The following is a 72089-nucleotide window of genomic DNA, read 5'->3' on the forward strand; positions in this document are numbered from 1 at the left end:
CCTAAGGTTCTCAAACAACATGGCCACTAGCTACAGCTTTCGTGATATCGTTACACATGTCTACTCTGAAGCAAGGAAAAATCTCCTTTTAGGGCAAGTACACACCACATGCAGTACAGTGCTTTTTTCTGCATCAAAATAGCGTGTAAAGTAGGTTATATGGGTTCCAATGGCATAGTTCACACAAGCACAGTGCGTTCCAGTGCTTTTCAGTTCAGAAAAAAAAGAACATACTGATTTTTTTCTGCACAGAACTGTAATGAAACACAGTAAGAATTATAAAAAATGCATCAAAAAAGCACCGGACTTCAGCACAGTGAAAACAAAACAGGAATGTTATAATGTGCCAGTATGTATCACATACTAACACATTATGTGAAGCTTACCTTAAAACAAAACCCTCCAGCGTTGTGCCGTCACCACTGACAGGGCTTCCATCTTCACCTGTTTTCCTTACGGGTTCGCAGGCTTCAGTCCTTTGAATGGCAGAGTCACAATGATGTCACTCCCGCGCATGCGCATGAGAGTCACTGTTTAAGGCACAAAGCTCTGAAGGAACAGCATGGGTATGTTATTCCTTTAGAGCGCATGCGCCGATGACGCCACTGGCGGCTACACAAGTAAATATCTCCTAAACGGTCAGGAGATATTTTGCAGTACCTACAGTAAAGCCTTATTATAGGTTTACCTGTCGGTAAAACATAAACAGTGGCCTTTACTACCACTTTAAGTTGTTATTGGGTACATTACATTATTACAGTATTTTCTCCATAGAGTCTTTAATGTAAAGTTTTCGTTGATTTAATTTTTCTGCCTTTTATGAACATAGTTACATAGTTAATCTGGTTAAAAAAACTATTTATGAATGCTTCATTGTAATTTTCTTTCAAAATCAAAACAATATGATTTTGATCCATTGTTGCGGGCCCCTAAACGTCACGGGGGCTATTTGGTAATCCGACACTGTGAACAAGGCCTAAATGTTCCAAAGTTGCACTTTTGTATTTAACATATAAACGGTGTCCTTGGCTATGGAAAAGCCTATAGGTGATCACCATGACAGCAGTCAGTAATTAACCCCTTCTACCAGGATGAAGGCCCCATACCCACTGTGCTCATATACTGTACATTGGTCCCGCATGCATATGCAAACAGTGATTGCACCACACATGTGAGGTATTGCCTAAACGGTCAGAGTGAGAGCAATCATTTTAGCACCAGACCTCCTGTTTATCTCCAAACTAGTAACTTGTAAAGGCTCCTTGTATCACGTATCTAGTACGTGATCCAGGACTTCCAGGTAGGGCCGGAGCGCCAGCTGTGCCCTCCACTGAATGATTTGGACCAGTGCACAAAGCAAGGTCCATAAAGACATGGATGAGCGAGTTTGGGGTGGAGGAACTTGACTGGCCTGCACAGAGTCCTGACCTTAACCCGATAGAACACCTTTGGGATGAATTAGAGTGGAGACTGCGAGCCAGGCCTTCTCGTCCACATCAGTGCCTGACCTCACAAATGCGCTTCTAGAAGAATGGTCAAACATTCTCAGAGACACACTCCTAAACCTTGTGGACAAACTTCCCAGAAGAGTTGAAGCTGTTAAAGCTGCAAAGGGTGAGCCAACTCAATATTGAACCCTATGGACTTAAAGTGGTTGTAAACCCTTACAGACCACTATTTGTTACAGGTAAGCCTCGGGCCAATCACAGCGCTAGAGCCCATGATAAATGGAATAAACAGAAGTAACTCCGGGAGCGATGTCACTGGCCGGAGTGGTGAACAAGGACCACTGCCAGGGCTTTCATCTAAGGTAAGTAATACATATTGAGCTAGTATGCTATGCATACTAGCTCATTATGCTTTTGTCTTGCAGGTTTTAGTTGTTTTTTTTTTTCTAAGTGGGTTTACAACCACTTTAAGCTGGCCATACATTATACAATTTTCTCGTTCAATTTTCTTTAGATTTACCTTCAACTATGTAGTGCAAAGGCTTGCCTGATTGCATACAAATTGAAAGTGTCTAGGTGTCATCTCATATCATATAGCTTTGGTAAATCTAAAGGAAAATTCTACAAGAAAATTGTATAATGTATGACCAGTGTAAGACTGGCATGCCATTAAAATTTCATGTACGTGTAAAGACAGGTGTCCCAATTCTTTTGGTAATATATTGTATATAAGGCTCAGTTTTCGTTTGCCATAACAAATGTCGTTTTCAGCAATGAGAGCTAAAAAATAAACACATAGCTGAAAATTAGGATTATGGTACATAAGTGTTTAAGCTTTGTAAATTTAGCCTTCAGTGTTGCGCAATTGCACTCTTTAATTTCACCAGTTTAGTATATTCACCCACTGTAGATATGTTTTCCAGCTAGGACAGAAGTGCAAGGGTTACAATAACTGCCTTGGATATCTACTCTGGAGTTCAGCAGCTGCACCTGTAGCATGACATCCCAGCTCTGTCATGCATATTAAATTTTTCCCATACACCTGTGCATTTTTATCCACAATCACTGTGGATGATGTAGGGTTAAGCCCTGCAGAGTAAGCAAACGCGTGTATAAGTCATCACAAGGATGCTGCCCCCCCTCCCTGAGCACCTACTATATAAAGTGACTGAGGGCAGAGAGGAGAGATCAACAAAGGCATCCCTCAGACTATCACATCTCTACAGAGAACACAGCACAGACATGACTGCAGTTCCTGCCATCAGAATCCTGCCCATTGGCTTCCTGGCTAACCTGCTGCTCTTCTCCTTCATCTCGCTCTCTGTTTGCGTGGAGTTCACGGAGGAAACTGGCAAATTAGGCAAAATCAATGTGCTTCAGAGAGCAGGGAATCAGTGGGCAATTGGTGAGTGGAATCTTCATAATAGACACATGCAGACCTATTGACATGCAAGCTATTATTGTATTAAAGGATTAGTGTCAGACAAGGGAAAAGATGGCAAAACTGCTAAATCTATTACAAAGTCATTGTGTTCAAGTAAGAGAAAGTGACATAAAAAGGACTGACTTGACACTTGACAAGAAGATTTCAGCAATAGGCTGGTCACACAATCTGACAACAATGGCTTATTGTTGAGTCAAGTTATAGGATTGTTGAATAGTCAGTCCAGTTTATAATATACAGTTAACACTGATTTTTTAAAAAAAATCCCTATAGTAAAATGAAATGTTAAATTTCTGAAAAAAGAAATTGTCACCCCAAAAAAGGACTTACTGAAATGTTATTTTTTATATAAGTAGAATACTGTACGTATCTACATGTTGCACAATAACTTTCTGTAACAACATGATTGAATGACTAGGGCATCATAAAAAAAACAATATATACGTAACTATTGTCTAAATTTTCTTTTTCAACTTTAAGGTGTTTGTAACCATATAGTGTGCTTACAACAACACATTTGAGTACTGACTGTGATGCTTTTTTTTGTTTGCACTAACTCATTTTTAGGAAAAGCTTTTGGGTATATTTCCTTACTCTAAGGTCCAAGCAGTACTCAATTGTGTTGTTTCTACATTATAACAATATGTTTTGGATGATGCAAGGTAAGACCAGTCATTTTCACTGTATGTTGATTCTATAAAGTTATTTTGAATGAAGGATATATTACTATTAAATATAACAGAAAACATTACAGGAACAGGCTTGGACAATATATATGAACAGCTAGTTATCTAAACAAAAAGGATGGGGTTCTCTAGTTATTTGACATTAGGTTCTAAAAATCTGTGGAAGGTTTTAGATGAATTTATATACTGATATGCTATATAAATCTGTGTGGCCGATAATTAAAAATGGTTTTTAAGTTAAAGTTTTCCTGCAACCTTAGACTACACAGATTCTACTACTTTAGTGATAATGCAAACTTATGGAAAAAATACATCCTCCTACTGTAGTTACATTATACATACATGAATATCTTCCTAAAATGCTGATCCTGAGTTTAGATGGTGTTATGAAATAAACCTGCTTGTGCGCAGCTTCTGCCACATTATTGTCCTATGTTCCATCCTGAGCAGAAAACAAATCCAGGAGGACTCCCACTAATTACAAAGCAGGGAGATTAAGTAACATTTTTAATAGCTGCATATTGCTTGCAGGCAGAAAAAAGGAAAGTGGGAAAAAATATTATGTTCCAAAAGTGTTTTTGTACTTCACACAAAAAGAACATAATTATTTTGGTTGTATTAATTTCAGCCCCAGACTTTTTTTTTAAACAGGGTCCCTTGAGGTTCCTTAAACAAGGAGCAATTTCTGCTTCTCAAATAAGTTTCCGCTGACACCAATGATCGTTTTAGCTTTCTGTAATTGGGGGATAATTTATACCGATCACAAATGTAAGGAGCATTCTTCCCACTGATCACACTAATGTACCAAGAGTTGTAGATATAGTATGCGTTAGCAGGGGTTCTCTGAGACAAGAAAGTTATTGCAAGGACTCCTCCATGTTAAAAAGGTTGAGAAAGTCTGGTTTACCCTGTTTCCTAATATCCAAACAAGAAACAGAAAAGTAAATCTAAGTTAATTAACCATAAAACGGGGAATATACATTCAACTGTGCTCTGGTCAGCTTTAAATGTGCAACCCTTCCCAGCGACTCAGGACCAGTGACCACAAATATTTAGTTTTTGGCTTAGGAGCTCCCCTTTGTCCTTTTTCATCATCTTGGTTTTTCCCTTGATAGGTATTTTGTTTTAGACAAGAATTTATATGAACTATAGATATGATTCACTTTCTTAAGTAACTGTTAAGTAACAACCTAAGTAATTGATCTAGCTTTGCACCCAGCCCTCCTTCTTCCTCATAATGGGCTTCAGCTGGCCATGGTAGAGTAGGAAATTTGGACAAGGGTCACTAGTGCAAGATGCCAGTTAACATACCAGTACATCTTTGATATGTGATAGGGAAAGGAAACCTATACAAAAACATGAACTGGATATTTCAATTGTGTCTCAAAGGGCAATTAAACCCAGGACCATACCAAGGCAAAGCAAGGTATTAACCACTTAGTCAACATGATATAGTATTTATTACGCTCGTGTATGCAGTGATCCACCATAAAACAAACCAATTGCAACATGTATTTCACCTGATTACTGTTACACTAGAAATGACTTGTACCTATGCAATACAATTAGTGTAATCGTGACTATTTTAAATGTTTAATACACAAGCAATTTGAGCTCTATTCTCTGTAACATATTATTATCTAAACATATTAGCCATTACCTAATGCACCTTAAACAGCATTGTATGAAAGACTTGATAAACCATTTGTAAATCTTCATGGAAACATGTGTAGAGTGTATTATAATGTTTAATATGTAGATTAAATCTTTCTATCCACAAAGATATACTGTGGCATGTTTGTTTACCCTACGCCCACGTACACAGCATTGGGGTTGATTTACCAAAAGGGGGGGTTTTCCGGCGCTCCGCAACATGTGATGTCTAAGGTAAATAGTACAATGGTAGCTATAATAGCACATTAAAATAAGGCAGGTAAATTCTAGAATGAGGAGGCAGCCATCCTCAGAGGGTGTCCATTACCTCTACTATCCCTGCATTATCCCCAACACCAGCCTGGACGTTTGCCGTGCATCAGTGACGTCATTTCCTCTTCTGCACTCCAGAGTGGTCAGTGTGGAGCTTTCCATGCACTGGATGCAGTGGTTCAGCCTGTGTACAGACTCCACACCCAGACACCTGAAGGAATGAAATCCGAGCCGGAAACAAGATCACAGCACATCCCAGGACACTTTTAAATCTCAAAGAAACACCTCCACCCTGCAAACCAGTAAGTGTAATTGTTACACTAACTTTTATTTTTGCATAAACAAGCTACCACAGTTGGCACCTCCACACCCCTCCTTTTTTCAGGGTTGATTTACCAAAACTGAAGAGTGTAAAATCTGGTGCAAGTCTGCATAGACAACGATCAGCTTTTACGTTTTATTGATCCAGTCCAATGCAGAGGGTTTCTCAACCAGGTTGAGATATACTTTGAGATGCTGCCCCAGGTGCTTCCCACAGATAGAAGCAAAGTAGGTTTTGTGATATCTTTGCTTTCTGAGAGAGCCTTGGCCTGGGCAAACCTTCTATGGGAGACGCAAAAACCTGTTGTCTTGAGTTACCCTGAGTTTTTGGCTTCTTTTAAAGGGTATCTGACGTTCCTGCACGCTCCACTTCTGCTGCCAAGTGCCTCATGTCCATCAAACAGAGTACGAGAACTGTTGCCGATTTCGCCATTGAATTCCGTACACTGGCAGCAGAGGTTGCATGGAACAATGAGGCCCTCGTGGCTACTTTTTCTCATGGTCTCTCGGATACCATCAAGGATGAGATAGCAGCCCAAGATATACCCACTGAGCTGGAGAAGTTGATCGTGTTTGCCAATCTCATTGACTCCAGATTTAGAGAAAGACTCTCTTTTAAGGAGCGCTTGCAGAAGCCTCCTGTACATTTGTCTCCGAGCTTTGCAGTCCTACCCGTGCCTCCCTCACCTCCCTTGCCTCCTGGTATCGAGTTGGTCAGTGAAGATGAACCCATGCACTTGGGCTTCACGTGTCTCTCTGCGGATGAGAGAACCCTTAGGAGGAGGGAGAGATTGTGCCTTTATTGTGGCCAGGCAGGTCACTTTTTGAAGTTTTGTACTACCCATCCAGGGAACGCCCGAACCTTGAGGTCTTATCATGGACAGACCTTAGTTGGCGTTGTTTCGTCCCCAGTTATCCAGAAGATAAGCCCCTGGTTTCGGTTACCCTTTCTTGGGCTGAGTCGTCCGTCGAGATACAGGCTTTAATCGACTCTGGGGCTGCAGGCCTGTTCATTGATACTGCCTTTGTATCGAAGCACTCGATTCCGCTGCAGCTGCGTGACACTCCACTTGCCATTTAGGCTCTTGACGGGAGACCTCTACAGCCTGCCCATGTGAGTCATGAGACGGTTCCGTTGTCCATGATAGTAGGGGCTCTTCACCATGAGATAATCCAATTCCAAGTTATTTCCTCACCAAGTTTCCGCTGGTTATTGGTTATCCTTGGTTACAGAGGCACAGCCCCTCTTTTGATTGGCTCCATGCTGAGGTTCTCTCCTGGTTGTCACAATGCAGTAAGACATGCTTCCAGAAGGTAGATAAGGTCCTGTGCACCTCTTCACTCTCCTCCCTGCCGGAGGAGTACCGCAATTTTAGCTATGTCTTTGACAAAGGTCAAACCGGTAGTTTGCCTCCAAACCCCGGTCATATGATTGCGCAATTGACTTTCAACCTGGTGCCATACCCCCTAGTGGCCGGGTTTATCCTTTGTCGGTCTTGGAGGATAAGGCCATGGAGGAGTATAGTGCAGACGCACTTTCTCGAGGTTTCATCTGCAAATCCTCGTCTCCTGCTGGTGCTGGTTTCTTCTTTGTGAAGAAGAAGAGTGGTGAACTGAGACCTTGTATTGATTATAGGGGTCTCAATCGTTTTACGATTAAGAATGCCTATCCGAGTCTGTTGATTATTTGACAACCTCAAGGGAGCAACGGTTTTCACAAAGCTTGATTTGAGAGGGGCATATAATCTTGTGAGGATTAAGGAGGGTGGCGAGTGGAAATGGCGTTTAATACCAGAACAGGTCATTATGAGTACCTCATAATACCTTTTGGCCTTTGTAAGGCCCCGGCAGTTTTCCAGGAATTTATTAACGATGTCCTCTGAGATTTGTTGCAGTTATGTGTGGTGATTTATCTCGACGATATCCTCATATTTTTCAAGTCCTTGGAGAGCCACCACACAGATGTCTGTCGTGTGCTTCAGAAACTAAGAGAGAACAATCTCTATTGTAAATTGGAGAAGTGTGAATTCCATTGTGAACAGGATAAATTCCTGGGTTATGTAATTTCCACTGCTGGTTTTTCGATGGACCCAGAGAAACTATCAGCAGTCCTATAGTGGCCCCGAGCCATGGGTTTATGTCCCCTGCAGCATTTTCTTGGCTTTGCCAACTATTATCAGAAGTTCGTAACTTCTTGTCTCTGGTCAAGCCCCTGACTGATGTGACCAGAAAGGGCGGTAGCCCACAGAGTTCGTCTCCGGAGTCCATTAAGGCCTTTGAGAGTCTCAAAGCTGCCTTTGTTTCTGCTCCAGTGTTGGCACATCCTGATCCTACATTACCTTTTATCCTTGAGGTTGATGCTTCTGAGACTTGAGTTGGCGCCCTTCTGTCTCAATGTCCTACCTGCAATTAGGAGACTGGTAACAGAGAGCTGTTAGCGATCATTTTAGCCCTGAAAAAATGGAGACATCTCCTCGAAGGTACCACTGTGCCGGTTCTCATTCTTACTGACCCTAAGAATCTCACATTCTTGTTTGAGGCTAAACAACTCTCTACCAGAATGGCGCAATGGGCTCTTTTCTTGTCTAGTTTCAATTACATTGCCTCATTCTTACCCGGTACCAAGAATGTAAGGGCTGACGCTTTGTCACGACAATTTTCCTCCACTTCCAAGATGGAGCCGGTTCTGGTTCCTGTGATTCCTTCTGATAGTATTCTGGCTACGGTTCGCACCAGGCTCACTTCTCCTTTGGGTGACAAAATTCTTGCTGCTCAGGTCCATGCTCCTCCTGAGAAATCTTGTGACCACTCCTTTGTCCCAGAGAGGACACCCAGACATAACCCACTGGGAGATACAATCTGCAGCTGCTTGCTCCTCCACTTCAAAGGCATTCACCGATATACATTTAATATATTCCACAATCACATGAATCAGCTTAAATTCATCTGGAACTTATTTATTTTTAAAAACATTCAAAACACTTACATTTTGTTGTGTCTCCACTGACACCAGTATTAAAAGCACAATCATATAGCCAAATCACCTCCAGCCGCGAGCACGATCTCAACATGCGTGGTGATGTCACGTCCTAGCCCCGCCCTACGTGTTTTGTCATTCGACATCCTCTAGCAGCTGAAGGCATACTTGAAGAGGAGTGTTTACAGGCAAAAAAAAATTGAAAAAAATTCCAATGGCTAGATTAAAATAATATTCCGTCCAGTACAATGCATTTATGCTCAATGTCATACACGTATAAACTTGCGTACATACGTGCATGAACATGCCTGTATACGTGCATAAACCCACATACATACACAAGCTTACATTTTGGCAAAAAAAATGCAGCATATTTGGAGTATAAATTCATACATCCATGTGCATGAGGCCACAAAGTAACACTGACACCATACAGATAAATATCTGTAGCATACTAGGGGTAAATGTGTGGTTCAAAATCTCAATAGGAGCAGAGGACAGCTATCTTTTAAGTCACAATCATGCTGCAAGGCTGCAATAGATATAGGACAACAGTCTGACATTCTGGTGTAATCTGAATATCACAAAAATTATTTTTGTAAGCAATCCACATGTGAACATTCAGATTTAAATTGTCTTGCCATCCATTGGACAGGGAGTGTGCAGGAACCATCATGATCAGTTTTATCTAGAAAAATAATAGCGATCGTTCCAGGAAATTAATTTCTGTTTTCCCAGTGTTTCTATTTTAGTGAAACATGTTATCAAATAATATTGCAAATAAAACCATTTTTTACTTCTAGGCAGAATCACTTGTATCAAAGTTATTTTTTCTCATCAGTGTAAAATGTAAAATATAATTTGGTATAGGGGTGGCCACAATGTTCTTCTTTGCAGGATTATTTTATGCATTTGAGAATGTGATAACAGGTTGAGGTGAGTTTGAATGTACATGGCACCATTATATACAGTTAGAAATTCATGTACTGTATTCCAACTTTTTTTTACGTTTAGGATAGCCTGGAAAATTGTGAGAGCCTCTGCCATGTTTTTACAGATATTTGGGTTTAAAGTATAACTAAAAGGCAAATCTTTTTTTTTAGTCTTGCATAGAGTAGAGATAGATTAGAACACCAGTCAGTTTTTATTGCTGTATGTGCCCCTGTTAAGGAGATTTAACCACCTCGCACACATTTTAGCCCAATGACGGCTACAGCCTGGGCCTCGATTGCCGGGAGGCCATCAATAGATGGCCTCCCGTGCATGAGCTGCCTGCGGGCCGCCTGGGGAATGCACGCAGCGCACTCTGTGATCACCGAGTCAATGAGACTCAGCTGATCACAGATCGGAATAAAAGGCCGAACCTGGCCCCTTACCACATGATCAGCTGTCAGCCAATGACAGCTGATCACATGATGTAAACAAAAGACCGGCAAACCAGCAGCCTGAGGGAAAAAAAAAGCTGATCACCGGCTTCTGACAGAGGGACTATCAGTGCTGCCTATCAGTGCTGCCTATCAGTGGTGCCCACCAGTGGCCCCTATCAGTGCCGCCTATCGGTGCCCTTCAGTGCCACCCATCAGTGCTACCTCTCGGCACCACCTATCAGTGCTACCTTTCAGTGCCACCTACCAGTGCTGCCTTATCAGTACCCATCAGTGCAGCCTATCAGTGCCCATCAGTGCAGCCCATCAGCGCACATCAATTAAAGTGAAAAATTACCTGTTTTCAAAATTTTATAACAATCTGAGACAGTTTTTCTTTTTTCAAAATTTTCAGTCTATTTTTGTTTTGTTTTTTTTAGCAAAAAATGAAAAACCCAGCAGTGATTAAATACCACCAAAAAAAAATCTCTATTTGTGGGGGAAAAAAATGATAAAAATTTCATTTGGGTACAGTGTTGCATGACTGCGCAATTGTCATTCAAAGTGTGAGAGCACTGAAAGCTGAAAATTGGCCTTGGCAGGAAGGGGGTTTAAGCAGTGGCGGCTGGTGAAGTTTTAGGATGGGGGAGACCCCTTCTTTTTTGACCCCTCCCACTTCTCATAAGCCCCACCCCTTATAGAATCTACTCACTCTGTCCCCTGTATTCCACTTGCTTCCACCCATAGTGTCAGGAGTATACAGCTCAGCATCACAGCACAGAGTATACAGCCCAGCATCACAGCACAGAGTATACAGCCCAGCATCACAGCACAGAGTATACAGCCCCAGCATCACAGCACAGATTATACAGCCCCAGCATCACAGCACAGAGTATACAGCCCCAGCATCACAGTACAGAGTATACAAGCCCAGCATCACAGGACAGAGCATACAGCCCCACACCGGAGGACAGTGTATACAGCCCCCGCATCACAGGACAGAGTATACAGCTCAGCATCACAGGACAGAGTATACAGCCACAGCATCACAGGACAGAGTATACAGCAGAAAAGACAGAAAAAAGTATGGAAACCAAACTAGACAATAAGAAAAGCCAGACACTCATCTACTCACCCTGTGGATGGGTGGGGCTCAGTGGCTGACCATACGATAAAGAGAAGAAACGACACCAGAGAAAGTAAGGGTGTAGAAAAAGATACCACATATAGAGCCACAGAGATATAGTTTCTGGAATAATATCTAGTTCATTATAACAAAATAAATGTATTAATTGTATAAATACACAATAGTTGATTACACAGAATATAAAATCAATGAACCTCCACCGTTCACTATCTAATGATAATGTTGTCAATGACCAGACAGACTAACAGACTAGCAAACATATAAGTGAACGTATTCACTACACATGCATAAATATATGGGCCATAGAAATGCTATATGAATGTAAGCAATGTGGCAACATCTGACGTAGAGTCAGGCAGTCCTATTATGGAAGGATAGAAAACTAGCAAAAAATTGTATAACTCAAAGTCATTCAAAATTGTAAGATTGACACATGAGGTGATTCCTCGCTCAGCTGTTTGATATTCACTTCTATTGAACACTATTGCTTTTTCCATCATAAGTGAAATGGACTACTGAACATCTGTAGCATACTATTGTCTACATCTCAGGTAAGGTAGATTACACTATATACCTACCCGCTATGCTCCTGTTATCCAGTCAATTTGGTCTCTGCAACTAATGACCGTGTGCAGGCTATTTTCCTGTGCCCTATGGATTGCAACATATTTTAGTGCTCACGAAATGGATATTCATTTGCTTTAAACCAATATGCCAATATCCCTTTGCCGTATACCCCCAACAGCCATCAAAAGCTTGTTTTGGCAATAATTTCCAATCTTACGATTTTGAATGACTTTGAGTTATACAAGTTTTTGCTATTTTTCTATCCTTCCATAATAGGACTGCCTGCCTCTATGTCTGATATTGCCACATTGCTTACATTCATATAGCATTTCTATGGCCCATATATTTATGCACGTGTAGTAAATATGTTTCATTACATGTTTGTTAGTCTGTCTGTATTTGTCTGGTCATTGACAACGTTGTCATTAGATGGTGAATGGTGGAGGTTCATTGATTTTATATTCTGTGTAATCTACTATTGTGTATTTATACAATACATTTCTATTTTGTTATAATTAACTAGGTATTATTTCAGACACTATATCTATGTGGCTCTATATGTGGTATCTTTTTCTAAACCCTTTCTTTCACTGGTGTCGATTATTCTCTTTGACAGAGTATACAGCCCCAGCATCACAGGAAAGAGTTTACAGCCCCAGCATCACAGGACAGACTATACAGCCCCAGCATCATAGAACAGAGTATACAGCCCCAGCATCACAGGACAGAGTATACAGCCCCAGCATGACAGGACAGAATATATAGCCCCAGCATCACAGGACATATTATACAGCCCCAGCATCACAGGACAGAGTGTAAAGCTCAGCCTCACAGATCAGGGTATATAGTGCAGCCTCAGTCACAGATCAGGGTATATAGTGCAGCCCCAGTACAGATGAGGGTATATAGTGTAGCCTCAGTCACAGATCAGGGTATATAGTGCAGCCTCAGTCACAGATATATTACACCCTCCTGTACATATTATCCCCCTGTACATTTTACCCCCCCTGTACATATTATCCCCTTCTGTACATACTACCCCTCTCCCTGTACATATTACCCCCTGTACATATTACCCCCTCCTGTACATTTTATTACCCCCCTGTACATATTAACCCCTCCTGTACATATTAACCCCCTCCCTGTACATATTAGCCCCTCCTGAACATATTATCCCCTTCTGTACATATTACCACCTCCTGTACATATTACACCCTCCTTTTACATATTACCCCTCCCGATACATATTACCCCTCCCTGTACATATTACCCCCTCCTGTACATATTACCCCCTCCCGTACATATTACCCCCTCCCTGTACATATTACACCCACCTGTACATATTAACCCCCCTCCATGTACATATAACCTGCTCCTGTATATATGAACCTCCCTCCCTGTACATATTACCCCTCCCTGTACATATTACCCCCCTGTACATATTACCCCCTCCTGTACATATTACCCCCCTCACTGTACATATTACCCCCCCAGTACATATTATCCCCTCCTGTACATATTACCCCCTCCTGTACATATTACAGCCCCTCCCTGTACGTATTACCCCCTGTACATATTACCCCCTCCTGTACATTTTATTACCCCCTCTACATATTACCCCCTCCTGTACATATTACCCCCTCCTGTACATATTACTCCCCTGTACATATTACCCCCATACATATTACCCCCTCCCCTGTACATATTAACCCCCCCTCCCTGTATGTAGTACACCCTCCCTGTACACAATACCCCCTCTTCTCCACATTTACCCCCCTTCCTTTTACACATCACCCTCATGCATTGCATCCTCCATGTACACATTGACCCCATCCCCCTACACATTGCCTTCGTCCACTGTCTCCAAAAATATGGCTGAGATGTTGCAGTAATTACTGCTCAGCCTGGCAGGGGTTAAAGATGATGCTGTCTCACTGACTCACATTCTCTCTCCTCACATTCTTGAGATCCCCAATCTGCCGACCTGTCAGTTCCTTGGAGTACACAGCCAGGACGGCAGAGCTGAGAAAAGTCCCATAACAACTCACTAAAGCCAGAGTACTATGTGCCGATTGGAGGCTTCCCATAGAGAGGTCTGATGCTTACCTGGGGGCACTCACAGCGGGAGAGATGTCCACCTGGAGCACGCCTATGTGTAGGAAGTGGAGGACAGGGAGGAGGTAGGCTAGGAGTAGCAAGAGCTGCTCCGTACTGCCATAGCGAGTGACGCCACTGCTCTCCACACAGAAGTGAGCAGGGAAATCAGAAGTGATGCGGCAGTGGCTGCAAAAAGCACCGCCCAGTCTTTCTCTGTTCCCGCCAATTAAAAATCGTATTCCCATAGACTGCCATATGTCCAGCGCCTGGACACTCTTAAAGGGCATTTTTAAAAAAAAATGTATTTATTTATTTTTTACTTGGGGGGGTGGTGCCCATGCGCCCCCTATGGACGGGCCGCTACTGGGTTTAAGTGCCCAGTCAGCAAGTGGTTAACCTCTCTATGTGTCCTGTTTACCATTATCATTGAAAGTAAAAGAAAATTTGGGGTTTCATAGTTGATAAGGTTGACTAAAGACACTAGTCCATCCAGTTCAACCTGTGTAGGTGTACGTGAGTCAATGTCGGTAATCATTTTCTATATCCCTGTAACTTGTTTTCACTAAGATGCACATCCAAGAGTCTTTTAAAACTATCAATATTTGGGTTGTCCCCAGAAAAATAATAGAGGGGAAAGGTTAGAATGGGGACACTAGTTCTAATGACAGGAAATTCCTCTCACTTCCTGTTTGGCTATGAGACACAGATGGTGAAAATAAATTGACAGGGGTTATAACCCTCCCTTACTCTATCCAAAATGAAAAAATATGTGCCTATAGTTCTACTTTAAGCTTACCACACATATTACAATCTGACTGATTGGATACAAATTGAGTGGACGGTTTAGGTAGGTCTTCATATTACATAGTTTGATAAATCTCCAGAGGTTGTGTAGAGATTGTACAGTTAGACCTTAAATGTAATAGTCAAAATAGTACAGATCAGAAACATAGTCAAAACCAAAGCCAGGGTTCAGAAACCAAAATGGGTAATCAGACAAGCCAGTAATCAGGGAACCAGGGATCAGTGTAGTTGGAAGTCAAAGATCAGGATCAGGAACCAAAAGGAATGTCAGCCGGGCAAAGTCTTTAACAGTAACTCAGCAGAGACACTCAGGATATGTTGACCAAGGCAAAGGCATGAAAGAAATGAACAAGGCAATTTAAATAGCCAGAAGGGGCTGGCTGTAGGCTGGACTGATGAGCAGGTAATGATAACCAGATGAGCCACTGTGGAAACAATGAGTGCTGACAATCATCCGACAGCTGAGTAGCCTGAGCACAGAGAAGAGAGCTGCTAAGAGCCCAGCCCTGACACCATGTCATTCAGTTATACACCAGAATCAACGCCCTCTTAAATGCAACTTAATTTACAACCTCTGGTAAAGGAAACTAGGGCCTTTCTAAAGGATACCAAACATACCCTACAGTTTCTAAAAGAATGTGAAAGGAGTGAAGATATGGTGATGGCTACCGTTGATGTGGCCTCATTGTATACCAATATTGACCATCAGGGGGCTATGAAAGCGGTTAAGTGGGCTTTGAAAAAGAATACCAATATAGAACGTAAACATCGTAGATTTATTCTTAAGAGTTTAGATTTTTGCCTAAAACACAACTATTTCTGGTATGAAGACATCTATTACTTACAAATAAGAGGCGTCGCTATGGGCGCAAATCTTTATATGTCAAAATGGGTGGAGGAAGGTGTTTTATATGATCCGGATCCAAGGCTTATATTATACAGACGCTTCATTAATGATATACTATTGATATGGAAAGGGGATACTGAAGGTATAGATGGCCTATCCATGAATGACAATCCATGAATGACAATGATCGAAACATTAGGTTAACATGGGATATCAGTAAAGAAAGCATTCCTTTTGCTGGATTTAGAGATCAAATATACTTATTTGGTATAGAAACAAAAATGTACTTTAAGGACATGGATCGCAATTCATATACCCCCACCACTAGCTGTCACCATAAACCCTGGATAAATAATATCCCCAGAGGACAGTTCATGCGAGTAAGAAAGAATTGTACGAGAAAAGAGGACTATGAGGTACGATCAGATAAATTAAGTAAAATGTTTAGGAAAAAGGGGTATCAAGCTGGTTTTCTGGAATCAGAAAGAGGGAAAATTAGAGATGTAAACAGGGATAGCCTGTTAAGGGATAAAGATACAAGTGATGATACCAATGATGATATGGGTACCTTTATTATCCTAGACTATAATTTACAGAATGAGGATGTGGAAAGGATTATTAATAGATACTGGGGTGTCCTCAAACAATATCCACATTTAAAAGGAAGTATACCCGATAAACCAAACATTGTATACAAGCGAGCCCCTATCTTAACCACTTCAATACAGGGCACTTAGACACCCTCCTGCCCAGACCAATTTTCAGCTTTCAGTGCTGTCGCAGTTTGAATGACAATTGCGCGGTCATGCTTCACTGTACCCAAACTAAATTTTTATCATTTTGTTTGAACAAATAGAGCTTTCTTTTGGTGGTATTTGATCACCTTTGCGGTTTTTATTTTTTGCTAAACAAATAAAAAAAGACCGATAATTTTGAAAAAAATAAAAGTTTTGCTTTTGTTTCTGTTAAAAAAATTTGTAAATAAGTAAGTTTTCTCTTTCACTGATGGGCACTGATAAGGCGGCACTGACAGGCACAGATACGGCGACACCGATGAGGTGGCACCAATGAGCGGGCACTGACGGGCACTGACGATGGGCACTGATATGCGGCACTGATGGGCACTGGTAGGCAGCACTGATGGGTGGCACTGATATGCAGCACTGATGGGCATTGATAGGCGGCACTGATGGGCACTCATGGGTGGCACTGGGTGGCACTGGTTGGCACTGATGGGCACTGATAGGCGACACTGATGGGCACTGAAAGGCAGCACTGATGGGCACTGATAGGGTGTCACTGATAGGTCGCACTGATAGGCAGCACTGCTGGGCACTGATGGGCACTGATAGGTGGCACTGCTGGGCACTGATGGGCACTGATACGTGGCACTGATGGGCACTGATACGCAGCACTTATATGCGGCACTGATAGGCATCCCTGGTGGCACTGGCAGTGGTAGGCATTTGAGTGGGAACTGATTGGCAGCTGCCTGGGCACAGATTGGTAGCTGCCTGGGCACATATTGGTATTTCCCTGGGGGTCTAGGGGGCATACCTGGTGGTCCATTGTGGTGGCCATCCTGGTGGTCCTGGGCGGCTTCCCTTGTGGTCCTGGGTAGGATCTGAGGGTGGACTGTGCTGATAAACAATCAGCACAGACCCCCCCGCCAGGAGAGCAGCCGATCGGCTCTCCTCTACTCGTGTCTGTCAGACGCGAGTGAGGAAAAGCCGATCACCGGCTCTTCCTTTTTACATCGTGATCAGCCGTGATTGGACACGGCTGATCACGTGGTAAAGAGTCTCCATCAGAGACTCTTTACCTAGATCTGTGTTGCAGGGTGTCAGACTGACACCCCGCAACAACGATCGCCGCGATGCGTGCCCTCGGGGCCGCACAGTGACTTGCTATCCTGATCACGTCATATGACGTCCGGTCAGGGATATCAAACCACTTTGCCGCCGTCATTTTGTAATAGGGCGGGCGGCAAGTGGTTAAGGGATAGATTAGTAGTAGTACACAATGTTGTTGAAGCGCCTCCACCTAGGCCGATGATGTTTTGGGACATCAAAGGGTTCCATGGGTGTGGAGGATGCTATAGCTGTGTAAGGGTCCCAAATAATACTAGGAAAGTTAAATCTTTTATTAATCCCAATACCCAGCAGTCGTACACTATTAGAGATGTCATCTCATGTGATACGATTGGAGTTGTATATGCTATTAAATGCCCATGTAACTTAATCTATGTAGGCAGAACCAAAGGTCAGAATGGAAGGTCAGAATGGAAGAACATGTTAGTGCTTGTCAAAACCTTTGCGAATATTCCTATCCATCAGGGTATTTTAGGGATAAGCATAATAAAATCCCGGAAGGCATGCAATGTTGGGGTCTAGAGGCCCCAAAGCGACATTGGAGAGGTTCCAATTATATAAGGGAGATCAGCAAGAAAGAATCTTGGTGGATACACCAATTGGGCTCTCTGGCACCTGGAGGGTTAAACAAATAATTTGATCTGAAAATGTTTTTTGAATAATAACTAAAGGTGAAGGTGGTGGTGGTGGTGGTGGTGGTGGGGGGGGGTTACGATCTATTGCAGTTATGTTGCAGCACCTATGGGGACAATGTACCCCATAATGTGTACATGTTATAAAGGGAGGGGTTCATAGATGCAAGAACATCAGCTTTCATTGGTTTTAAATTAGTGTTATGCATATGGATCATAGCATTAATTTTATTGGTTTTTAATTAATTAGTGGTAATAGTGAGTTCCTAGCAGTTCCTTGATGGTATATTGTGGGGTATATACTTTGTGTGTATATATGTATGTATGTGGGTGTATATAATATATACATATATATATATATATATATATATATATATCTGTGTGTGTGTGTGTGTGTGTGTGTGTGTGTGTGTGTGTGTGTATATATAATATGTGTATTTTTTACAAAAAAATGTTTTTGGTTTCATTTTTATTTTATTTTATTTATTTTCTGATCTATTCACTGATTGCAGTTACATATTTATTGCCAATCGCTGTGTCCGTATTAGATAGGGTTCGCTTAGGTCCTTTTAATGATTTTTAATAATAATTCTGGTGTGTTTATTGATTGCAGCTATTATGCATATACATTGCCAGTTGTTATGTTAATTTAAGTCTGTGCAGCAACATGATTTATTTGTGTATGTGTAATGGCATCTCTGTCAGAAGTAGTGTGTCTTCTCCTATGCATCGTTCTGAGGTTACTTAGAGTACTATGTTTTAATTAACTGCATTGTTTTTTGTAAGGGCCCTTTCACACTGGGGCGGGGGCGGCGTCGGCGGTAAAACGCCGCTATTGTAAGCAGCGATTTACCATCGGTATTCGGCCGCTAGCCGGGGCGGTTTTATCCCCCGCTAGCGGCCGAGAAAGGGTTAAAACCACAGCAAAGAGCCTCTGCAGGTATAGCCGCGGTGCCCCATTGATTTCAATGGGCAGGAGCGGTGAAGGAGCGGTATACACTCCGCTCTGAAGATGCTGCTAGCAGGACTTTTTTTCCCATCCTGCTAGCGCACCGCTCCAGTGTGAAAGCCCTCAGGGCTTTCACACTGGAGAGACAGCAGCGGCTGTTTCAGGTCGGTTTGCAGGCGCTATTATTAGCGCAACAGCGCCTGCAAACCGCCCCAGTGTGAAAGGGCCCTAAGTGAATTGTGGTCCCACTGTGTGGGACCACAGCAAGATGGGGGGGAGCTAATAGGATTCCGTAATTATAAATGGGTGAATAAGGGTGCCAAATCTTTGTGACCATTGATTTCTATGTGATGCTTGGAGTCTACGGATGATAGAGTGTCCATGGTCTACAAGAAAATGGCTGCCGTCAATGTGTTTATTAACTGACATGTAAACCGTCCAATCACAATCCCCCTGAGGAAGATACAATTCATCCCTGTATAGACACGTGTTGGGGAGGAACAGGATGGAGCAGGAGACAGCTGACTTGTCTCAGAAAGGAGACACACACTATTTCGGCTTTTTTGGCATTTTGTTTGGCTTTTTATAAAATGGTACACTGAAGCACCCAGCAAATGTGAGTACCCTGTCAGAGGGGTTATGGTTTAATAATAAAATGTAAGACAAAAGCAAGTCAGCAGACTGGTTGGTGAGTTGAGCTATGGAATTGTTTTTGTCTTACGTGGTTCACAAGCATGTTCTGACTGAACTTAATTGTGAGGTCACACGTTCTAAGGTGAGCTTACACACATAAGGGGGAGCACCTGAGTGAACACAAGAACACGAGTTTTATCACCAGTACAAGCTGTGATTCATTTTGGAATGGACTGCAATATTTAATGATGTTACTATTTATATGAATTTTTGACGCTAATTGTGTGTGCACTTAGATCACAGGATCACTTTAAATATATTTTTTTGCATGTATTTGAATCACTATATTTCATACATGAAGTTTTTGATTTGATTTGATTTTGTATTGACTTTTTGGAGTTTGCACGAAAATGTATAATATACAATTTTATATATATATATATATATATATATATATATATATATATATATATATATATAATATATAATTTATATATTTATTTTACCAGCACGGAGGCACTTTATACATTTCAACACATACGTGGATTTTGAGGTTTGTGATGCTGTGATCACACACTCTATGGTAAAAAAACTTTGTTTGCACGTCAACACATTATTTAAATTTTTTTATTTAGTGTCATTGCATCAAGGCACTCATGCTAACATCCAGATAGTCTGGTATTTATAGAGGAAATGCTGCGTCATTACAGACTAATGTAGTGTGCAGTACAATAATACAGTAGAGCTCTTATGTAAGTAGAATATTTTGGATAAGAGATTAATGAAGTCATTTAATTTTTTCAACAGAATTCTATAGAGTTCTATATAGCTTATAGTAGTCTCTATACAAAGATGTGATTTCTTAGATTTGGATAGAGAGAAAACACAACCTCACCAAAAAGTGATTTCTCCATAGGGCTATATAGGGAATCCACTTCTGGTGACACAGGGTAGTCTGTCTTTCAGCTGTCATGGCTATACACCATATACACTGCTCCTCCACCGCCCGAAAGATGCTGCTTGCTGGACTTTTTCTAACGTCCTGCAAGCACACCGCCCCAGTGTGAAAACACTCTGGCTCTCACACTGGTGCTGCAGGGGAGGCGTTAAGTCTGCCATAATGTGTAAATATGCCTCATCCCTTAACTCCAATGCATTTTGCCAAATTTGTAAGATTTTATCTAAATCTTTCAATTTTTGAAGTTAAAGTCAGAATTTTGCTCATCCCTACAAACCACTACTCATCTTTTATAACGGCTAATGGCTAACAACTATTTTTGCTCCCCACATAAATAAATCCCAAAAAGAAAAACAGTTAGGAGAAAAATACCCTATATGATAAGTCAAAACTATATGTTAATGGGAATTTGGAACTTTCAGTTTTAATTATTATTATTATTTTTATTATAATCATATATTTTGTAATTAAGGCTGAATTCTAATGACTAGATTCAGTAAAGTTTTACAAAGCAGGAATTCTCTTACTAATAAATAATCTGCCATCCTTGTCTCTAGCAAATCAACGTATGCTGGGCTTATTCACTTATTCTTGAAATTGAATTCTCTTATGTTCAGTGACTCTAATGCCCTGTACACACGGTCGGACATTGATCAGACATTCCGACAACAAAATCCATGGATTTTTTCCGACGGATGTTGGCTCAAACTTGTCTTGCATACACACGGTCACACAAAGTTGTCGGAAAATCTGATCTTTCTGAACGCGGTGAGGTAAAACACGTACGTCGGGACTATAAACGGGGCAGTAGCCAATAGCTTTCGTCTCTTAATTTATTCTGAGCATGCGTGCCACTTTGTGCGTCGGATTTGTGTACACACGATCCTAATTTCCGACAACGGATTTTGTTGTCAGAAAATTTTATAGCAAGCTCTCAAACTTTGTGTGTCGGAAATTCCTATGGAAAATGTGTGATGGAGCCTACACACGGTCAGAATTTACAGGGCATTACACGGGGCATTTAAAAAGAGAATCCACTACTTGCCTGGAAGTCACCCCGTAATAAAGGGGGCTCCTGATCATCATAATCCCTTTTTTAAATTTGAATGCAACTGAATATAAAAATACAACCATTTGCATATACTATAGTTTTACTTTATGGTTTTCAGCTTTCCCCAGCAGGTGGCACAACTGTCAATATCTGTAACTAGCTTTGGGTTCTGATAAAACTCTGGTGCATTGGGGGCTCCCTGTGTTTATATGTGGAAGAGTCAAAAATAAGCATGGGATGTTCAATTTTGCCAGTAAATCCCTTTAATGATCAATAAAGAACTGCATTTTTCGCAACCTCACTCATTCTGACAATTGACAGCTATATTTGGTTCAGGTATACTTGGTTTACATGCCTCATTTGCACCCAACTAAAACGAATAAAAATAAGAAGATTACAAAACAGAATGAATCAAATGTAATCATTTTTAGCAGATATATTATTAGCACTCACAGCACCATATGTCATGCTGAAAAATGAATTTCAAGCAGCATTTCTTAAAACAAATTAGCAGTATGAATTAACACCTTATTAATTATTTATATATAGTGCAGCGCTGCTATCTCTCATGTGAATACTACTAAAATAAATACTGATACCAAAAAATATTAAATGCAAAATATCAAATGCAAAATTTCATAAACCAATCATTATAAATAAATAAATTAAATGTCCTTTTGAATAAAGTTCATATGTGAATTGACATATTCACATATGAACTTTATTCAATAGGACATTTAATTTATTTATTTATACAATGATTGGTTTATGAAATTTTGCATTAGATATTTTGCATTTAATGTTTTTTGGTATCAGTATTTATTTTAGTAGTATTCACAGGAGAGATAGCAGTGCTGCACTATATATAAATAATTAATACGTTGTGGGTTGAGGTGGATTCACTGAAAGTGTACAGCAGCTGCGAATAATTAGTTATATTTTCCACAGAATTATACAGTTTGCACTTTGCACTTTAATAAGAGTTAGGGGTGGCGCTGATTGTTTCCTATACCAGTGTTTCTAACCTTTATTCAGTCAAGGCACCCTTTAAAGTTATGCACAATCTTGCGGCAACCCATTCTACAATGTAAAACACTAAACTAATAGTTATATAAAATGCAGCAACATCCACACATGTAGGACACCCAACCTTAGAAGTGATTTATTCTTCCAAAGCAAATACATCTTTGCATTCTGGTACTGACTAGTATTCCAATGTTTCTCTTCTCCCTCAGTTTCTCTCCCTCGGTCAGCTAATGGGACCCCAGTGCTGAGGGAAAGGGGCAGGAAAGGACAAACAAGGATGCTGTGTGGGTGCCCTTAGTCTTTCTTATCAACTGATGACGTAAGGTGCACAATGAAAACCCGTGGCTTTGTGTGACTAAAAGGCAAGCTTCATCCACCCGCTGGCTTACTGTATATACGATTTGTTGGCCAATTTTTAGGCATTTTGCAAAGACACCCCTGAAGAAACCTGAAGGCACCCCAGGGTGCCTGGGCACGCTGGTTGAAAAAAGGCTGTCCTATACACTATGAATTAACACCTGCTTATTAAGCATAAAAGCTTAAAGTGATTGTAAACCCAATGTTTTTATGTTTTTAAAATAATAAACATGTGATACTTACCTTCTCTGTGCAAATGTTTTGCATAGAGCAGCACTGATCCTCCTCTTCTCAGGTCTCTGCTGGTGCTCCTGGCTCCTCTTCTTCTCGGTGTACCACCATAGGAAGCCACTTCCTACGGTGGAACACCTGTGAGCTTGATTCCGAGCCATGCTGTCTTTGTCCATTGACATAGACAACATATCTTGGCCCCGTTCCCTGCTCCCTTGTCACAGGATTTGATTGAAAGCAGCGGGAGCCATTGGCTCCCACTGCTATCAATCTGCCCATTGAGGAGAGAGAGAGAGAGACGCTGCTTTCGCGTACAGAACTGGATCGAGATTGGGCTCAGATAAGTATAATGGGAGGGATGCACACAGAAGGTTTTTACCTTAAAGTGACTCTAAAGGCTGAAGGTTTTTTACCTTCATGCATTGAATGCATGAAGGTATAAAAAAATCCTTTAGTATGCAGCTCACTCGCCTGCCCCCTATTACTTACCAGAGCCCAATCTCGATGTAGTGATATGCCCAACAGCAGCTGCTCTCTTGGCTCCCTGCCTTCTCATTGGCTTAGAGACATTGGCTCCTGCTGCTGTCAATCACAGCCAGTGACGAGGGAGCTGGGCTTGGAAGCGAGCATGCACAAGTGCCCTCACTTTAATTTGAACAACTTAAAACAGAAGAGCTAGCTGTAATGATATAATTACTACAACAATGCTGTAGGAAATAGATAAAACAACACACCAGTTTAACTAACCGATTACAAACTTGGCTTAAAGGGTCAGTTCACTGAAAACTGATTTTATGTTTTTTGGTAGATGCTGTAGCGTTAAACCACCCAGGGGCTGCATTGGTAAGCTCTCTACACTTGAGTTCCTGGAACAAAATGAAGGGTTCTCACACTACCTGTCGGGTTGGTAATTTATTTTAAATTATGGAGAATGCAACAGTAGATGTTAGAACATGTAAAGTGGCTGAATCACCCAAAACTTCCAGGTTTGACAGAAACAGTCATGAATTATGACAGGGAGATCTCACTGTTAGAGTATCTCACCAGGTCCCATCAATAGCTATATATTACTTTTGGTTGGACAGTACACACAGGCCGAATGTTGGGCGACCGACATTTAACCCGTGTGTACTGGAGTTGGTCCAACAGAAGTCTGTCGAAGTAGGATAACTGAAAAGGGTCTGCCGATTTGGCTCCCAATCAGCGCTCTCAGCCAATGGTTGAGAGCGCTGACCAAAGTGTTCTGGGGGGGGGGTGTTCCCCTGTCAGAACACAATAGCAGAGCAGGAGAAATCGCTGTACTAATGCCAGACAGTGGCTCCTCCTGAGCTCTCAATTTTTTTTTTGTTTAGCCCTGTTGGGTTGACCAAGAAAAAACTACTGGTGTGTACTAGGCTTTTTGTTCAAACTTTTAGGTATAAATAGAAATGGAAAATAATCACAGCTGATTAAAGGACAGCAATCCTTGTGTTAAAAAAAAAAAAAGGACAGCAATCCATAGACCATGATATATTCATGTCAATGTTAAACTAGAACATTTCTTTTTTTTTTTTTTTTAATTTTTCCCATATCATTGGAATGTTCACAGCAAGTTGAAAAGTCGTTTTATTTATTTAAATAATGAGTACATGGCATTCACTAAAAAGCTTCAATAATGTAAATGATTTACAGTTGAAAAAAAATATCATGCCCACCCATGTGACCAGTAACCTTTGTGAGACTTACATTACCCAATGGGGACCCACATTTGCATCATATTCATAAACATAAAAAAATGACACCTGTCAAGGACAAGTTACATAGCTTAAAAAAAAAAACTTGGTGTCCTTTTTGGTGTGCTAATGTTTCTTCCTGTGCTCTATTTCCCAGTACAGACTATAACCTTTATTTACTATTTTACAAGTATAATGTCCTTGAAGGCTTTCAAGTATCCAACCTCAGTTAGTTTCCCATTTTATTTGCTGAATATTTGTGTAACAAGGACAGTAAGTATTATTGATAGCTAATTTTTTTTTTTACATGTAACAGTATGGTATCAAACATCTGTGCCCATAAATAAGATCATTTATTAGACTTGTATATCATTTTAGAATATAGTGTTTCTATTATTTAAAAAAAATGTTTTCCATGGTGAAAGATCATGCTTCTGATCATGTAGTGGGATCACCCTTCCCTGTAGCCATCTTAAAGTCGACCTTCATCCTCCAAATCATCCAAAGCTCTGCGCACTGCCATCCCTTCTGCAATATGAATCAGCACTTTTTTGGGCTCTTTACTTTTTTTTTTTTTTTTTGCTTACACTAAAGTTCTGGCCCCATCCATGCACCGTTATTCTCACCTAGGCAAGAAAGATGTGTCCCTGCTGCCTCTGCCTCCTGGGATCCCATGCCATGTCACAAATTACTGGAGGCTGGTGGCATGGGACCCGGGCTGCACCTGATCAGTGAATTACAGCAGGACAATGCTGGATTCGTTGTGTGGGTGAGTATCTGAATCCAGGAAAACTCTGCATGACAAGTAAGCGAAAAAAAAAAGAAGAGGAATCACTGAAGCGCCTCTTTAAGTTACTGTTGTTCTCCCACTGTGTACATGTTTTAATGAATGTAAACAGCTACTAGCTGGTCATGGTAAACCAATGGCTCCAATACTTTCTAGGTAGTGATCCAGAACTAGTAGGTAGAATAGAAGTACTAAGTGCACTTGTTGCATGATTCTTTCAAGTTGGCAAGGCCAGTAACATTTTCAAAAGGAATTCAGCAATGGCCTCTCAGTATAAGTTACTACAGGTTTAGTAGCTGGGCAATATTACCAGGCTTTACCTATAGATGGCACCACAAAAGACAATGGATTTAAATAGTATGTAAATTCTAACCGAACGTCGCTTAATTCATACTTTATGAACTACCATAGCAACAAACTGGGAATATTGCTTGCGGGGTGGAGACTATTTAAGGCAAAATGCAATATGCTTTAATGCAGGTGTTATTTGCCATAATGAACATTACTTTCAGCTCTATGATTGTATTTTTGAAATGATAAATACCAGTTGTTGAGGCCTAGTAAACTGAGCCTCTTATATTAAAAATGAAACAAGCATAGAGGCTACATTGGCAAGCTATGTCCTTTAGGTTTCTTGCCTTCCTCTGCAATGAAGGATCCCTGCTAGATATGGTTTGTGAGCTCACTGTGGTGCAGTGCAGGAAAAGAATGGGCTGGGGGTGAGGGACAGGACAAGGAGGTATTTGTTACTACAATAAAATAAATACCCAGTTGGCAGTCTTGCTATATTCACACATGTGCAGGATTCAAAAGCATCAATCACCTGTGTTAAAAGATACATTTACATTTGGAACACGTCATATGTTGCACCCATATTTAGATTGAAACAAGTAACATGTTCCAGCTCCTGCTGCTTCTCCCCCTGATCCCACTTTCTCCATGACAGAGGGCAAGGGCTCTTTTCCCTGCACTTGCTGTCACATTTTGAAAAGAGTACGGCTGTGCAGGGCTACACCCACACAGCCACGCCATTCATTCACAGTTTTCTGTGAATGAACAAACTATAAGTACCACCTCCACTATGGAAGACGGACTTGTAGTTTCAATAGGCTGTGGGGGTGCTTATGAGCACTCTCATAGTTCAGTGACTTGTGCTCTGACTTACAAACAGGAATCCCACACAGAGGTATGGGCTGAAAGCCAGAGAACATGTCTGCAGAAGTCCACATTGCACCCGTGATCTACTGATCACGGATGCAATGCTTTCCAGGCTTATGCTGGAAAAAAATAATAAATTCACATTTTTTTTCTGCAAAACAATGTGGATTTTGAATTTTTCCATAAAGGGGAACCTATCCTTTAAGCAGATTACATTTTGCCTGCAATATGAGTGCTCTTTCAGTTAGGGAACCAACTGAGATAAATAGGATGGCATATCCTGAGCACTGAGTAATTGGGTTTACGCTATGAGAACCATCACATATTTTATGTGGGATCCTAGCAAATTAATTACATTTATTTTCCTTTCTGGCACCCATATGGCAAGATTGCACCTATATTTTGTATAGCGCTCAGCTGGTTGTATTGTCTGACCACAGCTGAAGCTGATATGGTCAGGCAATGCTCGGGTAAACATGCTAACCATTTTCACGCTAAAACCCATTTACTAGTGTTCTGGTTTTCTGAAAGCACAACTATTCAGTTAAAAAAAGCTAATGTCACATTTAAGAATCTGAAAATGAATTGTTATAGGATGTACACTGTTCTAGAGTCTACTGACAGTCTTGCAATACATATACAGTCCTGTTAAAAATGTATTTGCCCCCTTCCTGATTTTTTCTTTTTTTGCATATTTCTCCCAGTTAAATTTTTCAGATCATCAAACAAATTTTAATATTAAAATGGATAGTAAATAAATAAATGTAGCGCTATGTGTAAAATTATAAATATAAAGTGCAAATCTCTAAAATAAATAAATCCTACATATAAATGAATAGTCCATAAAATGAAAAAATGAAGAAATCAAACATGAAAAACTCTTCTTGTGATCAGTGTATCCACACAATTCCACCACAGTGATTGTTCGTCCTCAAAAGGAGTGCACACCACCACCAGTAAAAATGCGCGCTCACCTCCCAGATGAGTCAAAACTCGTTATCGTGACACACTTCCGCCCACACATTCAACCTGGAAATCAAGCCTTCACTGAAGCCAGCGGCTGTATGAACTAATCAGGCGGATTTCACGGATTTACTTATGCCTGCTGTTCACTCCGGGTACCAGGACATTAGGCACTCATACATGTAAGTATGTGAGAATAAAACGCTCTTTATCAACGGCACTGCGCAATGAGGCTTTTTCTATTATATTTATTTATATGAGGAACATTCACCGCAGCCAATCATCGGACCAGAGGGCATCCACAGGAGTCGTCCCACACGCGCATTTGACCTAACTAGCGATAGTTGGTCCACTCCCAGGAGTGAGTGCACATCCAACGGAGGGGGGGGGCACCCTATTTTAAGTACTTAAGAAGCACGGAATCATCCATCTATTATTAAAGTCACAGCACTGGATACTGTCCCACTAGCACAAGCACTTTTTTTTTTTCACTGGGGACTGTTTTATTAATTGTTACCAGTGTATCACCTATATCTAAAAAGGGACAACGCAGCGCTGGACCAATTACAAAGTGAGTGAATATGTGGTTGAATACGTGCAAATTATATATAAAATAGATAATGTATAAAATATATATGAATAAATAAAGTGCCACACTGGACAAATGAATATTAGTGCCAGCACTAATATTCATTTGTCCAGTGCAGCACTTTATTTATTCATATATATTTTATACATCATCTATTTTATATATAATTTGCACGTATTCAACCACATATTCACTGACTTTGTAATTGGTCCAGCGCTGCGTTGTCCTTTTTTGATTCTTTTTCTATGTGCCCTCGTATTGGGGTTATAACGTTTAGCTGCAGGACCCCCTTCACGGCTTTTTGACTTATCAATATTTTTTTGCTTAGCACCTAGCGCAAATCTTTTTTCTTTTTCTTTTACTTTGGTATCACCTATATCTATTACCTGTATGTAATTTTTTAGCATTTAGCGCGGTATACTTTTTATCATTTATTAATTGTTCACATCAATTTCACACTGCAGATGCTTTAATTATGTGGTAAAGCAATTAGTTTTCCTTATCCATAATAACACATACATGAGGTTTTTTCACTTACTTTAATCCTTTGGCACTGTGGTTCATTTTCATATCTTTTTTTACTTAATAAATGAAACCATCATTTAAAAACTGCATTTTATATTTACTCGGGTTATCTTTGTGTAATAATAAAATTTGTCTGATGATCTGAGTCATTTAAGTGTGACAAATATGCAAAAAAAAAAAAAAAAATCAGAAAGGGGGCAAATACTTTTTCACAGCATTGTATGTCTTTAGCAAATTGCTCTGATAATTATTATTTTATGAGCAGCAATTATAAATTGCAATTCACTTTATATCAGTATTAAAGTATAACCAAAGCACTCACAATCTTGATAAGGAAAACATTTATTCTATTATGTTCTGTATGAAACAACCAGCAGGGAAGGCAGTGTAACACAATAATCTTACTCTACAAACAACCAGAAATTTCATTTTATTACAAGTAAAGTAATAGATACTGTATAACCTTGTAACCATCAGATAAACACAGGAAATTATTTAGCACAAACATGGGTTTAGTGACAAACAGCAGAGAACACAACATATTACTAACACACTCCACCCCAGCATCATCACTACTAAATGAAGATTAGTAAATACTTTAAAGGGTTAGTCCTCCAAAAAGTGATATTATAAGTGGAGGCCGGGCTAAGTGACCCTCAGGCACTCTCTTGACTTCTCAACTGATGAGGTATCCCTACCATAAGCACCTTGTTATGTTTCTTCTCCCGTTTTTGTTCTTGTGTTCCCACCCATCTTGAGTTGTCCTGTCCTCTTTTATGCAAAAATAGTGATGGCTGGAGCAGTATTGAAGGCCTGCAAACTCACTGCTACAGTTCTTGAGATACTCAAAGGATTATAGTGATTATAGTGATGATAATAATAATAATAATACGCTTACCTGTCCTTATTACCATAGCTCTCATACAGCATCTGTCTGCTATCAAAGAAATATAAAATGGTAAATTCTTATGACCTGGTACAAAAGGAAAGGTCCTTTCCACTGGCAAAACAACCCTACAAATATTCGCTGACCATCTTTTTTTTTTTTTTTGTCAGGACACTTTATGGGTAAGAAGAGCCTGCAAGACACGTACAGATTAGGACAACAAGATATGGAAGAGGCAGACATCTTTCCACCACGCTCTATGGAGAACATGAGAGCCACTCTACTACAAGAGCAGCGAAGAGCACTGTCACCCAGCCAGATGCAAGGAGCACAGGTGACTACAGGAATATGTGCTTATACAAAGCAACAGCAAGAACCACTTAGAAAAATGGCAGCAAGGAAAGCATAAAATGTATATACTGTATATATACAGTGGATATAAAAAGTCTACACACCCCTGTCAGGTTTCTGTGATGTAAAAAAAATTAGACAAAGATAAATCATTTCAGAACTTTTTCCACTTTTAATGTGACCTATAAACTGTACAATTCAGTTGAACAACAAACTGAAATCTTTTAGGTGGACTGAAGTTAAAATATAAAAACGAAATAATATGGTTGCATAGGTGTGCAGAAGCTTGAAGGTTTTGTGCCAATATTGACTGGTATTTGGAACTGTTCATAATTCCTTCTACCTTAACTAAGGCCCCTGTTCTAGCTTAAGAAAAACAGCCCCAAGGCATGATGCTGCCACCACCATGCTTCACTGTGGGTATAATGTTCTTTTGGTGATGTGCAGTGTTTTTTTTGCGCCAAACATATCTTTTGGAATTATGGCCAAAAAGTTCAACCTTGGTTTCGTTAGACCATGACACATTTTCCCATATGCTTTTGGGAGACTTCAGATGTGTTTTTGCTAAATTTAGCCAGGCTTGGATGTTTTTCTTCGTAAGAAAAGGCTTCTGTCTTGCCACTCTACCCCATAGCCCAGACATATGAAGAATACAGGAGATTGTTGTCAGATATACCACACAAACAGTACTTGCCAGATATTCCTGTAACTGCTTTAATGTTGCTGTAGGCCTCTTGGCAGCCTTTCTTATCAGTTTTCTTCTTGTCTTTTCATCAATTTTGAAGGGACGTCCAGTTCTTGGTAATGTCATTGTTGTGCAATATTTTCTCCATTTGGTGGTGACTGTCTTCACTCTGTTCCATGATATATCTAATGCCTTGGAAATTATTTTGTACCCTTCTCCTTACTCTTACCTTTTAACAATGAGATCCCTCTGATGCTTTTATAAGCTTTCTGCGGAAAATGAAAAGAAAATGTCAGGAAAGACCTACTAGAACAGCTGAATGTTATTTGGGGTTAAGGTGTGTACTGATTCCTATTTATTATGAGTTTGAATGTAATTGCTTAATTCTGAACACAGCTACATCCCCAGTTATAAAAGGGTGTGCACATTTATGCAGCCACATTATTTTAGTTTTTTATTTTTACTCCCCCCCCCCCCCCCTTAAAAAGATTTCAGTTTGATTTTCAATTGAGTTGTACAGTTTATAGGTCACATTAAAAGTGGAAAAAGTTCTGAAATTACTTATCTTTGTCTCATTTTTTTTTTACATCACAGAAACCTAACATTTTAACAGGGGTGTGTGGACTTTTTATATCCACTGTATGTATGTATGTATATATATATATATATATATATATATATATATATATATATATATATATATATATGTTAAGAAATGCTGGTAAAGTAAGAATGCTATCAAAAATTCAAAAATATATATTTTACATTTTTTTTATCAATTTGCAAAATGCAAAATTAGTGAACAGGAGAAAAATCTAAATCAAATCAATATTTGCTGTGACTTTCCTTTGGCTTCAAACTAGCATCAATTCTTACACTTGCACACTTTGCACACTTGCAAAAAGTCCAGGATTTTGTAGGATTAGACCCAGGTGTATGATTAACCAATTTTACCAAGCAGGTGCTATAGATCATCAATTTCATATATAGGTTGAAGCATAGTCATTAACAAACAGAAACCACTGTGTAGGAGGCTTACAACTGAGTGATGAACAGCCAAACTCTAAGGTGAGATTGTGGAAGACAGTTTGATGTCACAGGTCATACACCATGTGACAAGACTGAGCACACAAGGTTATACTGCATCAGCAAGGTCTCTCACAGGCAAATATTTCAAAGCAGACTGGGGTTTCAAGATGTGCTGTTCAAGCTCTTTTGGAGAGGCACAATGAAACCGGCAATGTTGAGCACTGTAGACACAGTGGCAGCCATGGAAACGTAATGCAGCAGATCAGGGACATGGCATGCTACCTTCCCTTCGACATCGGAAGCTGTCCAGCAGTGCCATCTGCACAGAACATGCGCAAAACTTGCGGAACCAATGATACCCAGGTACATTTATCTACTGTGCAGAGAAGTCTGACCAGAAGTGGTCTTCATGGAAGAATCGCAGCCAAAAAGCCATAAATCCAAAGTGGAAACAAAGCTAAGCATCTCAACTATGCACAAAAACATAGGAACTGGGGTGCAGAAAAATGGCAAAAGGTGCTCTGGAATGATGAGTCAACATTTGAAATATTTGGCTGTAGCAGGAGACAGTTTGTTTGTGAAGGGCTGGAGAGCGGTACAATATCGAGTGTCTGCAGGCAACAGTGAAGCATGGTGGAGGTTCCTTGCAAGTTTGGGGCTGCATTCTGCAAACAGAGTTGGAGATTTGGTCAGGATCAATGGTTTCCTCAATGCTAAAGACTTATCCATCATGTCATACCATCAGGCAGGAGTGTGATTGGCCCTATATTTATTCTGCAGCAGGACAATGACCCCAAACGTAGGAGTCCTGGAAGTGATGGTTTGGCCCCCACAGAGTCTCAACATCATTGAGTCTGTCTGGGATTACATGAAGAGACAGAAGTATTTGAGATAGGCTACATCCACAGAAGATCTGTAGTTAGTTCTCCAAAATGTTTGGAACTGCTCAGTTCCTTCAAAAACTGTGTGCAAGTGTACGTAGAATAATTGATGATGTGTTGAAGGCAAAAGGGTGGTCACGCCAAATATTTATTTGATTTGCATTTGTCTTCTGTTCAGTTACTTTTCTTTACTCATTTTGTTTATTGATAAAAATAAATTATTAAATTGTTACTAAACCCAGGACACTGCATTCACTATATCTGGTCTCCGCAGTACACAGAGCATGGAAATGCAAATATTTTAGTAAATATAAACTGCTAAATACCTTTTCTCATCAGCAGTATATAGTGGTCTTGTGACTTCTATCTTTTCCTGGTGAAGCTTGTAGGAGGAGTTTTCATACTGCACTGAGCGGTCCAATGAGGCTGCAGGGCTCCAGACCCTCTGTCTGGACATGTCTGGGCAGTGCTGATTGGCCCTGTGCTGATCACATGCACTCTCTGAAGAAAAAAAAAACCTATCTAGCAGTACACACCAAACTGAGCATGTGCAGCCTGACTCCAAAGGCTCTGTCTTATCCAGACATGTTTTGGAGTCAGTGGAGGAAGAGGAGGATCTGTGCATACGAGATTAAGCAGCCTTTTTACACAATGCAGAGGATTAACCTCTTAGGTTCCACGGTGAATATAACAAGCATGCTTTACTGCATATACAGACTGATTTTACTGTTGTGGGTTTAGTAACACTAGTGCCCCGTACACACGGTCGGACTTTGTTCGGACATTCTAACAACAAAATCCTAGGATTTTTTCCGACGGATGTTGGCTCAAACTTGTCTTGCATACACAGGGTCACACAAAGTTGTCGGAAAATCCGATAGTTCTGAACGCAGTGACGTAAAACACGTACGTCGGGACTATAAACGGGGCAGTGGCCAATAGCTTTCATCTCTTTATTTATTCTGAGCATGCGTGGCACTTTGTGCGTCGGCTTTGTATACACACGATCGGAATTTCCGACAACGGATTTTGTTGTCGGAAAATTTTATATCCTGCTCTCAAACTTTGTGTGTCGGAAAATCCGATGGAAAATGTGTGATGGAGCCTACACACGGTCGGAATTTCCGACAACAAGGTCCTATCACACATTTTCCGTCGGAAAATCCGACCGTGTGTACGGGGCATAACACTTCGATTTATGAAAGCTTTCTTAATTTACAGCCTTTTTTTTCACACCCGCCTAAATCTTTTGCACAGAAAATAAATAAATATATATTTGATATATATATACATATATATATATATATATATATATATATACACACACACACACCTACACACACACAGTGTAAAAAAATATATATATATATATATATATATATATATATATATATATATATATATATATATATATATATATATATATATAAAGTTATATACAGTATATATACATTTATACTGTGAAACCGTGATAGTAATACTAAATACCTTATAGTAGTGCCTATATGCAGTTTTTGTACTATAAAGGGCTATTTTTAGTTTTTTGACCCCATCATTACAGGTGATACAAAAAGCTTGCTGCTGCTACTAAATGTCTTAAGCCTAGTACACACAGACCGAATGTCAGGTGGTCCATGTGTATGGCAGCCGGTCTAACAGAAGCCGGCCATTCTGCCGGCTTCTGTTGAAGGGTAGTGACTGATAAAGGTCTGCCGACCGTCTCCCAGTCGGCGCTCTTAGCCAATGGCTGAGAGCGCTGACCGGAGTGTTTTGGCGGGGGGGACCATCCCCCTGTCAGAACACAATAGCACTGTACTAACAATCTGATGTTGCAGGCAAACTCGCATCCAATTCGAAATATTGTGAACCCAGCCTAAAGGCAAGGTTTTCCACAGAAAAACAGGAATCATTTTAAAGACTAACATTAGCAGTTTCTGTTACTACAAGATGCCTTAACCTTAAAGGAGCTCTATGGTTACAGCATACACTTTCATAACATCAGCAATATAATACCAATACAAACAATAGTTATTGTATATGTGACAATCCAATATAAGCTTTCTTGAAAAAATCTCCTTTCATGTTGTGAGTTCTGCCTGCATGCTAGCCATTGCTTTACACAACTGCCTGGATGCCCTGCATGCTTTGCAGTTTCTCCTCTGCAATCTACTTTCAATTTCTAAGGACTACATATCCCATGGTACCTTGCTGCCTGCAAGCAGTCATTCTTGTTCAGACTCCGCCTCCTGAAACTCCTCCTCTAAGCACCTCTGTAGTTCAGAAGGCAGGTTATGTGAACTATGTATGCATGTGTGAATCTAAAACATCGATCACAAAAAGAGGTGGAGCACTTCAGGTTTTGGTTAATAAAAAGAGGCTATATTCAAATTATATTTCCCCCATGTGCAAATAACTTGCTTGTATCATTATAGTGATCACTGAATTTTAATTTTCCAGCGGATACTTAAGAAGATTCTGGAGCAGTATTTTAACATGTCCCGGAAGTAAAGAAGATATTTATTTTCCTGTACATATAAAATAAATCAAAGTAAATATATATATTTGTGCCTGAGATACGAAATTTGTTTCAGACATTCCAAAGGTTATTGTTTACAAATAAAAAGAAAATACTAATGAAAATGGGTGTGTTTTCATTCATAAAATGAGGTTGGTTTTAACATGTTCAAGTAATGGCTGTCATTCTAGGACTATGTATTATTTTTTCTGCCATTTTACAAATCTGTTCTCGGAAAACCTGTGAATAAAGGACATTCTTTGCACAGAAAAGGCTTATTACTCTTTCTCTATTGACACCAAAAGTCATAGACTAATGAATCTTTTAGAATTGCACATATACTCGGGGTATACAGTATATAGGTATTTATAGAGATACCTCCAGATGAATATTGCAGTAAAGTCCAGTTGCAGAGGTGCCTGAGGATGATCACATCTTTGTGTTGGAAACCTGAGGACAAGATCTGCCGTGATGGGGAGATCCTCCGCACACGCACAGAAACAATGGTTTGGCACTTTAACTCAGTCAACCTATCTACTCTGCACTTTAGTCATTCCCTAGTAGTTTATAATCTGACATGCAACCAGACCTCTAACTACAGGAAGTGGCCATCAGATGCCTAACCTGACTCTAGCTTATTCTGGTTATCGAACCCTAAGATGAAACTAGCTATAGATTCTCAGACCAGAAGGGATAGGGTTAACTAAAATAACTAAAATAACAGCAGCTGTATATAAACTCTATTGTAATAAACAGGTTAATATTCCAATATACTGGAAGGTGACGTACAGTAGCACATATATAGCCATAAGGCACTGTGCATGTGAGATAATAACAATAGGACAGAGATACTTTGTCTGTCACAAGGATTCAGAAACACTCCCAAGAAGCTATGAACAGCTGCAGGTAAACTATTAGAGTCTACAAATACTTGCATAATAGTCCCTTCTGGCTTGATTTTAGCAGCACTGACAGGACACGCTGAGATTTTCCCTTGTCTTCCTCCTTCTGGGGTTTTTAACCCAGCCCCCAGGGACAGGATATGTTAATACATAATTATACATTACAGTGTGATATTGGCAGATAACATTAGAGGGCAGCAGATCCCCATAAAAACATTAAAGTACATATAAACCCTAACTAAATGATATTTAGTTGGTAAAGCACTCTGTATCATAAACAAATACCATACTGTAGTGCTACCCTACGCAGGAGCCACTTGGTAGATTGGGTTCTCTGTTCTTCTGCCTCGACTCTGAGAACAACCTGACATCTCACTGACACACCGGGTTAAGCAAATGGATACTGAACTGCTATTGGGAGCACAAATATAATGTAGATACCCTGTACACAAGTAAGGTTCACTATCAATAAGCAAACATCAAACTGGTTTGTGGTAAGTGACCCCAATATGTTGTCATGGGTTGTGGTAAATACCGATATGCACATAAATGAGTAAGTAAAGGATCAGGTCAATTAAAGTTCACTAAACGATATGTTCACTGGGCTATAGTAGCATAGAATAGAGTTCTAGGCAGCTAAATTAGCGTAAACCTGGTAATCCCCAAAATCAGCAATAAGTAATAGCACTAGAAAACATGGGATAAACAGTAGGCTTTAAAGAGGAAGTAAACCCTGACGGTTTTACTTCCTCTTTTGTTTACTACAAACCCTGCAAAGTAAAAGCATAATGGACTAGTATGCATCGCATACTAGCCTATTATGTGGCACTTACCTGCAAAGAAAGCCCGTGCTGTCCCCGCTGTCCCACGCTGCAGGAAGCATCCATCTTCACCCCTCTTCCTTCCAGGGCCGTGAACTCCGGCTCTGTTACTGGCCGGAGTCGCATGACGTCACTCCCGCACATGTGCGCAGGAGCCGACAGTCAAGGCACGGGCACTATAGAAATGGCAGTGTGCATGCGCCGATGATGTTGGCGCAAGTGTATATGGTAAATATATTCTAAACCATAGAGGTTTAGAAGATATTTCCAGTACCTACAGATAAGCTTTGCTATAGGCTTACCTGTAGGGAAAAGTGGTCTGTAAGGGTTTACAACCACTTTAAAGTGCACTCTATATGAATGGCTGCGATGAAATTTAAGACTCCCTAAAGAGGTACCTCTTGCTATGGAAAATAGGAAATTATATATAGGAGATTATGAAGCACCTATCTGGGTGAGCAGTCTTTAGCCCTCGTTCTTCAGCCGGCCAGCATTGAGGTCCAGTCTTTATGGTGATGCATATGAGTCAGTGCAACATGAGCAGCAACAGGTTAATGGCAGCAGTGTCTTCTCATCAGCCCCAGCAATACAGAAACAGGAGTCCTCTTTTTCAGATGTCAGCTCACTTCTGGATCTGCCTAGAGCAACTCGGTCCTCAGCACACGGCCTCAGGCTTGTAGCAGGTTGATGTGCACACAGGATCAGGGATGTGCACACCTCGGAAACCTTGCAGCAAAGAGGAAACCCCTTGGTATTCAGCCTGTGAAAATACAGCTCCCTCTCTCTTTATTCCCGGCTCGAATTGGGAATTGTAGTTCTGTAGTCCATTGACTCCCTTTGTAAAATTTATTTCCCAAACTTCATCTCTCATAATTCAGTGCTACCAACCATCAAGTCTCTTGAGCTCCTTCTGCTTGTCAGCTCCCCCTGATGGATGGAGGTGATGGAGTGACCCATCCAGCTGAAGTCTATTGGGAGCACAGAGAGAACTGCAGCACAGTGTCCTACTTCTCTGTCTCTAGCCAAGCACCAGGCTACAACAGTCCCAGGACAAGATTATCTAGCACCCAGGGCGAAGATGCCAAGCTGTGCCCTCCTTCAAAATATATGAGCATTATGTGTCGGCCCCCCCCAAAAAAAACATGCACTAATCTGCATGCGGACCCTCTAAGCATATATTCCCTTTGCCAGCCAAAATTCTACCTAAACAAAGAATTCTACCCAAACTCCCCTGCCTCCCGGCACAAATCTTTGAACGCCCATCCCACCTCAAATCCTCTCTCCCAAAATCTTTCCTAGCACAAATCCCTCCTTTCCATCACCCATCCTAGCACAAATCCTCTACCCCTCAAAATTCCCCTCTGAGCACAAATTCTCTCCCAGCACAAGGAGAGGAGGAGAGTGGTGGGTGGTTACATGAGCGCCGAGCGGGGCTATGAAATAAGGTATACAGTGGCATATGATTTCAAAAACACATACACTGGGGAATATCACACAGTTATGATAGCAGCAGGAGATGAGGGGCAGGCACTGACAGGCAGGGAGAAAGTGAGCAAGGAGAGACAGCGGATGACGAAGGCACGTAAACTGAACGGTATCATGGATCAGCAGCCATGATAAACATGGTCAGTTTACAGAGGGGAGGGCAGCACCAGGCAGGATCAGCAAGGTAATTTAGATGATACAAAGGGCCAAATTGCACAGCACAAGCATTGTGCTGTTATTCACGCTTTAAAGGAACAGGATCAATTTCTTTTTTTTTTTTTTTTTTTTTAGGGTTACAACCTCTTTAAGCATTTCAATACTGAGCAAATTCAGACACTTCTCACATAAAAATTACTTTTTTTGCTAGAAAATTACTTAGATCCCCCAAACAATATATAGGCCTTATAGAATAAAATTATGGGTGTTGCAATTTCTTATGTCACACAGTATTTGCGCAGTGGTTTTTCAAACACAATTCTTTTGGGAAAAAATACACTTTCATTAATTTTATTGCACACAAACACAATATACCCAACTGTTTGGTAAAATATAAAAGATGATGTTACGCTGAGTAAATAGATACAGAATATGTCAAGCTTTAAAATTGCGTCTGCCAGTGGAATGGCGCCAAATAAAATATTTCATATGCAAAGCTTTAAATGCTATTACAGGTTACCAGTTTAGAGTTACACAGGAAGTTTGGCACTAGACTTATTGCTCTTGCTCTGACATTCGCGACGATACCTGTGTGGTGGTTTACCGTTGATGTACATAAATTTTAGGATTATTCTTCTCCTGTGATCAGTCAAACTCCAGATGTATTGAAAAGCAGACAATTTATTTCAGATGTGTCGACACAAAAGGATGATGCATCTGTGGGGCATCCTCAAACGGAAGGTGGAGGAGCGCAAGGTCTCTAACATCCACCAGCTCCGTGATGTCATCATAGAGGAGTGGAAGAGGACTCCAGTATCAAGCTGTGAAACTCTGGTGAACTCCATGCCCAAGAGGATTAAGGCAGTGCTGAAAAATAATGGTGGACAATTTGGACATTTTCACTTAGGGGTGTACTTACTTTTGTTGCAAGTGGTTTAGACATCAATGGCTGTGTGTTGAGTTTACATTCACTACTTTACATTGTAGCAAAGTGTCATTTCTTCAGTGTTGTCACATGAAAAGATAGAATAAAATATTTACAAAAATGTGAGGGGTGTACTCATTTTTGTGAGATACTGTACATCCAATGCACAAATGGGTATTATCAGCAAAAGGGTTCAATAGGAGTCCTGGAGGAATTGTGCACATATACCCCAGTATATATAGTTATTAATAGCGATACCTCCAGTTGAATGTTTCAGGGGACTTGAGGATGATGCAGGGTCTGTGTCAGAGACTTGAAGACAAGCTCAGCAGTCATGGGGGGATCCTTAAGTGTTGTCCAAGCTGCCTGGAATGGAGCTTCTCACCGGCAGGAATTGTAGTGTGTCACTGGAACTCAAAGTCAGCTCAATGTCTAATCTGTGCTTTAGTGGCCATCAGATGCCATACTTGGTTCTAGCCTACGCTGGTTATTGAGACCTAAGCTGAAACAGCTGAAATGAGCTATAGATTCCCAGCCCAGAAGGGAAAGGGTTCATTACAATAACAGGCGCTGCATACAAACTATGTTGCAATAAACAGGTTCACCTACTAATATACTGTAAGTTGACCACTACACACCTACGGTAGCACAGGCCTAGCAATCTGGCACTGTGCATGTGAGATAATAACAATAGGACGGAGACTTGAAGAAGCCATGGACAGCTGCAATTAAACTAGTGGAACATAGGAATACTTGCATATTAGTCTCTACTTCTGTTCTGGGTAAAAATACAGCAGCAGAAGCAGCCCCTGTCTGTATACGGCTATGCGGCTTGAATCTCTCTTCACTTCATTTTTCTGGGGTTTTCAAAGACCTTCCCTGAGACAAGAAGTTTTATTATTTTACATAGCACTGTAATATTAGCAGCCAGCAGTAGAGGACAGCAGACCCCAATACAGTATATCTATTATCTCCCTGTTTAAATTATACAGATTCCAACATCATGGGTTTGTAAGATGGTAAATTTTGCACATGATATTGTGTTTGCAGGTTCATTGTTTCAATATCACACTGTATCCTGGGTATATTGTTGTATCAGTAACTCCATGAGTGACTTGCTACACAAGCTCAGTTTACTTTCTTATGTCTTCCTAAATACAGGGTTTTAGTCCTTCTGTATATAATTAGTGAAGAACTGGATGTACCAATTTAAGTGCATGAAGGTAAAATACCTTCTGCAAGCAGCTTCCCACCAGAGGCCCCCGCCCCCTACTTACTTGAGCTCAATTTCAATCTAGCAATGTGCACAAGAGCCAAGGATATCTTTCCTCATTGGCTAAGACACAGCAGTGGGAGTCATTGGCTCCTGCTGCTGTCAATTACAGCCAGTGTGGAGGAAATGGGTGCGGGGCCAGGCCATTCTCTGTCTTTTCGATGTCCCCACACTCGTCCCCGTCTCTCCCACCCCAGAGAATCAAAGTTCTGGAATCCATGTTTGTGAGATTTTTGAATACACAAGTAGCGAGTATTTGATTTGTCATACGATTTTAATGATTTATATACTATAAGTTACAATTTGCAGATGTATTGGTCTCCTTTTATCCTCCTGAAAAAGTGGGGTCCCTTCACGAAATGTTTCAATGTTTTCAGCTCTCTTGGATATTCCAGGGATTCTACCATTTGAGGCAGAATCCATGTTTCTAATGTATTGGTATGTAGGGATCTGCTGCCCTCTACTGTTGGCTGCTAATATCACAGTGTTTTGAATAATTAATATGCATTAGCACTTCCTGTCTCTGGGAGGCTGGCTTTGAAAACCCCCAGAAAGATGAAGTGGAGTCAGCAGACTAAATACAATGTCAACACAGTTATGTCTCCAGAAGAGATAAAAATCCACAGTCCCCTCCACAAGTATCTATAAGAAGACAATGACAATCATAATAGAGTAAATTAGAGTACAATATGGATGTTATATGTTTGGACATGGAGCTCCAGGTGTCAAGTTGTATAAAAGCTTACCCATCACCCAAAGAGGTTAACAGCATGTGGAACGCCAAGGGGCAAGTCTTTACCGGCGGGTATGGGAGCACTAAAGCAAGGGGCACATAAATCCTGGCTGTCAGGTATACATGTTTAATAAGAGACCCAGAGCAAATACCCAGAAGACCAAAACTTTAACTTTGCATTTTTAATACACACCGTATCAAGGTTCCAAAGATCTTCTTGGCTAGAGTAATGACTTCACATATAAATGTCACCCATCAATAGGTAATTTAAAGGATATATTGCACATATTTGAAGATGATATCATCCCCAATAAGAATATATTGGATGCTTTGATGCATTTGTATGTGTTGATTAGAATATTTAGTAATACATCTTACTGTGTTTAAATATTCACGTTTACTAGTGTCACACAGAAGTGATGTTCTGTCTTGCTGTAGGGCTCTGTGGAATGTCCTTTTGAGAATTTTTTTACTCTAGCCACACTTGAGTAATCTTTTTTGTAGCTGTTGCACTTGAAAGATGAAGTCCACATCTAATGTACAGTTGGGGTGTAATCTGATATACTGGCCATAAGGACTATTCTTGACCAGTGGGCCAGGGTGGTCACTAGATGCATACAATGATAAGTTTCCAGCCGTTGGCTGTGTATACAGGGTTGTGACTACGGTAGTAGCCTATTTGGTTGTATAAAAATTTCCATGTCCAGAAATGAGATTCTTATTACATGATATTGCATGCTAAATTTAGGATTGAATGTTTTTGTCAGGACCTTGATCACCTGCTGGTGGTGCTGTGGTTCCCAGAGCCAAATGGAACAGGTCCAGGGGCCACCAGCGGGCAACTCCCAGCAGCCAGCGGATCCCAGTAATCGGGATCCACCTAGGGTTACGGACAGTTTGTACATTTTGGCCGATTTGCATACTTAATTCCATTGGTCTGGGCACCAAGATGAGTATGAGGAGTCTCACTTTGTACAGCATCCTTCAGGCTAGAATCAAAGTCAATGGTCACCTGTTGAAGGCTGATTACACCAACACTATACATCTATTCCCCCCACAGAAATTCTCACCAACCCACCGTGTCTTCTAAAGGAGATTTGGCTCAATCTCAAATTAAAATATTAAAAGTCTTACACCCTCAACATCACTGTACCCCAGGAACTGATAATGTAGTGTCAAAATAACTTTTCGATTACCTTCCCAATTTGAATTGCTACTACTCAGTCTTTCATCTAGTTAGGCTTATGGATTGGCATGTGCATTGTAAAACCAAAGACTGGGTTATATTAGAACAATCCTTCTCTTGAAAGGACACATTACCCTGGATTTCCTTTTGACATACCCAACCCAAGGTGGTAAACCACACCTTCTTACAGCCAATGCTTTAAGTGTTTCCATTCCAACTGTAAAGCTGCAGACATTTCACCCCTACCAAGTCCGGTGACATCTATCCTCTTCAACCCCACCTTTCTCTCCCAGGTTCTCACCCTGACTTCCTTTCACACTGTGATTTTCAAGAACCCCCAAGAGCAGATGGTTTCTTTGATAAGGGGACTTTTGTGCAGCAGCAAGCCTTGTCTCCACTGAGCTCTAGATTGCAATTTCCTACCTGGTGATCCATACTTTCAGATAAGACACTTCCTGAACCACCCAACCTAGCAGACAGTCTCTGGCAGACCTTACACATGTTTTGAAAGACTATGAGGGTGACTTACTAAAGCCGTGGGCAATCAGTAGAGGCGCAGGGTGAGGTGCAACCCACATTTCCATATTTACGACATGGTGCGCTGGTAGCAGAGCTCGAATCCCCCATTTACTATAGCAATCTCGGCGCATGGGAGAATGCAATCTGTGCGCCACTATGGACATGGCGCACGGCTTCTCCAATTCAATATTAACAGAAGATGGAGGTGCCAATATTACAGGGTGATGTGAGGAAGTTTAGTAACAACTGCCCAAGTAACAAATATGCCCAAAATAGAATGAGAAAGTAACTTTTTCAGAGAAAGCCTGCTGCGCCTGCAAGTACTTTTAGAACTGCGTGAGATCAATGTAAGCAGTGTGCATGCGCATGCACTCGTTCACATAAGCTTGTTCACTGCGCTGTCAAAATCTTAGTAAATGTTAAGCAACGTACATGCAATTGCATGGGTTGAACGGGCGCACCTCTAATCTTCTAATCTTGCCAATTTTTTTTTTTTGGTGCACCGGTCCTGGAGGTACTGCAATACCAGGTCGATGCGTGGAGTGGACAGAGGAAACTCTTCTTCCATCTTCCTGTTATAAAAATCCATTTAATATATGGTCCCCAGATAGGGCACATATCAGATATTAAACTGATAAGAACAGATACTACACTTGATCTTAGCCAAAAGGCTGAGAAGCGATGCCAAAATTTTTTTTTTTACACTGGTTCAACTTTATGTATTTTTTTAAAGGAGATTTGCAAACAGGTCATGTTAGCATATTACGTGCACCTTGTTGAAATTATGTAAAAAGCCTCTCTCTCCTCTAGCTCCTCCTAAAAGGACATTTAACCTTCCCCCTCTAATGCATATGATTTCAATGGGCTAGCTTTTGATTTTAAAGGGCAACTCCACACTCCATTCTCCAATGCTCTTGTCTCCCTCCTCTAATCCCTTGGATTTCTATGGGCTAACTTTTGCTTTTAAAGGGGAATGCCACTCTATTCTCAAAAGGCTGTAAGAAGAGCATACAATATGGCCAGCTAGGAAAGGGGCAAGAAGAGTGAGCACCCAACCCTCTCCTGAACCATTCAAGGCCACATGCACTCAACATACCTGGCTGCCTTTGGGGCACGTTGGGCTCAGCCCAATACCAATTACAAAGCACCTTGTACCCACTAGTTTAAAGGGGCTTCCCACATTCCGTAAAGCCCCCTGTCTGCAGCCCCCCACAACCTCAGCCTAGGGTTGTGTGGAAGAGGCCCTTGTCCCCCCTGAATATGGAAACAAGGGGGTTGACTTTTGGGGTGCCCGAGCCCCTCCTGCCCCCAAGCATCCACCCCCCTTTCATGGGCTGGCATGCTGTGTGTTTGACTAGGGGTTTGTTAGTGTGTGGGAGGGGCACAATATTTTTTTAGTTTGGGGTGGTATTTTTCACGTGGGGGTTCTCATTTTAAGCCTTAACAGACACAAATGGCCTTGTATGTATTGAGGGGGGGCAGGCTATTTTTTTTTTTTTTTGTTAAAATCTTACAGCTGCAATGTAGATTTGTACGTTTTCTCTAAAGCCATACATCTTTGAAGCAGCATTTTGGATAAATGCTACAGATGCACCACTTTACAGGCAGAGTAAGTCCCCCCAAGTTACTAGCTTTTAAGCTATTTTGCATTTTTAAAGGCACTTCTCCTTGTTTCGTTTTTGGGGTTGTCCAAATTGGTGACATTGATATATGTCCCTCAGGGTGGGACCTGGCTAATTACTAGAATATAAGCCAGCCAAGTGGGAACTAGCAAAATGAACAAGTCAATTCCCATAGACTGCAATGGTATTTGTTGTATAACTTTTGCCCATGTTAGGCTCTTTGTTTGCCCCCCTGGACCGGGGGGTGTTTGTCCCATCTGTAAATTTTGTAGCATGCTGGATGATATGCTTAAGTTTGGACAGGGGGTGGCTTTTTTTTGTGCTAGCTGCATTTGGGTTGGTCTGTGCATGCTCAGGGACTTTGGTTTTTTGCTGTGGCGTTTGGTGTGTGAAATGCATTTGGGTTGGTTTGGGAATGCCCAGGGACTTTGTTTTTTTTGCTGTGGCTTTTGGTCTTTGAAATGCATTTGGGTTGATTTGGGCATGCTCAGGGACTTTGGGTTTTTTTTGTGCTTTTTCTGTGTGAACAGAACTTTGATTTTTTTGGGCATGCTCAGAGAGTGTGTTTTTTGGGTTAGTAATTTAAGGACATCCTTAACAGGTGTACCCACTTTGAAGTAATGTCTCTACACTGGGTGAACTTGCATTTTGTGTGCTTCATGGACTGTGCATGTGTTTTCAATTGCCTCATTAGCACACAAACCTATGTTGTATAAAGCGTGCAGATAGCATTCTTTACCTTGCCCTGCAAAGAGGCCAGATTGCCTGATGGTGGGTGGGTTTGTGTGTCCTTATAGAGTTTGTAACACATGTATTGTGTTTGTTATGTCTTTGCAAAACAGATGTGTTTTAGAGCAAGTATTTTTTACTTTTGTTTATTTATTTCTTTTTTGGGGGGGGGATATATTTCCCTGAAATATTTTTTGATGTTGTCAATGTGTGTCGTTTGCAGGTTGTTAGTTTCACTTTTATTTAATTGCCTGTGCTGCATTATTTTGCAAAATCTTCCTCAAGATGTGACTAATAAATGTTTAAATCCTTAAGAGACTGTCCGTTTGTGGGTGCAGTCCTTTTAACCCCTGTTAATTTCCTCTGCAAAATGGTCAGACCTCAAAACCATATTCTGTTAGTGCTCAATCCAAGTAATGCATTTTACACTCCCCCCCCCCCCCCAGATTTCCCAGCTGCAGCTTGACTAGGCTGATTGGTATGGCAAAAAAAAGTGTGATTTGTCTAAAAGCTACTTTCCTGGTGCCTTCATAGCAGCATACGCATGGATTGTGCGTATGCTGCCATGGATAGGCACCAGGAAAGGAAAATTACGGAGAGGTAGGTATTCAATTTTCCATTTTAGCTCAGTGGTTCTCAGCTTCAGTCCTCAAGTACCCCCGACAGGACATGTGTTGGGAATTTATCTTAGCTATAATAGCTGTCCAAAATACCAAGCCATTGATTTAAAGCATCTGTGCAAGATGAAGGAAAACCTGCAAACATGGCCTGTTGGGGGTACTTGAGGACAGGGTTGAGAACCACTGATTTAGAGCACTGAGCTAAAATCTAGCTCAAGACAATCCTATTCTAATTGTGGGCATTTGAGGGAAACCAAGTGAGTGTTAGAACCCCTGCTTGTCTTTTTTAGGTTGGGCTTTGTGTCTATTTTCTGAAAATTGGCTTCACTTCCTGTCACATAACCAAACAGGAAGTGAGGGTAAAACCCTACTAATGTCTTTCCTTGGACACACAGGTCAATCTAACTAGTGTCCCGTTAGGCAAATTGCACTCTAGCACTTTGTTGTGTACACCCCTGTTTTTTTATTTTCCTTGCATGTCCACCTCAGATCTCCAGTAACTGCACTTCCAGTGCAAAGTGGATTTGCCTTTAGTAAATAAACCCCAAAGTCCAAGATACCTAATAATTTGGGGTGTACACAGCAAAATGCTAGAGTGCAATTTACCTAATGGGGAAACTATTTAGATTGACCTGTGTGTCCCCAAGGAAAGACATTGGTAGGGTTTTACCCTCACTTCCTGTTTGGCTATGTGACAGGAAGTGAATACATTTGAAGGATAAACTGGCAAAATTTGGATGGTGTCTTCACCCTATCAGGGGTTTAGACATCCCCAAAAAATGACAAGACTTCTAATCCTGAAGAAATGGATTCTGGACAGCCGCACTCCGATAAAAGCCTTAATTGTAATGAATAGTCAACGTTCATGTGACAACAGAAGCAGGATAAATACCTGACGCGTTTCACAACATCATTGTATGACTAGGCAACAATGATGTTGTGAAATATGTCAGCTGTTTGTCCTGCTTCTGTTGTCACATGAACTTTAACTGTTCATTACAATAAAGGCTTTTATCAGAGTGCGGCTTTCCAGAATCCATTTCTTCAATATTGCTCGTGCTAAGCCTGCACCTGGCTTCCACTTTGAGGAGGGCCTTTTCTTCAGTACACCACCTGGAGCGGTTCACCCTTTTCTTCTCTTGTCCAAGACTTCTAATCCCTCTGCACTTTATCCCCAAGCAAAAATAAGGATTTCATTTAGTTTAACTTTGCAAAGACACATTCCTAAGTTCAACTGTGATGCCATGTCAATGGCCCATTTAGACCTTGTTTAATAGAAAACACCAGTTGCCTTTCACTAGAAACATTTGTTAGTCCGGTCCTGGAAATCTGTATCTGCTTTACTATTATTTTTCCATAAAAATTGGGTTCCTGCAGCTAGATGCTCCAAATGCATCTAGATGCGCGACCTCTGTGTATGTGAGATGCGCAACTGCTGTGTGCGCAGAGGTATGTACCCGTGGCGCATATCTGGTTCCAGAAGTGACGGAATGACATCATGCCCCTCCAGAAAGCGACTTGTCCTGCTGTGAATTTCTTTCCACCACCATGCCCCACTCACTGTTCTTTGAGGAAGAGATTATCTTAATTTGCAAATAAGGATAATTTTTTATTTATTTTTACATGGGGTGGTGTTTGTGTGGGTCATGTGTGTATATCTAAATGATTTGGCCTCAAAACATACACCTACATCCTGTGTACAGATTCACTTCCGGGCCAAAGTATATTGCTTCCTGCTTTAGTGTGTGACAATGTCTCTGCTGGCTGCCATTTTACCGAAGACCAAGAACAAGAGGCGGAGCCAGCCGGGTGGCTGACAATAGAAATTGTCTTTGTAACACAAAACCCACTATGTGCCTTCATCTCGCCCAGCCCCTCTCACCCAGTTAAACCCCGCCTATTCCCTGCAGCCCCTCCCACCCTGATACACCACACTGCCCCCCCAGCATGCCGTGACCTTTAGGGGGTGGTTCCAGGCAGTCTTCAGTGAAGAGGGTAACGTGACGTTAATGTAATCCGGAAGCTGACATGGTCTGGGCAAGCCTTCCTGTGTAGCAGCTCTGTGTATGAAGAAGCGGCTTGCGTTCCACGCCTCGGCTGGGTGACACGTTCAAGTCTGTGGTTATGGCGGGAGAGGAGCACGGAGGAGGCTGGAGAGCACTGCGAGGGGTTATGGTGGAACTTCTCTTATCACTTTCTCCATGTCTTGTGTTATACTACTCCAAGGTAACCAGAGCCATGGGGACACCAGATGTATGGCGGGGCTCCGCTGGGGACACCAGATGTAATGAGGGGCTCCGCTGGGGACACCAGATGTAAGGAGGGGCTCCGCTGGGGACACCTGATGTATAGAGGAGCTCCGCTGGGGATACCAGATGTATGGAGGGGCTCCGCTGGGGACACCTGATGTAAGGAGGGGCTCCGCTGGGAACACCAGATGTATGGAGGGGCTCCATTGGGGACACCAGATGTAAGGAGGGGCTCCGCTGGGGACACCAGATGTATGGAGGGGCTCCGCTGGGGACAGCAGATGTATGGAGGGGCTCCGCTGGGGACCCCTGATGTAAGGACGGACTCTGCTGGGGGCACCTGATGCAAGGACGGACTCTGCTGGTGGCAGGCGACGTGGCAGGTGACACGCTCAGGGTTCCCACTGATTTGACATTATGGTGTGTTGAATGATTTAATTCTATATTACAATGTAAGAATAGAAATAGAAATAATGCACATCTGGATGAGGGGATCCTCCCCCACTCTACAACAATGGATTAGAGCAGTTAACAGCACCCTCCCGTATAAAAAACTACTTTATATCCACAGGGGTTGCCCCAATAAATATCACAAGGTTTGGGACTGATGGTTGGAAGACTCTTCCACGTGTGATGCTGAAGACGAGACATAAATCTTTGTGATAATCTCATTGCCTCTAGTCAGGTTCCTCAGCACTCTCCCCCATTATTCATATAATTCTACATTGCCTTGCAGACCGTATTAAGCAAGCTCCCCTATTGAATCATATTACACCGTGCATTTATGTATATCAATTGGATTGATTTGCAATTGTAGTGCCTGTTGCACTGTCTACACGTTTTTTCAGATATTTTTATATGCTCAATAAACGTTGTTTTTTGATAAAAAAAAAAAGAAATAATGCACATCAATCATCCTGACACCATAACAACCATGGTGCCGGGATGATTGAAGTGCTAACACCAGGTGTTTGGAGTATCTTTATCTGTTGATTGTTAAACTTTCTAGAATACACATTTCCCCCTTTCCCCTTTCCCTCTCCACGCGACACATTTTTATTTTTCATGTGCCATGCCTACAAACGCATGCCCCGCCCTATAATTATAACAAGACTCCTCCTACAGCCAAAAAAGTTTCCCGAATTTTTTTTTTACAATGTTGGCAACTATGATATAGATATATCTCTATATATCTATAGATGTAGGTTCTTGTGTCCACCAGCATAGAGAAGTTGGGTAGATGCCACACTCCCAATTCTGGAGGCATAATAATGGTCTAGCACAGGGGTCTTCAAACTACGGCCCTCCAGTTGTTCAGGAACTACAATTCCCATCATGCCTAGTCATGTCGGTGAATGTCAGAGTTTTACAATGCCTCGTGGGTTGTGTAGTTCCGCAGCAGCTGGAGAGCCATAGTTTGAAGATTCCTGATCACTCTAGCATGTCTTGAAAAAAGGTGGTTTCTCATGTGCCTTGTATAATGCCCAAGAAATATTGTTTGGAAACTACAAGTGGGTCATGGCACATCTACATTCCAAATTTGGCACTTAAGATGGTCATGCACTATGCAATCTGATTGGCCTATCTCTGTACAACTCGATATTTAGGCAAAATAGGTAATAGGAAGACACACTTAAACAATTAATTCAAATTATAGGAAATCAAATAGGCTCTTGCACTTAGGTTGCTTTCACACTGAGGCGATTTACAGGCGCTATAGCGCTAAAAATAGCACCTGCTTGGCTTTCACACTGGAGCGGTGTGCTGGCAGGATGCCAAAAAAGTCCTGCAAGCCGCATCTTTGAGACGCTGTAGGAACGGTGTATACACCACTCCCAAAGCGCCCCTGCCCATTAAAATCAATGGGCAGCGCCGCCAAAGTGCCACTTTTTCGCCCGTTAGCGGGGGTTAAAAGCACTCCGCTAGTGGCCAAAAAGGGCCGCAAAAATGATGGTAAAGCTTTACCGCTGACGCCCCTAACAACAAAGTAGCCTAAATCTAATTTATTTAAGATCTAACTGATTGCAGTGTATGGTCACCTTTAAAGATCAAGATCTAAAAATATACATTTATTGAGTTTAGAAACACTTGTTCTTTGTAATGTATTGAAAGATTTGGGCAAAAAAAGAAAAAAACACACATTTCAAAGATATATTAGAAGTGATAGGAATAAGATTAGCATCAAAAGGGTTAATTAACTGAGAACATCTACTAATTGCCTAACAAGACACATCCAATTAGATTAAATTAACCAATTGTATTGGGCGTGCGCTATTTTCAATAAGAAAACCGCAGTTAACCTAGTGCCAGTTGCAGTTTACATATGCGGGTATCTATTATCGCTTTTTCAATGTGCGCCGGTTCATACGTTCGATTAATGACTTTTCCAACGCACCAATTAATGTATGAACTGGTGCAATGCCTTCTTCTTAGTGAGTGACCCTCATTGTTTGTCAAAAGAGCTTCAACGACAACTTACTTCGGCAGTGTACCCTATTATTTCACACGCCCAGCCCCTAGATCCTGACATAGTGACTATCTTGCAACATAAACTAATCAGGTGCTTCAAAAAAAATCCCGCTGCTGTAATTTATGCACCCGGCATCCTGAAAGGGCCCAGATGCATGAATAGGGGTGGCCAGGCGGCCGTGGATAAATTCATGCTATGCAAGAATCTATCCATTATCATATAGGGGAGTGGCGTAGAGAGAGAGGGCAACACCCGGGCGCCCCTAATGACCGCCACTGCTCTGCTACATATCCTTCCTCCTTGTTTCAACCTTAGGGTTGGAACACTAGAAGCCTAAAAAGTGTGAACCTGGGACAGGATATCTACATTTCCCATCTTAGCCCCTGCCCCCGGTCTGTGTTTTACTGTGAAGGAATAATCCTATAGAGCTAAAAACCACCAGTTCACCTGTTTATTTGTCTCCTTCTTCTGGGCCATACATTTAAGGGGAGAATGATCAGTTATGAGGTCAATCTGACATCCTAACAAGTAGTATCGTAGGACATCCAAGACCCACTTTATGGCTAAACATTTTTTTTCAATTACTGCATCCTTTTTTTCGTGTTCATTACATTTTCTACTTAAGTACAGTACAGGTTGTTCCTCCCCACTGTGTACCTGTGACACTTCCCCAAGCCCAATATCAGATGCGTCTGTCTAAACCACAAACCACAGTGGAATACAGCACAGGTTGCGCACAGAGTACCCTCTTCAGGACCTGGAAAGACTCTTCTGCTTCCAGGGACCATTTTACCATTACTGAGTATTTCCCTTTTGTAAGAACAGTCAACGGGGCTGCCAGAGATGCAAAATTTTGGATAATCATTCTATAGTAACCTGTGATACAAAGGATGGCTCTGACCTGCTCCTTGTTTGCAGGATGTGGCCATTCATGGATGGCTTCTATTTTGTTAATTTGAGGTTTTATGACTCCTCAACCAATAGTGTAGCCTAAATACCTGGCTTCCTCTAAACCAATGGCACACTATTTTGGATTTGTCGTAAAATCTCCCTTGAAGAAAAAATTCAAAACAGCCTAGACATGGGGAAAGTGAGACTCCCAGTCAGTGCTATGCATCACTATATCATCCAAATATGCCACTGCATGCTGTCGATGAGCTCCTAAGATTCTGTCCATTGCCCTCTGAAATGTCATGGGGGGGGCATTTATTAACTCAAAAGGCATCTTTTTATATTGAAATGAGCCCTCAGCAGTCACAAACAGTCTTTTATCTGGCACTTCCAGTCAAGGATACTTGCCAATATCCTTTTATCAAGTCCAAAGTGGTCAGAAAACAGGCCTTCCCAGGTCTGTCTATGAGCTCATCAACCCTGGGCATAGAGTAGGTGTCTAATTTTGTCACTGAATTACCTTTTCTGAAGTCATTACAGTACCATCTGGTTTTGGGACTAAAACAATGGGGGATAGATGATTCACTACTGGACTCTTCAAAAGCGATTAACACAAGCATCCTCTTGACTTTGTCACTGATGTCTTTTCTCCTTGCTTTAGGAATCCTGTACGGTTTGAGTTTGACACGCACCCTAGGTTCAATAATAATGTCATGCTGAATGACTGAAGTTGTGCCTGGTAAAATCTCTCTCCGTTCCTTAAAAGGAACTCTCTGGTTTCCTTCTTTTGGGAACTATGCAACATATCTATAACTATAACTTGTCTGTTCCCCAGGCACAAGAGAACTATGTGTTCCAAGTGATCCTAAATTGCCAAAAGGGAAAGGCGCAAAACCCGAACTGGACAGAAAATAAGAGGTCTATAAAAGAGTACGAAAGGAGCTTCGGAGATAATGAAAATCTTAAAACATGACTTTTCCAGGCTCCCTTTGAGGCACTCTTCTACACATTAATTGGTCATATGAATTTGATCAAAATGAAAATTCTCCTCAAATTCACATACCTTGTTCAAAATTAACTCACTTGGATCCCTAAATCCTTTTTTTAAACAACTTAATCAATCTTGGCTCTCCTTTCTATGGGGATCACAAGCCCCATGTTATACATTCACCACACTAACTAGACTGACCCTCCAAGGCGGCCTGGCCATGCTGGATTTCTATAAGTAATTTATAGCCACGGCCCAATCCGGGCTAATGTCGAACCTGAGTAACCCCTCTGTAATGTTGGAGATGGCTATTTTGAACTCTTTGGAGGCCTTAAAGCACTTACTATTTTGTGGCATCAGCACTCTCAATTGATTTCAAAAGGTCATACTTGTCCTTGACATAGGAGGGCAGACAGATCATATGCAACATTAAATAAAAGCCAAGAAGCCTATCCCAGATACAATCGGGTGTCCAGAAGGTCTAGACAGACTTTGCATTTTGGGTAAGGAATAGAAGGTAGATATCCTAGGGATTTGTATATTTCAGGTATATCTGTCGATCAACGCTTCTTGATTTGCCTCTCTAGTAGGGATGAGCCGAACACCCCCCGGTTCGGTTTGCACCAGAACCTGCGAACGGACCGAAAATTCGCGCGAACGTTAGAACCCCATTGACGTCTATGGGACTCGAACGTTCAAAATCAAAAATGCTCATTTTAAAGGCTAATTAGCATGGTATTGTCCTAGAAAGGGTTTGGGGACCCGGGTCCTGCCCCAAGGGACATGTATCAATGCAAAAAAAACTTTTAAAAACGGCCGTTTTTTCGGGAGCAGTGATTTTAATGATGCTTAAAGTTAAACAAAAAAAGTGAAATATTCCTTTAAATATCGTACCTGGGGGGTGTCTATAGTATGCCTGTAAAGTGGTGCGTGTTTCCTGTGCTTAGAACAGTCCCTGCACAAAATGTCATTTTTAAAGGAAAAAAAGTCATTTAAAACCGCTTGCGGCTTTAATGTAATGTCGGGTCCTGGCAATATGGATGAAAATCAGTGAGACAAACAGCATGGGTACCCCCCAGTCCATTACCAGGCCCTTTGGGTCTTGTATGGATATTAAGGGGAACCTCGCACCTAAATTAAAAAAAGGAAAGGCGTGGGGCCACCAGGCCCTATATACTGTGAACAGCAGTATACAGGCGGTGCAAACAAGACAGGGACTGTAGGTTTGTTGTTAAGTAGAATCTGTTTGTAATTTTGAACTGGTACATTTTTAACGTGTTTAGCTCCAGCCAAAAAATCTATTTTAAGCTTTTTGGAAAACATAGGGAAGGGTTATCACCCCTGTGACATTTGTTTTGCTGTCTGTGCTCCTCTTTAGAAGATTTCACCTCATTTTTTGTCCCAATGACAAATGTTTTTTGAAAATTTGGGTTTTTTTGTGAAACAAGGATTGGTGATAAAGCATCAGTGGAAAGGAGAAACGTTTTTCCCATATTAACTCTTACAGGAGAGAATTTCCCTTCCTAGGGGTAGATTTCATCTCACTTCCTGTTGTCTCCTTCCGTTTGCAAGTAGGAGCCGTTTGTAAGTTGGATGTTTGAAAGTAGGGGCCTGCCCTATATACTCAGCAGAAATTTGGGCCTTAGGTGTTGTTGTGGCCACAACACTGTAAGCCCTCACAGGGCCCTGCTGTGAAATATTAGATCAAGAATTGTAATTACATGCCCCTGTTGAACAGGGGCTGAAAAACTGGGCCTTAGGCACTGGTGCTGGTGCCACAACACTGCAACCCCTCCCAGATACTCTAGTTGGAACGCAGAAACGAGCCCTGCTGCAAAGTATTGCATCAAAAATTGTAATTACACGCCCCTGTTAACCACTTAAGGACCGCCTCACGCCGATGTACGTCGGCAAGGCGGCATGGGCAGGCAAAATCACGTACATGTACGTGATTTGCCTCCCGCGGGTGGGGGGTCCGATCGGACCCCCCCCCGGTGCCCGAGGTGGTCCTGTTTTGTCCCCCGGCGATCGGAGGTGAGGGGGAGGCCATCCGTTCGTGGCCCCCCCCTCGCGATCGCCGCCGGCCAATCAGATCACTTCCTTTGCTGCTGTATGCTAAACAGCAGCAAAGGAAATGATGTCATCTCTCCTCGGCTCGGTATTTTCCGTTGCAGCGCCGAGGAGAGAAGACTTCACTGTGAGTGCACAACACTACACAAACAGTAGAACATGCCAGGCACACAAAACTCCCCGATCCCCCCCCCACGATCGCCCCCCAATCCCCCCCAATCACCCCCCCCTCCCTGTCACAAACTGACACCAGCAGTTTTTTTTTTTTTTTTTCTGATTACTGCATTGGTGTCAGTTTGTGACAGTTACAGTGTTGGGACAGTGAGTATTAGCCCCCTTTAGGTCTAGGATACCCCCCTAACACCCCCTAATAAAGTTTTAACCCCTTAATCACCCCCTGTCGCCAGTGTCACTAAGCGATCATTTTTCTGATTGCTGTATTAGTGTCGCTGGTGACGCTAGTTAGGGACGTAAATATTTAGGTTCGCCGTCAGCGTTTTATAGCGACAGGGACCCCCATATACTACCTAATAAATGTTTTAACCCCTTGATTGCCCCCTAGTTAACCCTTTCACCACTGATCACCGCATAACCGTTACGGGTGACGCTGGTTAGTTCGTTTATTTTGTATAGTGTCAGGGCACCCGCCGTTTATTACCGAATAAAGGTTTAGCCCCCTGATCGCCCGGCTGTGATATGCGTCGCCCCAGGCAGCGTCAGATTAGCGCCAGTACCGCTAACACCCACGCACGCGGCATACGCCTCCCTTAGTGGTATAGTATCTGAACGGATCAATATCTGATCCGATCAGATCTATACTAGCGTCCCCAGCAGTTTAGGGTTCCCAAAAACGCAGTGTTAGCGGGATCAGCCCAGATACCTGCTAGCACCTGCGTTTTGTCCCTCCGCCCAGCCCAGCCCAAGTGCAGTATCGATCGATCACTGTCACTTACAAGGCACTAAACGCATAACTGCAGCGTTCACAGAGTCAGGCCTGATCCCTGCAATCGCTAACAGTTTTTTTGCTAGCATTTTGGTGAACTGGCAAGCACCAGCCCCAGGCAGCATCAGGTTTGCGCCAGTACCGCTAACACCCACGCACGTACCGTACACCTCCCTTAGTGGTATAGTATCTGAACGGATCAATATCTGGTCCGATCAGATCTATACTAGCGTCCCCAGCAGTTTAGGGTTCCCAAAAACGCAGTGTTAGAGGGATCAGCCCAGATACCTGCTAGCACCTGCGTTTTGCCCCTCCGCCCGGCCCAGCCCAGCCCACCCAAGTGCAGTATCGATCGATCACTGACACTTACAAATCACTAGACGCATAACTGCAGCGTTCGCAGAGTCAGGCCTGATCCCTGCGATCGCTAACAGTTTTTTTGGTAGCATTTTGGTGAACTGGCAAGCACCAGCCCCAGGCAGCGTCAGGTTAGCGCCAGTACCGCTAACACCCACGCACGCGCCGTACACCTCCCTTAGTGGTATAGTATCTGAACGGATCAATATCTGATCCGATCAGATCTATACTAGTGTCCCCAGCAGTTTAGGGTTCCCAAAAACGCAGTGTTAGCGGGATCAGCCCAGATACCTGCTAGCACCTGCGTTTTGCCCCTCCGCCCGGCCCAGCCCACCCAAGTGCAGTATCGATCGATCACTGTCACTTACAAAACACTAAACGCATAACTGCAGCGTTCGCAGAGTCAGGCCTGATCCCTGCGATCGCTAGCAGTTTTTTTGGAAGCTTTTTATTGAACTGGCAAGCACCAGCGGCCTAGTACACCCCGGTCGTAGTCAAACCAGCACTGCAGTAACACTTGGTGACGTGGCGAGTCCCATAAGTGCAGTTCAAGCTGGTGAGGTGGCAAGCACAAGTAGTGTCCCGCTGCCACCAAGAAGACAAACACAGGCCCGTCGTGCCCATAATGCCCTTCCTGCTGCATTCGCCAATCCTAATTGGGAACCCACCACTTCTGCAGCGCCCGTACTTCCCCCATTCACATCCCCAACCAAATGCAGTCGGCTGCATGAGAGGCATTTTTATGTCCTCCCGAGTACCCCTACCCAACGAACCCCCCCAAAAAAGATGTCATGTCTGCAGCAAGCGCGGATATAGGCGTGACACCCGCTATTATTGTCCCTCCTGTCCTGAAAATCCTGGTCTTTGCATTGGTGAATGTTTTGAATGCTACCATGCACTAGTTGAGTATTAGCGTAGAGTACAGCATTGCACAGACTAGGCACACTTTCAGAGGGTCTCCCAAGATGCCATCGCATTTTGAGAGACCCGAACCTGGAACCGGTTACAGTTATAAAAGTTAGTTACAAAAAAAGTGTAAAAAAAAAAAAAAATATATAAAATAAAAAAAAATTGTTGTCATTTTATTGTTCTCTCTCTCTCTCTCTATTCCCTCTCTCTATTGTTCTGCTCTTTTTTACTGTATTCTATTCTGCAATGTTTTATTGTTATTATGTTTTATCATGTTTGTTTTTCAGGTATGCAATTTTTTATACTTTACCGTTTACTGTGCTTTATTGTTAACCATTTTTTTGTCTTCAGGTACGCCATTCACGACTTTGAGTCGTTATACCAGAATGATGCCTGCAGGTTTAGGTATCATCTTGGTATCATTCTTTTCAGCCAGCGGTCGGCTTTCATGTAAAAGCAATCCTAGCGGATAATTAGCCTCTAGACTGCCTTTACAAGCCGTGGGAGGGAATGACCCCCCCCCCCACCGTCTTCCGTGTTTTTCTCTGGCTCTCCTGTCTCAACAGGGAACCTGAGAATGCAGCCGGTGATTCAGCCAGCTGACCATAGAGCTGATCAGAGACCAGAGTGGCTCCAAACATCTCTATGGCCTAAGAAACCAGAAGCTACGAGCATTTTATGACTTAGATTTCGCCGGATGTAAATAGCGCCATTGGGAAATTGGGGAAGCATTTTATCACACCGATCTTGGTGTGGTCAGATGCTTTGAGGGCAGAGGAGAGATCTAGGGTCTAATAGACCCCAATTTTTTCAAAAAAGAGTACCTGTCACTACCTATTGCTATCATAGGGGATATTTACATTCCCCGAGATAACAATAAAAATGATTAAAAAAAAAAAAATGAAAGGAACAGTTTAAAAATAAGATAAAAAAGCAAAAAAATAATAAAGAGAAAAAAAAAAAAAGCACCCCTGTCGCCCCCTGCTCTTGCGCTAAGGCGAACGCAAGCGGCGGTCTGTCGTCAAACGTAAACAGCAATTGCACCATGCATGTGAGGTATCACCGCGAAGGTCAGATTAAAAATGTATTTATTTTGTTGCCACTGCACGTTTGTGCGCAATTGTAAAGCATGTCATGTTTGGTATCCATGTACTTGGCCTAAGATCATCTTTTTTATTTCATCAAACATTTGGGCAATATAGTGTGTTTTAGTGCATTAAAATTTAAAAAAGTGTGTTTTTTCCCCAAAAAATGCGTTTGAAAAATCGCTGCGCAAATACTGTGTGAAAAAAAAAAAATGAAACACCCACCATTTTAATCTGTAGGGCATTTGCTTTAAAAAAAAATATATAATGTTTGGGGGTTCAAAGTAATTTTCTTGCAAAAAAAAATAACTTTTTCATGTAATCAAAAAGTGTCAGAAAGGGCTTTGTCTTCAAGTGGTTAGAAGAGTGGGTGATGTGTGACATAAGCTTCTAAATGTTGTGCATAAAATGCCAGGACAGTTCAAAACCCCCCCAAATGACCCCATTTTGGAAAGTAGACACCCCAAGCTATTTGCTGAGAGGCATGTCGAGTCCATGGAATATTTTATATTGCGACACAAGTTGCGGGAAAGAGACAAATTTTTGTTTTTTGCACAAAGTTGTCACTAAATGATATATTGCTCAAACATGCCATGGGAATATGTGAAATTACACCCCAAAATACATTCTGTTGCTTCTCCTGAGTATTGGGATACCACATGTGTGGGACTTTTTGGGAGCCTAGTCGCGTACGGGACCCCGAAAACCAAGCACCGCCTTCAGGCTTTCTAAGGGCGTGAATTTTTGATTTCACTCTTCACTGCCTATCACAGTTTCGGAGGCCATGGAATGCCCAGGTGGCACAAAACCCCCCAAATGACCCCATTTTGGAAAGTAGACACCCCAAGCTATTTGCTGAGAGGTATAGTGAGTATTTTGCAGACCTCACTTTTTGTCACAAAGTTTTGAAAATTGAAAAAAGAAAAAAAAAAAAAGTTTTCTTGTCTTTCTTCATTTTCAAAAACAAATGAGAGCTGCCAAATACTCACCATGCCTCTCAGCAAATAGCTTGGGGTGTCTACTTTCCAAAATGGGGTCATTTGGGGGGGTTTTGTGCCACCTGGGCATTCCATGGCCTCCGAAACGGTGATAGGCAGTGAAGAGTAAAATCAAAAATTCACGCCCTTAAAAACGCTGAAGGCGGTGATTGGTTTTCGGGGCCCCGTACGCGGCTAGGCTCCCAAAAAGTCCCACACATGTGGTATCCCCATACTCAGGAGAAGCAGCTAAATGTATTTTGGGGTGCAATTCCACATAGCCCATGGCCTATGTGAGCAATATATCATTTAGTGACAACTTTGTGCAAAAAAAAAAAAAAAAAAAGTGTCACTTTCCTGCAACTTGTGTCAAAATATAAAATATTCCATGGACTCAATATGCCTCTCAGCAAATAGCTTGGGGTGTCTACTTTCCAAAATGGGGTCATTTGGGGGGGGTTTGTGCCACCTAGGCATTCCATGGCCTCCGAAACTGTGATAGGTAGTGAAGAGTGAAATCAAAAATTTACACCCTTAGAAATCCTGAAGGCGGTGATTGGTTTTCGGGGTCCCGTACGCGGCTAGGCTCCCAAAAAGTCCCACACATGTGGTATCCCCGTACTCAGGAGAAGCAGCTGAATGTATTTTGGGGTGCAATTCCACATAGGCCCATGGCCTGTGTGAGCAATATATCATTTAGTGACAACTTTTTGTAAATATTTTTTTTTTTTTTGTCATTATTCAATCACTTGGGACAAAAAAAATAAATATTCAATGGGTTCAACATGCCTCTCAGCAATTTCCTTGGGGTGTCTACTTTCCAAAATGGGGTCATTTGGGGGGGTTTTGTACTGCCCTGCCATTTTAGCACCTCAAGAAATGACATAGGCAGTCATAAACTAAAAGCTGTATAAATTCCAGAAAATGTACCCTAGTTTGTAGACGCTATAACTTTTGCGCAAACCAATAAATATACGCTTATTGACATTTTTTTTACCAAAGAGATGTGGCCGAATAAATTTTGGCCTAAATGTATGACTAAAATTGAGTTTATTGGATTTTTTTTATAACAAAAAGTAGAAAATATCATTTTTTTTCAAAATTTTCGGTCTTTTTCCGTTTATAGCGCAAAAAATAAAAACCGCAGAGGTGATCAAATACCATCAAAAGAAAGCTCTATTTGTGGGAAGAAAAGGACGCAAATTTCGTTTGGGTACAGCATTGCATGACCGCGCAATTAGCAGTTAAAGCGATGCAGTGCCAAATTGGAAAAAGACCTCTGGTCCTTAGGCAGCATAATGGTCCGGGCTCAAGTGGTTAAACAGGGGCTGAAAAATTGGGCCTTAGGCACTGGTGCTGGCGCCCAGAACCAAAAATGTTCTTACAAGCTATCAGCGTGATCATTGAGGAGGAAGAGGATAATTACTCAGGATCAGGTCTGATCCTAGGGTCACAGACGCATGGGTGCAGAAATATTTCTGGCGCCCCCACATGGGCGTGGTCATCTTACCAACTCCTCTCCTTTACAAATGATTCTATGGCAACTACTCAAATACAGAGCTGCTCCCCTAAGAAGTCTTCGTTACCCTGGGATCCTCCCATGATCTCTTAACAATAAAGAAAATAAAGGAAGAGAGTACGCTAATGAGACCTGGAGGGGAGTCTCTCTGATGCACACAGAGAGGGCTGTCTGTTAGAAAGAGTCCCCAGACATAATACAGGATACGGTCAAAGACTGCAGAAATGATACAAGAGACAGTCAGAAACTGCAATCATAGTACAGGAGATGGTCAGAGACTGCAGACATGGTACAGGAGATGATCAGAGACTGCAGACATGGTACAGGAGATGATCAGAGACTGCAGACATGGTACAGGAGATGGTCAGAGACTGCAGACATAGTACAGGAGATGGTCAGAGACTGCAGACATAGTACAGGAGATGATCAGAGACTGCAGACATGGTACAGGAGATGATCAGAGACTGCAGACATAGTACAGGAGATGGTCAGAGACTGCAGACATAGTACAGGAGATGATCAGAGACTGCAGACATGGTACAGGAGATGGTCAGAGACTGTAGACATGATACAAGAGACAGTCAGAGACTGCAGACATAGTACAGGAGATTATCAGAGACTGCAGACATGATACAAGAGATGGTCAGAGACTGCAGACATAGTACAGGAGATGATCAGAGACTGCAGACATGATACAAGAGATGGTCAGAGACTGCAGACATAGTACAGGAGATGATCAGATACTGCAGACATGATACAAGAGATGGTCAGAGACTGCAGACATGATACAAGAGATGGTCAGAGACTGCAGACATAGTACAGGAGATGGTCAGAGACTGCAGACATGATACAAGAGATGGTCAGAGACTGCGGACATAATACAGGAGATGGTCAGAGACTACAGACAAGATAGAATAGATGGTCAGAGACTGCAGACATAATACAGGAGATGGTCAGAGACTACAGACAAGATAGAATAGATGGTCAGAGACTGCAGACATAATACAGGAGATGGTCAGAGACTACAGACAAGATAGAATAGATGGTCAGAGACTGTAGACATGATACAAGAGACAGACACTGCAGACATGAATGATCAAGAATTGTAATTACATGCCCCTGTTGAACAGGGGCTGAAAAACTGGGCCTTAGGCAATGGTGCTGGTGCCACAACACTGCAACCCCTCCCAGATACTCTAGTTGGAATGCAGAAACGAGCCCTGCTGCAAAGTATTGCATCAAAAATTGTAATTACACGCCCCTGTTAAACAGGGGCAGAAAAATTGGGCCTTAGGCACTGGTGCTGGCGCCCAGAACCAAAAATGTTCTTACAAGCTATCAGCGTGATCATTGAGGAGGAAGAGGATAATTACTCAGGATCAGGGCCGATCCTAGGGTCACAGACGCATGGGTGCAGAAATATTTCTGGCGCCCCCACATGGGCGTGGTCATCTTACCAACTCCTCTCCTTTACAAATGATTCTATGGCAACGACTCAAATACAGAGCTGCTCCCCTAAGAAGTTTTCGTTACCCTGGGATCCTCCCATGATCTCTTAACAATAAAGAAAATAAAGGAAGAGAGTACGCTAATGAGACCTGGAGGGGAGTCTCTCTGATACACACAGAGAGGGCTGTCTGTTAGAAAGAGTCCCCAGACATAATACAGGATACGGTCAAAGACTGCAGAAATGATACAAGAGACAGTCAGAAACTGCAATTATAGTACAGGAGATGGTCAGAGACTGCAGACATGATACAGGAGATGATCAGAGACTGCAGACATGGTACAGGAGATGATCGGAGACTGCAGACATGGTACAGGAGATGGTCAGAGACTGCAGACATAGTACAGGAGATGGTCAGAGACTGCAGACATAGTACAGGAGATGGTCAGAGACTGCAGACATGGTACAGGAGATGATCAGAGACTGCAGACATAGTACAGGAGATGGTCAGAGACTGCAGACATAGTACAGGAGATGGTCAGAGACTGCAGACATAGTACAGGAGATGGTCAGAGACTGCAGACATGATACAAGAGATGGTCAGAGACTGCAGACATAGTACAGGAGATGATCAGATACTGCAGACATGATACAAGAGATGGTCAGAGACTGCAGACATGATACAAGAGATGGTCAGAGACTGCAGACATAGTACAGGAGATGGTCAGAGACTGCAGACATGATACAAGAGATGGTCAGAGACTGCAGACATAATACAGGAGATGGTCAGAGACTACAGACAAGATAGAATAGATAGTCAGAGACTGCAGACATAATACAGGAGATGGTCAGAGACTACAGACAAGATAGAATAGATGGTCAGAGACTGTAGACATGATACAAGAGACAGACACTGCAGACATGGTACGGAAGCTGGTCAGAGATTGCAGACATGATACAAGAGATTGTCAGAGACTGCAGACATGATACAAGAGATGGTGAGAGACTGCAGACATGATACAAGAGATAGTCAGAGACTGCAAACATGATACAAAAGATGGTCAGAGACTGCAGACATGATACAAGAGATGGTCAGAGACTGCAGACATGATACAGGAGATTGTCAGAGACTGCAGACATGATACAAGAGAAGGTCAGAGACTGAAGACATGATACAAGAGAAGGTCAGAGACTGCAGACATGATACAGGAGATGGTCAGAGACTGCAGAAATGATACAAGAGGTCAGAGACTGAAGACATTATACAAGAGAAGGTCAGAGACTGAAGACATGATACAAGAGATGGTCAGAGACTGCAGACATTATACAAGAGATGGTCAGAGACTGCAGATATAATACAGGAGATGGTCAGAGACTGCAGTTCCTATGGATGTTAGTAGATAATGGCCGATCGGCCCTCTCACCTGACCCAGCGATACAGCAACGGCTCCTCTGATCAGGAGTCAGCTCACTCTGAATTGCCCGTGGCGACTCCGCTGGGTAGCACCCAGATCTGTATTCTGGCAGTGAGTCCATTCCTTTCTCCGCCAGGGATGGTGCTAGGCTGTGTGTCTTTCCCTCTGGTGGCGCAGGGCAGTGGGGTTCTCTCTCTAATGGTGTTCCCTCAGCACTGCCCTCTCCCTCTGGAGTCCTGGGTGTACTTCCCTGAAAGCTTTCCCGGGCTCTTGTCTCTCTCTCTCTCCCATTCAGCTGAGCATGCTGTGTGGGCTGCAGTCTCTGTGTTACAGTGGGGCTGCCAGTCCTCGGGACTACATGTCCCACAATCCTCTTCTCTGCTCCTTTTTCTATTCTATTTTTTCCCTGGCTGATATGAAGGTGGGGAAGAAACATAGTGGGAGGCTGTGCTGGCCAGCGCCACTCACTAGTATAGCAGTGCACGTGCGGAGAAGAGGGAGGGGAAGGGGCGAAAGAAGAGCCCGCAGCTGCAGTGACGTCACTAGGGTTGGTGTCACCAGGTGCGGTATAACATGGTGTCACCCCCCTTCCACCAACTTTAGTCGCCCCTCAGTACAGACGCCCCTCCACTAAGTATAGACCCCCCTTCGTCAGTGCAGACCCCCCTTCATCAGTATAGACCCCCCAGGACAAACCCCCCCCATTAGTACAGACACCCACCAGGACAACCCCCCTCCATTAGTACAGATCCCCTCAGGACAAACCCCCCTCCGTTAGTACAGACCCCCCACAGGACAAACCCCCCCTTCATTAGTACAGACCCCCCAGGACAACCCCCCTCCATTAGTACAGACCCCCAGGACAAACCCCCCCCTCTATTAGTACAGACCCCCAGGACAAACCTCCTCCATTAGTACAGACCCCCCAGGAGAACCCCCCCTCCACTAGTACAGACCCTCACAGGACAAATCCTCCCTTCATTAGTACAGACCCCGCAGGACAAATCCCCCCTCCATTAGTACAGACCCCCCACCAGGACAAACCCCCCTCCATTAGTACAGACCCCCCCAGGACAACCCCCCCTCCATTAGTACAGACCCCACCGGACAAACACCCCCCCTCCATTAGTACAGACCCCCCAGAACAAACCCCCTCCATTAGTACAGACCCCCCCAGGACAAATCCCCCCTCCATTAGTACAGACCCCCCCAGGACAAATCCTCCCTCCATTAGTACAGACCCCCCCAGGACAAATTCCCCCTCCATTAGTACAGACCCCCCAGGAGAAGCCCCCCCTCCATTAGTACAGACCCCCCCAGGATAAATCCCCCATTCATTAGTACAGACCCCCAAGGACAACCCCCCCTTCATTAGTACAGACCCCCCCAGGACAACCCCCCTCCATTAGTACAGACCCCAAAGGACAACCCCCCTCCATTAGTACAGACCCCCCAGGACAACCCCCCCTCCATCAGTACAGACCCCCAGGACAAACCACCCCCCCTCCATTAGTACAGACCCTCCCAGGACAAATCCCTACATTAGTACAGACTCCCAGGACAAATCCTCCCTTCATTAGTACAGACCCCCCAGGACAACCCTCCCTCCATTAGTACAGACCCCCCCAAGACAAGCCCCCCATTAGTACAGACCCCCCCAGGACAACCCCCCATTAGTACAGACCCCCCCAGGACAACTCCCCCTCCATTAGTACAGACCCCCCCAGGACAACTCCCCCTCCATTAGTACAGACCCCCCAGGACAACCCCCCCATTAGTACAGACCCCCCAAGGACAAACCCCCCTCGATTAGTACAGACCGCCCCAGGGACAAACCTCCCTCTATTAGTACAGACCCATTAACACCCGGGCGGCAGCTAGAGAGGACAGTGTGCAGCCGCGCCGCCCGGTTGAAGTGCAGATCTAGACAGGCTTAGGCGGGAGTGAGAGACAGAGGAGGAGAGAACCTGTGTCAGGCTGCAGGCACGGACCGCCCTCCCCCCCAGCGAAGTCACTCTCTCAACACAGAGACCAGCCGCTCCGATCTCCAGTGGCTGCTCTCCTCTGACAGGAGGAGGAGGGAGGGGGGATGGGCTCTAGCAGCGTAAAACACAGCGGCCGCTCTGCGGCGGTGACCTGCGGACAGAGCCACCTCTGGAAGCGGAGGGGAGGAGGAGGAGGGAGGGGAGCACTCTGGCGCTTCAGCGCCCCCACCCTTTCTGGCGCCTGGGTGCACTACACCCCGTGCACTCGCCTGGGACCGGCCCTGCTCAGGATAGTCACTCAGCATCAGCATAGGCAGTCTTTGAAGGGATCTGAGATTTAAAAAAAAATTATTCGGTTACATCAGCATCAGGTGCTTGGTAGCTGGTGGTGATCCAAGACTGATTCATTTTTATGAAGGTCAGTCGATCGACCGAGTTGGTGGACAGACGAACCCTGTGATCGGTTACAAAGCCTCCAGCAGCACTGAATGTGCGTTCCGAAAGAGCGCTGGATGCAGGACAGGCCAGTAGCTCAATTGCATACTGTGCAAGCTCTGGCCAGTGATCCATCCTCAAGACCCAGTAACCCAGAGGATTTTCGGTGGGAAAGGTGTCCAAGTAAGATCTTGCCCCTAGGTATTCCTGCACCATGTAAAACAGACACTGGCGATGGTTGCTGGAACCGATCATACCTTGGGGCTTCGGACCAAAAAATTGTCTGAACGCATCGGTCAGACGGCCACCTTCTCCACCGCTCCTTCTTTGACTGACCAAAGCCTCAGCAACACGTTGTCCAGAAACAGGAGTTTGTAACCTCCCAGTCTCTGGGAACGCATTGCACAGACCTTTCTACAAGGCCTCCCGAAGATGTTTCATCCTCTGCTCCCTCTGCGATGGCAAGATAAGGTCCGCAACCTTACCCTTGTAACGTGGATCAAGGAGGGTTGCCAGCCAGTATTGGTCCTTCTCCTTGATACCACGAATACGAGGATCCTTACACAGGCTTTGCAGGATCAGGGAGGCCATGCAGCCTAGGTTTGCTGAGGCATTCGGTCCGGAGTCCTCTGGGTCACTAAGGACGACATGGTCCGCAGCCACCTCCTCCTAGCCACGTACAAGTCCATGTGTTTCTTGGGACTGATCCCTTAAAGACTGCTGCTGATGCTGAGTGCCAGGCTCCACCTCCATACTGACACAATCCTCCTCCTCCTCGTCCTCTTCCTGTGTGATCGGCGGGCATGCAGGAACACTGTCTGGATAAAGGGGGCCTTGAGAGCTAAGGAAGTCCTCCTCTTCCTGCTTCTGTTCTGCCTCAAGTGCCCTGTTCATTATTCCACGCAGCTTGTGCTCCAACAGGTGGACAAGGGGGACAGTGTCACTGATGCATGCACTGTCACTGCTCACCATCCTCGTGGCCTCCTCAAATAGTGACAGGACAATGCATGCATCCCTGATCATGGCCCACTGGCGTGGGGAAAAAACCAAGCTCCCCTGACCCTATCCTGGTGCCATAGTCGCACAGGTACTCATTGATGGCCCTCTGCTGCGTGTGCAGCCGCTGCAGCATGGCCAACGTTGAGTTCCACCTGGTGGGCATGTCACAGATTAGGCGGTTCTTGGGCAGGTTAAACTCCTTTTGGAGGTCTGCCAGCCGAGCACTGGCATTATATGACCGGCAGAAATGCACACAGACTTTCCTGGCCTGCCTCAGGACATCCTGTAAGCCCAGGTACCTGCCCAAGAACCGCTGCACCACCAAGTTAAGGACGTGAGCCAAACAGGGCACATGGGTCATTTGTCCCTGTCAGAGGGCAGAGAGGAGGTTGGTGCCATTGTCGAAAACCACCATTCCTGCCTTAAGTTGGCGTGGCGTCAACCACCTCTGAACCTGCACCTGCAGAGCTGACAGAACCTCTGCCCCAGTGTGGCTCCTGTCCCCCAAGCACACCAGCTCAAGCACCGCATGGCATCTTTTGGCCTGCATACTTGCGTAGCCCCTTGAACGGCTACGGAGCACCGCTGGTTCCGAGGACACAGGAAGAGGCCATGGAGGAAGAAGAAGAGGAGGGAGATGTGTCACAATCATTAGTAGTGGCATTTTGGAGGCGTGGTGGCGGAACAACCTCCAACACTACTGCACCTTGTCCTGCATCCTTCCCAGCTGCCAGCAGAGTCACCCAATGCACAGTGAAACTTAGGTAACGTCCCTGTCCATGCCTGCTGGACCATGAGTCAGCGGTAATATGCACCTTACCGCTGACCGCCCTGTCCAGCGAGGCCAAGACTTTGCCTTCCACATGCCGGTAGAGAGCCGGAATCGCCTTCCGTGAGAAAAAGTGGCGTTTGGGTACCTGCCACTGAGGAACCGCACATTCCACAAACTCACGGAAGGAGACTGAAAGGCAGCAGTTGAAGTGCTAGCAATTTTTCCAAGCTAGCATTCAACCACTGGGCATGTGGATGGCTGGGAGCGAACTTCTTTTGGTGGTGCAGCAGCTGTGGCAGGGAATTTTGCCTGGAACAATCTGACGTTGGTGTACCGAAAGCAGATTGCCCACAAGTACTTGGCTGTGACACACCTAATTCTACACCTTCATTCCTCTCAGTGCAGGTCTCAGAGAGGACTGAAGGTATAGTGGGGTTGGAGATCTCAGCTGATGAGGAGCAAGGAGAGGTCCTCTTTGTTCTCTGGTGTGGGTCTTTTAAATACGCTTGCTAACGAACTGCATGACAGGTCAACATATGTCTGGTCAAGCATGTGGTGCCCAAGCGGGAGATGTTTTGGCCACGCAAGATACGCTTGAGACATATGTTGCAAATAGCAGCGGTGCCATCTAATGCACTCGTCTCAAAAAAGGCCCACACCAAGGAACTTTTTGAATAACGCGCAGAGACTGCAGCGCCCTGCACATGCGGAGCTTTGGGGTGTGATGCAGTCAGTGTGCTGCCCTTAGGCTGGCCCCTGGAGGGCATCCTGCCTCATTGGTGATGTGCCACCTCCTCCTCCTCCTCCTCTCTCCTATCAGGCATGGGTTCGACTCGAATATGAAGCTCATCCCTACTCTCTAGGAATTCCCTGATATTCCTTATTGTATTTCTCTATATAGGACACTGGGATAGGCTCATACCAGGCAGGATTATTCACAATGGACAAACACGTCTTCATAATGTTCAGTTGTCATGAGATCAACGTTTCCCCTCTTGTTAGAGGGCTTGATAATTATGTCATGTTTAATTTGTAGTCCTATAAGTGCCTTTTTTTCATTGGGGTGAGATTGTTCATATGTTTGAAATTCTGAGATTGCAGACATTTAATCGCATTACCAGTTTGCAATAGAAAAACTTAAATGTGTGGATTCATATACCCGGTCTGGAAATTTGGTGAATTTGAGTTTAAATTTGGGTGAGGGGACCTTGCGTGGTGTCCATAATCTGAGTATGCTCAAAACTATCAACTGGTACATTATTGCTTTCCTTAAGGTGTTGCATAAGGTCAAGGAGTGCGCAGAAGTCCACCAAACCCTTTCAATTATCTGTCTGTTTCTGCTGTCTTTCTTTATAAAAAAATATAGTTAAAGGTTAGTTTAATCCCAAAGAGATATAAGCCTTTAATGAGATCTGCCTTGTCTAATGATGCAGAAGAGCAGAAACTGAGGCCCAAGTTTAAGCACCATTTTCTCATCTTCTGTGTGTATGGTGTTAAATTGATTGTTTTTTAGTTGTCCAGGTCCCATAGTTATTTTCCCATCGATATAACATCATGGGTTTGTAAAATAGTAAACTTTGTGTACCGTGATGTTGTGTTTGCAGTTGCATCATTTCAATATCACATTATTCAATATCCTGGTTCTATTGTTGTATCAGCAGCTCCATGAGTGGCTTGCTACACAAGTTCAGTTTACTTACCCATAACTTTGTAAATTCAGGGGTAGTGTTTGTGCTTGTTGGAAAGAATTGTACCCTTAAAGGATAAGTTTTCCTTTCATAACATGTTACTAAAATTTAATTATTTGACCTCAACACCAAACGATATGTCTGGTGGAAATACAATACACTTCACCATCCAAATAACACCATTCCAATAAACATGGAGGTGGTAATATCCTGTTATGGGGGGTTTTTATCTACAGCAGGGACTGGGGCACCAAGAAAAATAGATGGGGCAAAATACCATCAAATTCTTGAGGAAAATCTGCTGCCCTCCCGCAGAAAGTTGTCAATGGGAAGAAGGTTTACCTTCCAACATTAGAGTGGCCCAAAGCACACAGCAAAAATGACCACACAATGGTTGAAGGAGAAAAAGGTGAATGCTCTTGCATGGCTTAGTCAGAGCCCAGGCTTAAACCCCATTGAAAATCTGTGGAATGAATTGAAGACTGCAGTCCACAAATGATCATCATCAAATTTACCTGAACTTGAGCAGTTCTGCAAAGAAGAGTGGGCAAATATTGTATAGTCTAGATATGCAAAGTTAGTAGAGGTATATCCCAACAGACTAAAGGCTGTAATTAAAGCAAAAGGAGGTTCAATAAAATACTGATACAAGGGGGTGATCCTTTTTCCAACTCAGTGATTCTGTTTTTGAATGTATTTATTTATTTTTCTGACATGTTGGTGTTATATCTTTCACTTGGATGTTATAAGTGTCACTAGTAAATACAGCTAGAAAAAAACAAAAACGTGTCTGTCTTCATTTCAGGCTGCAAAGCAACAATATGTGATTATTTTAAAGGGGGGGGGATTCTTTTCTATACCCAATATATGTGAGTGCCTTTATATGTATTTTTTGTTATGATATACAGTGCCTTGAAAAAGTATTCACACTCCTTGAAATTTTCCACATTTTGTCATGTTACAACCAAAAACTCAAATGTATTTTATTGAGATGTTATGTGATAGACCAACACAAAGTGACACATAATTGTGAAGTTGAAGGAAAATGATAAATGGTTTTCAAAATTTTGTACAAATAAATATCTGAAAAGTGTGGCGTGCATTTGTATTCAGCCCCCTTTACTCTGATACCCCTAACTACAATCTAGTGGAATCAATTGCCTTCAGAAGTCACCTAATTAGTAAATAGAGTCCACCTGTGGGTAATTTAAAATCAGTATAAATACAGGTGTTCTGTGAAGCCCTCAGAGGTTTGTTAGTTAGAGAGCCTTAGTAAACAAACAGCAATATGAAGGCCAAGGAACACACCAGATAGGGCAGGGATAACGTTGTGGAGAAGTTTAAAGCAGGGTTAGGTTATAAAAATATATTCCAAGCTTTGAACATCTCACGGAGCACTGTTCAATCCATCATCTGAAAATAGAAAGAGTATGACACAACTGCAAACCTATCAAGACATGGCCGTCCACTTAAACTAACAGGCCAGAGAGCATTAATCAGAGAAGCAGCCAAAAGGCCCATGTTAACTCTGGAGGAGCTGCAGAGATCCACAGCTCAGGTGGGGAGACTCTGTCCACAGGACTACTATTAGTCGTGCACTCCACAAATCTGGCCTTTATGGAAGAGAGGCAAGAAGAAAGCCATTGTTGAAAGAAAGCTATAAGAAGTAAATTTGCAGCTGGCAAGAAGCCCTGTGGGGGACACAGCAAACATGTGGAAGAAGGTGCTCTGGTCAGATGAGACCTAAGTTGAACTTTTTGGCCTAAAAGCAAAATGCTATGTGTGGCAGAAAACTAACACTGAACATCACCCTGAACACACCATCCCCACCATGAAACATGGTGGTGGCAGCATCATGTTATGGGGATGCTTTTCTTCAGCAGGGACAGGGAAGCTGGTCAGAGTTAATGAGAAGATGGATGGAGCCAAATACAGGGCAATCTTAGAACCTGTTAGAGTCTGCAAAAGACTTGAGACAGGGGCAGAGATTCAACTTCCAGCAGGACAATGACCCTAAACATACAGCCAGAGCTACAATGGAATGGTTTAGATCAAAGAACATTTGATGTATTAGAATGGCCCAGTCAAAGTCCAGACCTAAATCCAATTGGGAATCTGTGGCAAGACTTGGAAATTGCTGTTCTCAGACACTCTCAATCCAATCTGACAGAGCTTGAGCTATTTTGCAAAGAAGAATGGGCAAAAATGTCACTCTCTAGATGTGCAAAGTTGGTAGAGACATACCCAAAAAGACTTGCAGCTGTAGTTGCAGCAGAAGGTGGTTCTACAAAGCATTGACTCAGGGGGGCTGAACACAAATGCACGCCACACTTTCACATATTTATCTGTAAAGAAAATTAGCAATCATTTATCACTTTCCTTCCACTTCACAATTACAGTTGCAATAAAAAGTATGTGAACCCTTTTGGAATGATATGGATTTCTGCACAAATTGGTCATAAAATGTGATCTGATCTTCATCTAAGTCACAACAATAGACAA

The 72089-nt window shown here is 42.6% G+C and overlaps 1 protein-coding gene and 1 non-coding gene across 2 annotated transcripts; one reads left to right on the plus strand and one right to left on the minus strand.

Moving 5' to 3' along the window:
- Nucleotides 1–2605: 2605 nt before the first annotated feature.
- NMB (neuromedin B) lies at nucleotides 2606–35684 on the plus strand. Its single transcript, XM_073623997.1, has 3 exons — nucleotides 2606–2853; nucleotides 30127–30290; nucleotides 35360–35684. Exons 1-3 carry the CDS (start codon nucleotides 2691–2693, stop codon nucleotides 35408–35410), a joined length of 378 nt encoding a protein of 125 aa, XP_073480098.1. The 5' UTR covers nucleotides 2606–2690; the 3' UTR covers nucleotides 35411–35684.
- An 8225-nt stretch (nucleotides 35685–43909) lies between these two features.
- On the minus strand, nucleotides 43910–44100 carry LOC141135795 (U2 spliceosomal RNA). Its single transcript, XR_012243646.1, has one exon. It is a non-coding gene; the product is annotated as a U2 spliceosomal RNA (small nuclear RNA).
- Nucleotides 44101–72089: the final 27989 nt, after the last annotated feature.

The sequence above is a fragment of the Aquarana catesbeiana genome, linkage group LG03 (genome assembly GCF_042186555.1).
Source record: "Aquarana catesbeiana isolate 2022-GZ linkage group LG03, ASM4218655v1, whole genome shotgun sequence".
In the NCBI taxonomy this organism is placed as follows: domain Eukaryota; kingdom Metazoa; phylum Chordata; class Amphibia; order Anura; family Ranidae; genus Aquarana; species Aquarana catesbeiana.

Coding starts and splice junctions, on each gene's coding strand:
- NMB (XM_073623997.1), top strand. CDS start 2,691: ATGACTGCAGTTCCTGCCATCAGAATCCTGCCCATTGGCTTCCTGGCT. Junction 2,854..30,126: donor AGGGAATCAGTGGGCAATTG/GTGAGTGGAATC, acceptor TTTTTTTGTCAG/GACACTTTATGGGTAAGAAG. Junction 30,291..35,359: donor GCCAGATGCAAGGAGCACAG/GTGACTACAGGA, acceptor TTAATTTTCCAG/CGGATACTTAAGAAGATTCT.